General features: G+C 49.5%; 1 protein-coding gene and 1 pseudogene across 3 annotated transcripts; one reads left to right on the top strand and one right to left on the bottom strand.

Moving 5' to 3' along the window:
• Nucleotides 1-1666: 1666 nt before the first annotated feature.
• On the bottom strand, nt 1667-3493 carry LOC149337643 (uncharacterized; annotated as a pseudogene).
• Nucleotides 3494-12754: 9261 nt separating this feature from the next.
• Nucleotides 12755-55419, top strand: LOC149337644 (uncharacterized). 3 transcript variants are annotated; one of them, XR_016284412.1, is made up of 3 exons: nt 23106-23451; nt 36525-36592; nt 50996-55419. XR_016284412.1 is itself a non-coding variant. In XM_089553473.1 (2 exons), the coding sequence occupies exons 1-2, from the start codon at nt 12937-12939 to the stop codon at nt 51278-51280; spliced, it is 1548 nt and encodes a 515-aa protein (XP_089409599.1). In that variant the 5' UTR covers nt 12755-12936; the 3' UTR covers nt 51281-55419. The 3 variants fall into 3 exon arrangements, 1 of the variants encoding a protein (XP_089409599.1); XR_016284413.1 differs by lacking the exon at nt 50996-55419 and adding an exon at nt 41354-41471; XM_089553473.1 differs by lacking the exons at nt 23106-23451; nt 36525-36592 and adding an exon at nt 12755-14199.
• The last annotated feature ends 16670 nt before the right edge of the window (nt 55420-72089 follow it).

A 72089-nucleotide genomic window follows, 5' to 3' on the forward strand; every position in this document is an offset into this window, starting at 1 on the left:
AAATGAGGGTGCTTTAGTTTTGGTTAAACCGAGTGAGAAGCGGTAGCTTCACGATGGTGTTTGAAGCCACCGCGGTGGCTCACTGGTTACGGCACTCGGCTGCTGACCAGAATGAGGCGGGTTCGCTCCCGGCCGCGGTGGTCGAATTTCGATGCAGGCGAAGTTCTAGAGGCCCATGTACTGTGCGATGTCAGCGCACGTTAAAGATCCCCAGGTGGTCGAAATTTCTGGAGCTCTTCACTGCGGCCTCCCTCATAGCCTGATTCGATTTGGGACGTTACACTCGTATAAACTAAAAATTAAACCTTCAGATGGTTTAGCTTGGAAAACACAAAAAAAATGTTCAACCAACAGTATAACAAGATTTTGCTGTCCTAAACCATCGTGAAGCTATCGCTTCTCAGTCGGTTTAACCAAATCTAAAGCACCATCAATTTTTTCCTATGCGCGTCGGCGCTCCTTCCGTCATGTACTAGGTTAAAGGAGTGACGTCACGCCCTATTACGTTTAGGTTGTTTGGCAAGCCCAAAATCATTCACCTGACCAAATTTCGGTTGACCTTGACGTGACATTTACGTCCCCGTCATGACCTTGACTTGGCTGCAACATGTTAACTAGCGGGATTAAAACATCGTACAGAGAAGCAGATGGGACTGTGTCCGAGCACCAACTAGCCCAGCTTTCTTCTTTAATTGCTGACCTTGACTTGACTTGACCTTCAAATGCCATTGATCTTGGCCCTTGGCCACTACGGGGATCTCGTCGGTGGTGTGAAGTGTTTGCCGGTGTTGTTTCTGTAGGTTGTTGACCTGTGTAGCGCACTCCGCATAGCCGTCGGAGAATAGTACAGGAGGGATGTCCTGAGTTCGAAATTGCTGCCAATTGGTTATTTTGGCCTGTCCTCATTTTTTACGGGCTGCCTTCGCCAAAACAGTGATGCGGAGAAGGCAGTGGTCGCTGCCCAGGGTATCCCTCAGGTTCTCCCAGGTGACGCTTCTAGTGTTCCTAACCAGAGATAAATCAGGACACGTGTCACGGGTAACCGAGTTGCCCACACGTGTTGGGCAGGTCGGATCCGTGAGCAACGTAAGACAAAGGGTGGAGATGAGGTCCGCCAGCTTGCGTCCCCTGGCTTTCTCGCAGTGATAGCCCCAGTGAAGGCTGGGGGCGTTGAAATCCCCAACAATCACTAGGGGTTCCTTGTCAGCCAATTTGAGTGCACGATAGAAAATTTCGATGAAAGTAACGGGCGGCTTATTCGGGGGGCAGTATACGTTTAGTACATGTATTGACGGGTCGCGGCGCTTGAGAGGCAGAACCTTGACCATTGTGTATTCCTGCTCGATCTCCAGGTCAAGATCGACCTGAATCGCGGTGTATGCTTTATGCACCAGGATGCACGTCGCGAGCCCCCCCCCCCTCCCCCCCCCCCCTGAAACGAGCTATACCCAGAGAATTTCGTATCATTACCGGGCTCTTGCAGAGCAAGAAGCGCCGGCGTGTCACCGAGGCTCTGCAGGTAGAGCAGGAGGTGAGATCGTTTTTTCCAGGCTCTGAAGCCCCTGACGTTCCATTGAATTATTTCGAATTGTTTTAATTTGGTAGCTTTCTGAGAAGGTTTGGCAGCCGTGTTGATGTTTTTATTATTACGTGGCTGGGTAGCCACTCAGTCCGGGTACCTGCGCAGCCCAGCGGGAGGCTGCATCAACACCGCAGCCATCGGGCGTGAACCGCTTTCTTCGACAGACTGCCGGGGAGGTGTTTTACGTTTTAGCTGCGGGGGGTCGCAGGAGACAGTATTTTTGATTTGGGAGCTGATCCAGGGTTGCACCGCCTTAAGGACACAGTCAGTCACCTGGGCCGCAATGTCGGGAAGCATTTCAGCTAATGCGGGCCTGAACATCTCCTGAAAGGACTCGCGGACCGCAATCATGATTTGGTTCGGGAGGGCTGCCAACCGCTCCTCCAACTGCTCGGCTCTACGCTCCAAGGTCTCGAAACGGCCAGCGTCAACGGGAGACGAATCAACCACCGTGTCCGCGGTCCACCGCGAGACGCAAGTGAGGCAAGATGATACTGAGGATCCGTCATCGCTATCCTCTGGCTCAGTGTTCAGCATGGGCTCAGACGGCCCGGCCTGCTTAGCTTCTAGTTCTTGAATTTTATGGGCGAGAATTTGGTTTTGACGCCTGAGCTCCTCTACCTGCCGCTGTAGGGTGGATTCGGTGGGGGAGGGAGGGGGGTGGACCCAGAGAATAACCCACTCCAACTGCTCACCTGAGTTTTACGCTGTTCCAGGGGCGGAAAATCTCTGGCTATGAAGACCGGCGGCCTAGTCGGGTTCCCGGACTTTTCAGATTTGGAAGGCGCGGACTGGGCCTTGTTGGGTTCGGGTTTGGGTGCCGGAGCCGGCTTGGATCCGGCCTTGGGCGTCGAGGCTTTTTTGGGTCCCGGCGTCTGCTTCTGCTTTCGGGTGGGCGGAGGTCCCGGCTTGATCACCTTGCGGTACTTGCCCGCGCAGTCAGGCGCATCGGTGGGATGGCTGCCTCCGCAGATGAGGCAGCACGGGGAGCACTGATAATCTGCTGGGCCGCCGTCAGGAGCAGCAGGAACCTGAGCCCCCCAGCGTTCACAGCGCCCAGGCTGCGGCCGCGGGCAGGCGTCGGCCCGATGCCCCACCGTGCCACAGCGTGGGCAGGCAGGGATCGTTTTCTTATAGAAGCGGACGGGGAGACGCTCGCAACTATAGAGCACAGTCCGCGGCACCCTTGTCCCAATAAAGGTGATCACAGCAGTCTGTGTTTTACCCAGTTTCCGCACAGATATCACATTGGGGTCCTCACTCAGTTTTTTACCTCACTGTTTCGGACGTCTCGTCCGGGGAGACTGTAACGACGCCCTTGCAGAAGTCTCCGGAAAGCTTGGGGTGGCCCCGGAACAGTATCTTGCGGCCTCCTACTGGCAGGATGATGTCCCGGAGCAGCTTCTCCGCAGCTTCGACAGATTGCAGAGTGCACACGAGAAGGTTCTGGTCCCACACGGGCCACACAGCAAGTCCCACACTTGCCGCGTCCCCGAGGATGCTGGGAACGGCAGCGCCGGCTTCGCCAGGACCTAAGGTAGCCTTTAGGTCGATGGTGTCGCGTGGCTTGAGCACCACAATAATTTCTTCTTTGCTGATGCGGGGCGTGTACTGTGGCCTCCATCCAGGCTGTTTGGCTTGTTGCGCATCAGCGCGCGACGCGTTCTCACCCTGCATATGAACAGAGCACCCCGCCACCCTTCGCTGGCCGGCGTTTGCGTTGGCGTTCCTGGGGGTCTTCGTCTTCTTTCGTCCGCGCCATACGCGAACCATATCTTGAAGATATTCCTCTTCGCTGGGAAGAGGCTCCTCAAGTTGCACGGTTTCCATATTGACGATCCTTAGGGAGGTTGGATCGTAGCCGGTGACTTGGCCTGGGACCGCCATAGCCGGGGAATCCCCGAACGCGGCCGGTGCAGGCCTTGCCACTTAGCGCTTAGCGCTGCAGAGGCGTGGCGGTCTTCAAGGCTCTGAAAATTCAACAAAATTGAGCGCACCTTGGCAAATGTGGTATCCAATGATGCCGCCTAGCTTGCCGGAAACGATGATTTCAAGCTTGCTTGTGAAAAAAAGTTGAGGATGGCAAATAGCAGCGATCATTGGCAGAGCCGACGTGGCGTGCGACCGCTCCCGCTGCCGGCCACCGCGTTCCCCCAAGCCGCCGCGGTGGCTCAGTGGTTATGGTGCTCGGCTGCTGACCCAAAAGACGCGGGTTCAATGCCGGCCGCGGCGGCGGAATTTCTTTGGAGGAGAAATTCTAGTGGCTTATGTACTGTGCGATGTCAGTGCACGTTAAAGAACCCCAGGTGGTCAAAATTTTCGGAGCCCTCCACTACGGCGTATCTCATAGCCTTAGTCGCTTTGGGACGTTAAACCCTTAAACCAAACCAACCTTTTCTTTCATCTGATATTCTTGTGCAGTTTCTCCAGAATTAAAACTTCCCATCGGCTGTGGCTGCTCTCAACAACAAACAAGTTACGCGAAGGCGTCAGAAGCAGTTGAATCTTGTCGGTGACCGAAGGACAAAAGCAGACACCACGAAACAAAAACTGTTCCGGGTGCGAACCCGACCGCGGCGGCCGCGTTTCTATGGAGGCGAAACGCAAGGTGTCCATGTACTGTGCGATGTCAGTGCACGTTAAAGAATCCCAGGTGGTCGAAATTATTCTGGAGACTCCACTGCGACACCCCCTTTTTAAGGCGGAACCCTTTAATGCCTCACCGTTGTAAGCAGGAGTTGACAGAAATGTCACGCTTTTTAATTGATCGAAATGGTCATGACGTCACAGTGTGCGAATTTCAGACGTGGCCAATTGTACTTTGGCTAGTAACCATGCAACCAATTAAAGGGATGATATGGTGATGCTCCAAGCAAGTGGGACTGAGTTTATTTATTTGATTAATTAGCCAATTAGCATATTTAACCTTTCTAGTCAGACCAGATAAATAAATAAAACCGAGGAGGAAATTGATCGAGTTGGGGAATCGAACCAGGGTCTCCGCAGTGCGACATCAGCACGCTAACCACTTCGCCGTACCAGCTCAATGGTTTCGAGTGAACGAAGGCGCGTCTAGTGAATACGGTGTCTTAATTCACTCCAATCTTCTTCCCTTCCCGTTACGGCGAATGAATGAATGAATGAATGAAAAACTTTATTGTACTGCAAGGGTTCTTTCTCGCAGCATAGGTGGAGCGAGGTTCAGGTGTCCACCGAGATATGTGAGACAGATACATTTCCTTGACCGTGGGGCTGGGCGAGCTGAGAAGCGACGTCTTCCCCACGCCGTGCAAAGTCACACCGCAAGGATCCGTCATATCGCCCGTCCTCTTGAACGTGGCAATGATTGGACTCGCAAGACGGCTCAAGGAGATCCAGGGCATCCAACACGCGATGTACGCCGACGAAATCACGATATGGGTCACCCAAGGATCACTCTGGGAGAAGCAAGGAAAACTACAGGAAGCGGCAACTTGCGTAGAACTTATACCAGAGAGAGGGGCCTAAGATGCTCGACGGAGAAGTCGGAACTCCTCAGGGTCGGCAAGCATCCCAGCCAAGCGACACTGGAAGTCGTTCTCGAGGGACAGAACATCCCGGAAAAGAACATGATAAGGATCGTGGGCATGTGGTTGCATAGAAGCCGGAAATGCAGCCACACCATCAGCCTGCTGAGTAAGGCGGCAGAGCAGGTGGGCCGTATGATCAACAGAGTCTCCCAAAAGAGATATGGAATGAAAGAAGACACTCTCAAGCTAGTTAATAGCCTAATTGTCAGCCGAGTCACGTACTCCCTGCCGTACCACGCGACGACCAAGGCGGAAAGAGAGCAAGCCGACATCATTCTAAGGAAGGCGTACAGGACTGCTCTGCACCTACCCAAGCACACGTCAAACGAAAAGTTGCTCCAGCTAGGCATCAGCAACACCTTCAGCGAGCTCGCCGAAGCTCTGCTGAGAACGCAAACCATGAGACTCAGAGGCACCCCCACGGGACGAGCGCTCCTAAGAAGGTTGGGTCGGGACACGAGCGGACAGGTAGACTGATACGCGGACGTACCGGACTACCTTAGGAAAACCATTAACGTATGACCATCGCCGAAAAACATGGACCCCAATCTTCACGAAAACAGACGAAAAGCGAGGGCCGAGTACGTGGAGAGAACGCTAGCCCCGTTAGACAACACCGTATACACAGACGCTGCCGTATATCCGCGCGAGAGAGAACGCGTAGCCGCGACGGTAGTGGTAAACAAGGAAGGAAACATGATCACGTGTGCCACGGCAATGGTCGCCGGCACAGCGGAGGCCGAAGAGATTGCTGTTGCGCTGGCGGCAGCAGAAGGCTACAGAACGGGCCGATCTCTCAACATACTGACGGACTCGAAGGAGACGTGCAGGAACTACACGAGGGGCAGGATGAGCAGAACAGCCGTTAAAATACTCAGCGGGGTAACCTCCGCAGAGGAGAAACCCAGGCATAACCTAATCTAGGTCCCGGGCCACGCGGGCATAGTGGGGAACGAAAGGGCAGACAGCCTAGCTCGAGGTAACGCATTCCGAGCAGGTGGTGGTGGTGGTGGTGAAAACATTTATTACGAATGAACAGGAGGTATGTTTGGATCAGCCCGTAAGGGACTGATCCTTACAAACACTAGGTGGAGGTCCCTAGTACGGGACCCCAGTGGCGGTTGCCGCCGCCCGGGCGCGCCCGACTAAGGCTTGTTGGGCCTGTAAGTCGTGGCAGCCGAGCAGGGTCGCCTCCCAGTCCTCCCGGGTTGGGTTGGGGATGGGGGGAATAGCGGGGTTGTAAGGGCAGGCCCACACCATGTGATAGGTGTCAGAAGACACCGCACTACAGTGTGGGCAGCTGCCGCTAAAGGAGGGGTCAAAATGTGTTAGCGCTGCCGGGCACAGCAATGTATTGGTGAGAAGGCGGAGAAGGAGCCGCTCATCAGCCTTCTTCAGGCCTTTACATGGGCTAGGGTAAAGGCGATGACAATTTTGATAATATGTTGTAATATCTTTGAATGTATAGATCGGATTAAAATCGGGTTCCTGATCGGATGGGGAGGAAAAACAGCCCGGTGAGAGAGCGCGCGGGCGGCTCCGTCTGTTGCCTCGTTTCCTGCCAACCCCTGATGAGCAGGGGCCCATATGATGTAACGGTGTGCGGGGTCCGTATCCCGTATGCAATTTTGGTACATTCGATGGGCTAGGAAGCGAGTGCAGCCTTGTTCGACGTTCCGACAGGCCCCTCGCGAGTCGGTGATTATGTATTTTGAATTGGAATGTGAGGCCGCGAGAGCAATCGCGACCTCTTCTGCTTGTGTTGCACTGCGGGCTCTGAAAGTTAGGCCGTTAACTGTGTTGCTGTTCTGAACTACCGCGGCCGTGTACCTTCCCCCGTGGTGAGGGCCGGAGGCGTCCACGTAGTATACACCTGTTTTGTTGCCATAATATCGGGCTAGCGCTTCCGCTCGTGCCAGGCGCCGACCATTATGGTCTTCATGTGACATGTTTGCTGGAAGAGGCCGCACGTGGAGGGCACGTCTCCACAGTTCCGGGATGCGAAACCTGTCTTCCATTGGAGGGGTGTGTTGGATATGGAGTCGAGCAAGAAGGCGGCGACCCGACTCCGTTAGCGACAAGCGCGTGTACTGGTTTGTAAGGTGCGCCTCCCGGAGCTCCCAGAAAGTATTCACCACCCCAAGAGCCATAAGCCGGCTGTTTGAAGTAGTGATGGGGAGGTCAACGGCACGTTTAACAATTTTGCGAAGGATGACCTCAAGGGCGTCCTCCTCTTGTTTCCGTAGGTGGAGATAAGGAGTCGAATAGAGAATTCGACTAGTTACGAAGGCGTTTGCCAGCCGCAAGGCATCCTTACTTCGTAACCCTCCGCGTTTGTTGGAAACCCGGCGGACCATGCGGCCCACCTGGTCCCCCACCTTACGGAGTTTGGCCAATGTAGTGTCTGGCCGCCTGTGTTTGTGGATGTAGAGTCCTAGTACCCGTATCTCATCACTTTCGCGTATGGGACCACTCTCAAGAGAGAGAGATATTTTAGTTGTGCACTTCTGGGAGGGGCGGAGGTGCACAAATTCGGAATTTGGAGGGGAACATTGAAGACCGCAGCGGCGGCCGTGGCGGTCTACTATCGTCGCCGCTGTTTGCAGGCTGGTTTCAATGTCTCCTGTGCTGCCCTGCGTGGCCCACAGAGTGATGTCATCGGCGTACAGGGCGTGCTGCACGCAGGCGACACCACCCAGCTGGGCCGGTAGGTGCATCATGGCCAGATTGAAGAGCAGCGGGGAAAGTACCGCGCCTTGAGGGGTTCCCCGCGTGCCGAGTAGGTAAGGACCATGGTCTCTATCTTGAATTCGAATGTAGGATTGACGATCCATTAAAAATTGGCTTATGTATTGGAATGTGTTGAGGCCACAGTCGGTGTGACTTAGGTTAGTGAGTATGATCTCATGTGTTACATTGTCAAATGCCCCTTTAAGATCCAAGGCGAGTACTACCCGGTCATTATGGAGGCATTCGAGGGGGTCAAGGACTTCCCGATTGAGTTGCAGGAGGACATCCTGTGCGGATCTGTGTGGGGGGAATCCGAACATGGTGTTCGCAAAGACCTGTTTGTGTTCAAGATATGTAGATAACCGATCCCGCACCATCGTCTCCATTAGTTTGCGCACACATGAGGTGAGAAAGATGGGGCGGAGGTTATCTGTGTCAATTGGTTTGCCAGCTTTAGGAATAAAAGTGACCAAAGCCGTTTTCCATTCGATTGGCAGGGGGGTGTCCCCGCGCCAAATCGCATTGACGTATTCCAGTAGGGACTGGTATGCCAAGTCGGGCAGGTTCGTCAAAAGCTTGACGGTGACCTTATCCCGTCCTGGCGCAGTGCCCCGTTTCATTTTGGCGAGAGCCGCCCGCAGATCATGGAGCTGGAAAGGTTGATCCAGCTCCGTGTTCTCTCTGCCTGCATAAGAGTACGCAGATCCACGGGGGTCTTGGGCTGTACACAGATACTGGTCCCGAAGTTTCTGTGCCAGTTGAGTCGTGTTGCCAGGAAAAGCGTGCATGGCTCGCTGCAAATGTTTTTGTGTTTCGGTTCGTGTTTGGGTTGGGTCGATTAGGGCTCGAAAGAGACGCCACGTGTTTCAGCTGGACATTTATCGCGCGGCCGTGTTGCATCTATCTACCCAGTTGGAGTCGGCGAGTTGGGCCGCGTACTCTGCCGCTTTCTGGGTTAGCTCGGCAATTCGAGTTTTAAGCTTTCTATTGTGTTTCTGGCGTCGCCAACGGCGGACGAGGCTGCGACGGGCTTCCCAGAGGTGTAGAAGGTGGTTATCCACGTCCGTGACCGCCTCTGAGAGCTGGATGTGTTTTTCATGCGAGGAAAGGTGTGCCAGCACCTGTTGGGACCATGCTGGTAGCCTTGTGCGGAAATGGGTGTATTATCAAGTGAGTCAAAATTTTGCCTGAATTTCGTCCAATCTGGGATATGGGCTTGTGTTCTGGAACGCTTGAGGGGGCGTGTGCGTAGTGTTGTGTTAATGATGAAGTGGTCGCTACCGAGGGTCTCCTCGGTGTTGAGCCAGTCTGCGTGTCGTATGTTGCGAGTGAAGGTTAAGTCCGGACACGTATCCCGTGTCACGGAATTTCCTAGCCGGGTTGGGTGGACAGGGTCCGTGTGGAGGGTGAGGCCCAACGTGGACGCAAGCTCCGCCAGCTTACGCCCGCGCGACTCCTCGTTGCGATACTCCCACTGCTGACTCGGAGCGTTAAAGTCGCCCACAATCAGCAGGGGATCGCGGCCCGCTACTCTTAGCGCGCGGCTAAAGAGGTCCGCAGGGCAGTCAAATACTCCGGAGCTCCGCCTACAGGCTTGGGAGGGGGGATACGCAGAGACCTTGCACTTGCATAGAGGAGCTAGAATTAGATATCCACCACCACACAAAGCCCTAACAAAGGAGGAAGTGACCGGCTGGCGCAGATTACAGACCAACTCCTTTCCTAACCTACACATACTTAATAAGATGTTCCCGACACAATACAGAGCCGCCTGCCCTTGGTGCGATGCCACACCTACACTTTATCATATCACGTGGGAATGCTAACGCAACAAAGCATTCCAGCAGCACGAACACCCGAGTGCGGAGCCTTAGTGCAGCACGCGACTGATGCAGCACGACTCAGTGGAGCCTTGGAATAGGGGTCCACCCTTGCTGACAAGAAGCCTCAAGTCGCCAGCGCCAGAGAAGAAGACGGAGACTTCACAACCACGAAACCCTTGAAAAATCCAATAAAGTTTTCACTCACTCACTCCTCAAAAATCTCTGCCTCTCCCGTACCTACAGTAGAGTAAGCGTGAAATGTTTACGGGCATAATATAAAGCGTACGCGGACAACACGAGTTGTTGTTGTTGTTGTGACTGGGAGAAGGATGAAAAGGAAATTGCACGGGCCTGCCTACTGGCTCGAGCCGAGCCACCTCCGCTGCCGCGTCCTGATAGAGGAGAATTGAAAGATAAGAGGAAAGAAAAAAAGAAAAGAAAATACACGCGTCGCAGCAAAAACCGCGTCCGCCGAAGAGGACGCTGCTGATAAAATGGCCTGGCTTAGCTTACGGTTAAGCCTAGGATGCGAAGCATAGTAGCCTAAAAATTAAACATTACCTGGCTGTACCTGGTTAGCCATTCATAGACAAGACATTACCTGGCTATACCTTGTTAGCCATTTCATAGACAAGAACAACTCATGTGTTACTCTGCTTCTTCCTTTAATTTCTCAAACCAATAAATACAGTATGATGATCAGTAAAGTAATTCGTTTCTCACGTTGCTTTTTCCGGTAAGCACGCTCCTTTACAAGGCGCTGTTCCCGCGGTTCAGGAGTTTCTTCAGCACGCATTTTCCGTTTGGTAGCATTTCGCCGCTCGAACCGAGTAGAAGTACTCGAAGCTTCATCCTTCACCTCGGCATCGGTTGTCGAACGCTGACGTCTAGGTGCATACTGTGCACGTCGCTTGGCAAGCCGTACTTATCGTTCTTCTCCCGTTGCCGTGGCTCTTTGTCACTTGCGCTTTGCGGTCTGGCGAGCCGCCCTCTGCCTGGCCGACATCTCGCTGCTCAACTGACTCAACGAGTGCATCATCATCATCATCAAAACGTTTATTTCCACCGAAATGAGACTCCTTTTTGGGCCCCCCGGCACGCAGGCCTAAGGGAGCCCTACTTAGGACCCTCGCAAACTAAGGTCTGGTGAAGACACATTGTCTCTTCACGGCCGCAGCCGCCAGGCGGATGGCTTGTTGCTGCTTAGCGGGGTCCTCGCTCCGCAGCAAGGTCTCCCAGGCTTCTCTATTTTCTATATTTTGCTCGGCGCCCGGGCTTCCAGCACATTCCCATATGACATGGTCGAGAGTGCCCCTCTCCCCGCACGTTATACAATATTGGTCTTTCTCCTCTTTGGAGATTGTTATGTATACCCAGAAGGGGCTTATATGATTCCCCCCTTGCAATCTTCTCCACGCAATTGCCTCCTCTTTTGCGAGGGAACGGTCGGGCGGCGGATAGACCCTCCTGCTCAGCTTACAATGTTCCATGATCTCGTGGTATGAAATTAGGCTATCTTTCATGTCTATGCGGGAGGGCTGCTCTGCGGCCGCCCGGTGATAGAGAGCTCGGGCAAGCTCGTGTGCAGCCTCATTTCCTGCAATAGACTCATGCGCTGGGATCCATATTATCTCTATGTTACGTTCTATCGGCCTCGCCTCGAGGACGTGTTTGGCCTCTTCCGAGATTCTTCCTTTCGCGAAGTTTCTTACTGCAGTTTTGCTGTCACTTAAAATCATCGTGGCCTTGGTACCGACGCAAGCGAGCTCTATCGCCAACTCTTCCGCCGCATTGGCATCTCTCGTGCAGCTCGAAGCCGCTACCGTTGGTACTCCTGCCCCGTCGACCACAGCGGATACAGCCGCACCGTGCTGTCCGCACGCCGCGTCTACGTACGCCACCTGGTCTGCCGGTCGCTCCTTCATCTTCCTCTCGTAGGCCTTAGCCCTGTGTTCTCGCCTTTCCTTGTTATGCACGGGGTGCATGTTCCGCGGCATAGGTGGGACGCATATCTTGGCCCTGATTCCTGCCGGGATGTTTACCATCTTGTGCGTGCTACTTTCTGGTCGGATTCCTACCCATTGGAGTATTGTCCTGCCCGTTTCAGACTGGCCGAGCCGTTCTAATTGGGATATTCTCACCCCCTCTGCCAGCTCAACCCATCTGTTGTGTAGCCCCATTTTTTCAAGCCGCTCCGTCGACGTAGATATCGGAAGTCCCAGAGCGCGCTTGGCGCATTTCCTCAATATTCTGTCTACCTTCTCTATTTCTGCCTTGTTCATGTTTAGGTACGGCGTCGCGTAGCAGATCCGATTTATTACGTACGCCTGCGACATTCTCAGGAGATTCCTTTCTTTTAGTCCTCGGCAACGAGTGCGTCGCCTTTTGCGTGACGTCAGTATCCCCTAGCGGTAGGACCGGGAGTTAGGCTGCCGGCGGAGGCTGCGCGTCCGCAAGCGAGCGCACGAGGCCCCAGCTTTCACAGCTCTTGTGACGTCATATCACGTGGTGCTCCGATGAAGGTCAAGTGGTAGCGGTAGCTACGCGGCCGTGCGCGGCGCAGCAAGGAAGAGCTCGGTTGTGCGAGTAATATGCTTCGCATAAAAACAGATAAGCGGTCGAAGCCGCAACCTTTCCACCACCTCCTCTCCGACACGACGAGGCGCTGGCCTGACTAGAATGTATATATGCAGCGCGTTCGAAACTGTCTATATTATAAAGTGTGTAAAGGGTAAAGCGTTTTCCGCACCACTTTCACTATTTGACACTGGTGACGTCACCACTGGGTTACGTCACACATAAGTGGTGACGAAGTAATGACAAATTACTAATTAGTAACTAATTACTGATTAATGACTGAATGCTATTTAACTGCTAATTATCACACTTAAGCTTCGCCTTTAGGAGTGGAACGCGACAGCGTGTTGTAGCGTTGCCAGGCAGTCCACGGAACGACACCACGCGTTCGGGAGGTCAGCGGCGCTGCGCGTCTCGGGCGGACGCGCTTCATTTCGGCTCCGACAATTTTCGTCCGGATTATCGAAAAATTCCCTACGACCGCGAAAATTTTGCTTGCACTCGACGGTTAACATCACCCGGCACCCGAAGTCATCGCTCTCGACCGGGTGGGCCAATTTTTGGGCCTTTTAGGCCCATTTATGTCTTTATCCCGTGGGAGCCCCAGCCAGGCCTAAAGCCAAGCAGCCAGTCTCCAGCGTTCTCCGCGGACGCCATGGCGGCCTCCGCTCGCCGCGGGTACGATCCCGAGACGATGGCATGGACAGAAGTTGTCGCAGAAGCCACGTCTTCTCCTGAAACCTCCACTCCGACGCAGGAGATCGTGGATGAAGGCCTCTTTTCGTTGGTGGCACTTCGCAAACGCCAGCAGCGCCTGAACACCTCGGCAGTGAACGGACCCTCCGTGAGTGCCCCTGCTTCTGTGCATCCAAATACTTCAAGTTCCAGCCATCAGCTGTCGCCAATAGCAGGATCGACGAAATGGCGGCCTGCCGCTATGCCTCGACTCCGCAAAGAAGACTTCACGATCGTCATCAAGCCCAGAATGACGGTCTCCCTGAAGACGGTTTTGCAGAACGGTGAGCTTGGTGCTTTGCTCTCCGCCTATGTTAATGCCTCCTCGGTGGACACTCTTAGTATCTGGCCCATCTGGGACCAGAATATCGTTTTCGCCACCACTCAAGACGTGAACGCGGCGAACGCGCTCGCTCGTGAATTTACTCTGAAAGCTTCCAAAGGCTCCATCCCGATGGTCGGTCACGCCAAAGTCAACGGTGAAGACTGCACGGGGATCATTACCGTCCATGAGCAGGAAACTTCTACCACCCTGAAATCGAAAGTCCAGTGGCGCGGAGGAGAGATAGCCTTCATCCGCAAGCTGGGGAAGTCGACGATTGCCCTGCTCACCTTCGTGGGGCATAAAGTGCCACGTTACGTGCACTATAACAGTGTGATGACCTTGGTACGCGAATACAAGCGGACTATTCCCGCGTGTTTCCGATGCGGCACCATTGGCCACCGTGTGGACTTATGCCCGGATCCTCAACGCAATCGCTGCGGACACTGCGGCCAAACGGTCGCAGTCCTCGAAGACGGCAACTTGGAGACCCACGAGTGCACCCCTTCCTGCATCGTCTGCGGTGGCGGCCACCTTACGGGCTCGCAAGACTGCAAGGCAAAATTCCGGCGGCTGCAACGACCGGGAAACCCAACCGGTCAACGAAAGCAACGTCAGTGTGCAGTGCCCCCGGGAGCTGACAACACTCCAAAAGTTCCCCCGCCTGGCAGCAAGCTGGTGCAAGGCACATCCGGACCAGCGCCACCGGCGGGCGCGTTGCCCGGGCGTGTTTCCAAGTCCCCTCCATCAACAGGCCAAAAGTCGTCACGTGATCCAGGTGCACCCGTTTTCCAGAACGGGGATTTTCCGCCTCTCGAGGGCCGTCCGCTTGGCACACCAAAGAAGACATCACAGCCAAAGGTAGGCAGCCGAGACGGGTATCCTCCGTCCCCCCGCATACCCCTACCTTCTTCCCCACCAACCCTTCCTCCTCCTCCCCCCCTTAACTCTGAGGTTGCGGACCTCCGCCGTGAGCTCGAGACTCTCCGGGCTCAAAATGCTCAACTCCTGGCCAAAATTTATGCGCTAGAAACGGTTCGGTCCTCCCCGCCTATTGCCCAGGTAGCTCCGGAACCGATGCAACAAGTGCCGGTGGACCCGACACCATCTAGCTCTGACACGCGTTTCACCGCCCTCGAAAACGCCCTTGCCGCATTAGCGACTCAGATGTCCAATTTCGGCCAAATTCAAGAAACCCTGTTCAAGTCAATCACGGCCACGGTTACGGCCACCGTGACGGCCAATATTAAGACGTGGCTGGAGTCAAACCCCAGGCTTCTACGCCGAATGGGGCCCCTCAAAGGCGCAAACCGCCCATCAATATTCAACCGCCCCATCGATCTAAACGAACTCAAGGAAGAGCCGGAACAGATCCAGCCGCAGGTGACGGAACCTGTGCCGGCTCTCCAAGGCAGTCTCCCTTCAAATCAACATGGCTGCGTCCCCTCCCAACCAACACCCTAAAGGGCGCCGCCCCCCGCAAAGACAGCAAGTTTTTTCCCTTGTGCAATGGAATTGTCGGGGTTTCAAAAACAGGACCAAACGCGCCCACTTAAGGGCTTACATTGACAACCTCGAACACCCCGCCGCAGTCCTGGCGTTGCAAGAAACCGGAGATGCGGTTAAGCTCACGGGCTATAACACTTTTCAACGAGACCCGTTCACCTGTATCCTAGTCCATAAGGGTTACACAGCGCAGGAGGTTGATCTCGACCTAAATCTGGAATATTCGTACGTGATGGTCTCTGTCCTCCCCTTGCGGCGAACAGATAGCCCCGCACACATACTTAATATCTACTGCCCCCCGAAACTCAAAAACATCACTTTTTCTAACATCTTTAGCGCAGCACTAAGGATCGCGGGTCGCGACCCCCTCATGATAGTGGGCGATTTTAACGCGCCCTGTCTCATGTGGGGTTATTACAAGGAAGAGACGCGTGGTCGTAAGTTGGCGGAACTTATATCTACGCTGGGCATCACTCTTCTAACCGACCCGGTCCACCCAACACGTGTAGGGAACTCCGTCACTCGGGACACCTGCCCCGACCTTACCCTCGTGAAACACATCCAACACGCAGAGTGGATCAACACCGAGGATACCCTCGGTAGCGACCACTGCATATTGAACACTGTCATTTACACTCGGCCCTTACGTCGCCCCCTTGCGCAAGCCAAACTTCCCGACTGGAACGCTTTCCGCCAGGCCCTCCCAGTAACTTCTCTCATGGAACAGGACTACTCCACTTGGGCACACGGACTCATGCAAACACTCCGTTCACAATAAAAGCATATCCAGCTTACGGAGCGTGCACCTGACGTGGATAACCACCTAAGGCACCTCTGGGAAGCTCGCCGCAGCCTCACTAAGCGATGGCGGCGGCAGAAACACAACCGTAAACTCCGCGCTCGCATCTCTGACCTCACCCAGCAAGCTGCCGAGTATGCTGCCCAGCTCGCAGACACTAACTGGGTAGATCGATGCAACAGCGCAGCAAGGCAGATGTCCAGCCGCAAAACTTGGCGGCTCTTCAGGAGTCTCATAGACCCCACACAAACACGCTCGGAGACCCAGAAACACATCAATCGCGCGATACACAACTTTCAAGGAAACACGAAGCAGCTAGCGAACACCTTGCGCTCACAATACCTCAATCAGGATCAAGACCCGCGCGGGCAGGATTATTCGTATGCAGGCTGCGATAATCCGGAACTGGATCAACTTTTCCAGCTGCACGACCTTCGTGCGGCTCTTGCCAAAATGCGCAGGGGGACGGCGCCCGGGAGGGATAAGGTCACAGTCAAGTTATTGGCGAACCTTCCTGATCGGGCATACGAAACCCTACTCGAATATATTAACGCCATTTGGACCGGGGAAACTTCGTTGCCACCGGATTGGAAGACATCATTGGTAACCTTTATCCCAAAGGCGGGGAAACCTGTAAACGCAGACAACCTCCGGCCCATCTCCCTCACTTCATGCGTAGGAAAACTGATGGAAACGATGGTTCGTGCCGACACCATGTTCGGTTTCCGACCCAGTAAGTCCGCACAAGACATCCTCTTACAGCTTCATCATGAGGTTCTCGAACCCATAAAACACCCACACAACGACAAAATAGTCCTAGCACTCGATCTCAAGGGTGCGTTTGACAATGTAAAACACGGCGTCATACTAAAGCACCTTAGCGAGACCAACTGTGGTCCTCGTACATTCAATTACATCAAAGATTTCTTAACAGACCGCTTGGCCTATATACGTATACAAGAGACCGAGCACGACCCGTTTGAGATGGGAACGCGGGGCACACCACAAGGCGCTGTGTTGTCCCCGCTTCTCTTTAACATTGCTGTGATGTACCTCCCGGCACAGCTGGCGGCTGTCGGCGGTGTTCAGCACGCGCTGTACGCCGATGACATCACCATCTGGGCCACTACGGGAAATATAGGAGAGATGGAGGAATGCCTGCAAGCAGCGGCGAGCATAGTTGACCACTATGCCACGTACTGCGGCCTCCAGTGCTCCCCGTCCAAGTCTGAATTTGTGCATATTCGATCTTCTCCGAAATGCAAAATCTCCGTTCAGCTTTCTCTCGCAAGCGGCCCCATCCGTGAAGCGAAGGAGCTACGAATACTCGGTCTCTTCATTAATCAACATCGTAAGGCAGACACAACTCTTGCCAAACTCCGCAAAGTCGGCGACCAGGTGGGCCGAATGGTTCGCCGCGTTTCCAACAAGCGAGGAGGGTTGCGAAGTAAGGATGCGATACGGCTCGCACATGCCTTCGTAACTAGTCGAGTATTGTACTCGACTCCTTACCTCCGCTTACGGAAACATGACGAAGATCACTTGGAGATTGTACTCCGCAAAATTTTCAAGAGAGCCCTCGACCTCCCGATATCCACTTCCAATGCGCGACTCCTCGCGTTGGGGGTGGTGAACACCTATCGAGAACTCCGCGAGGCGCATCTCGTTAACCAATACACGCGTCTCGCCCAGACCGCGTCCGGTCGCCGCCTCTTGGACCGGTTACATATCAGACATGATCACCATACCATGGAACGGGTTCGAGTGCCAGAACTGTGGAGAAGCGCCCTCTACGTTCGACCCCTTCCGACTAAGATGAACAAGGAGGACCATAATGGCCGGCGCAAGGCGCGGGCGAATGCCCTGCACCGCCACTATGGCTCAAAAAAAACACGTCTTTTACGTCGACATTACAGGACCCTACCGCTCCAGGGGGGAATGGTACACGGCTGCAGTCATACACGAGGGAAAACAGGTGGACGGCCTCTCGTTCAGAGCACCCAACTCAACGCATGCGGAGGAGGTGCGATCGCCCTCGCAGCCTCCCATCCCGACTCTAAATTCATCCTCACAGACTCTCGCGGAGCCTGTCGTAACTTTGAGTTCGGTTGGATCACTCCACTCGCTCAACAAATTTTACACCGCAGTACTCGCGACGGCGATCCAACTCATCGCTCAATCATATGGGTCCCCGGCCACCAAGGCATGCCAGGTAACGAAGCCGCCCATGAGGCAGCCCGCGCACTCACTCACCGGGCACCAGGCGTCCCTTGGGAGGAGCTTAACCCAGATCACAGCCCTCTCCTTTCTTTTAAAGAAAATACTGAGCACTATCGTGCTGAACACCGGCGATACCCAGTTCCTATGAATGGACTTCGTAAAGCTGGCGAACGAATTCTCCTCAGGCTCTTTACAAACACCCTGCTGTGCCCGGCGGTTCTCAAGCACTTTAATCCTTCTTTTGACGGCCGCTGCTCATTCTGTGGGGAGGTGGCCGACACCTTCCACATGGTTTGGGCATGCAGAAAAAATCCTTCTCTCCCCCAATCACCCCTTCCCCTACCCGAGAGGACTGGGAGGCGGCCCTGCTCAGCTGCCAGGAACTATCGGCCCAACAGGCCCTGGTTCGGCGGACTTGTGTAGCGGTCTCGACCAACGGGATCCCGGAATGAGGGACTCCGCCTAGTATTTTTTTTTTCAATTCAATTCAATTCTTTTTATTATCATTTCTTCAGCACAGTACATAACATCACTGTCTGGATCCTTAGCCAAAGGCTAGTTATGGATCCATGCAATAAAAGCAAACATATTAGTGAGGACAAATGCTTTCTATATGCATGCCAAAATAATACACATAAGAATGGTGGAAAAATGCAAAGCGTACAAGCAAGAGGGTTCAAATTACAGAAATACAAGAGAGCTCACTACAAAAAAATAGAAGAGTGTGCAAAAAAACACGAAGGCAGGAACAGCATTCTTTATACAAAATAAACGCAGTTGCCTTAGAAGTGATTATTCAATGACATATAAATGGCAAACCCAACATAGACACTACAGAGAATAATAAGAAACAATCACAAAGCGATTTGCATTGTAAATCAGGTAATTATTTGTGACAGAAAAAAGGTCTTCAGTGAAGTATAAGGATTAGACGTTGCAAACACTGCACAGGGGATTTTATTCCAAGTTTTTACCCCTTGATACTCGAAGCGGCACTGGCCATAGTCATTGCGAGATGTAGGAACCAGAAATCTTCCCTGTGCTGCTGAACGGCTGTTAGTTGGGGCTCTATGGAATGTGTTCAAAGGAAAGGGGGAGGTGCCGGAGAGGACTCTTAGTACAAGTAGTGCAACGCGAAAATCTCGAAGCTGCAATGCCGGCATTATTTGGAGTCTAAAAAACAAAGGGCGAGAAGGCGTATACGGTGTTTTGCAAGTCATTATTCTCAGTGCCCGATTCTGCAGGCGTAAAACAGGTTCAATGTAAGTGATGTAAGTGAACCCCCATGATTCTATACAGTAAGTTAATTGGGACTGCAAAAAGCTAAAGTATATTGTTTTTAGTGTGTGTATTTCGAAATGTCGCCGAGCTTTGGCCAGAACGAAACATGCATAAGATAGTTTGCTGCGCAATTTTTCGATATGCGGTTTCCAGTTTAATGCAGCGTCTAAGGTTACACCCAAGTACTGAATAGTTTTAACTTCTTCAATTTCTTTATCTCCTATCGATATTGCGGAGCAGGTATTCTGGTATTTTTTATAAGGGGATGCAAATATAACATATTTAGTCTTGCCTATGTTCAAAGTGAGTCTATTTGTTAAAAACCATTTATTGACTCTCTGAAGTTCTGAGTTTAAAATATGCTTGGCTGTTTCAACGGAGTTAGCGGTCACCAACAATGAGGTATCGTCGGCGTACATAATGGCATGGGTATTTATTAGGCAATCGGGTAAGTTGTTTATGTAGAGTGTAAAAAGTATAGGCCCCAGTACTGAGCCCTGCGGAACACCTACGGAAATAGAACGCGAACTTGACGCGTGTTCGTCAATAATAACACACTGCCGTCGCCCAGTTGAATAGCTTCTAAAGAAATCGAGTGATACACCTCTGAACCCATATCGTTCTAGTTTCTTGCATAAAATATGGAGATCCACAGTGCCGAATGCCTCCTTAATATCCAGTAAGGGGGAGACCCATGAGGGGCCTCTCCCCGAGCACCTCTCTGTAAATTACTAAATAAATGCTCTTCACCACCACCACCACGCGTTCGGCGCGATGCCTTGCCCTTTGAACGCGACGCTTTTTGAGGAAAGGAAATTACGCAGTAATTCTCTGTCATCTCGGTGGACACCTTAACCGCACCGTACAGGAAGGGAGGAACGCCACATCCCGTTCGGCGCGATGCCTTGCTACTATTCCAGCCACTGTAGCCTTGCCCTTTGAACGCAAGGCTTTTTGAGGAAAGGAAATGGAGCAGTAATTCTCTGTCATTTCGGTGGACACCCGAACCGCACCGTACACGAAGGGAGGAACGCCACCAACCGTTCGGCGCGATGCCTTGCCCTTTGAACGCGACACGTTTTAGGAAAGGAAATTACGCAGTAATTCTCTGTTATCTCGGTGGACACCCGAACCGCACCATACAGGAAGGGAGGAACGCCACATCCCGTTCGGCGCGATGTCTTGCTACTATTCCAGCCACTGTAGCCTTGCCCTTTGAACGCAAGGCTTTTTGAGGAAAGGAAATGGAGCAGTAATTCTCTGTCATCTCGGTGGACACCTTAACCGCACCGTACAGGAAGGGAGGAACGCCACATCCCGTTCGGCGCGATGCCTTGCTACTATTCCAGCCACTGCAGCCTTGCCCTTTGAGCGCAAGGCTTTTTGAGGAAAGGAAATGGAGCAGTAATTCTCTGTCATTTCGGTGGACACCCGAACCGCACCGTACACGAAGGGAGGAACGCCACCAACCGTTCGGCGCGAAGCTACCGGCGCTTGTATGCCGGTTCTGTAGGAGGGCTTAGAGAGTCTCGTGAAATCTCGTTAAATCTCGTACGGTGCACGGATGTTCTCGTTTCATCGCCCGGATGAGTGGAATTCAGTTCCCAGATGTTGGCTTTCGGTCTCGGCGTGACGTCACCACACTGCCGACAACGGGAGCTAAAAGCATTTCATGCTTAAAGCACTAGAAACGAGAAACTGCCCTACATGAACTTCGCGATGCCCACTTACAAGCACACTATATTGACTAGCCACTACAGCCACCCGACGGCTCATAGTCAGCTGGGCATCTCTATCCCTCCCAGCATTTCATAACTAAGAACACTTCCCACCCACATTCACACTTATATATTGCCTAACGATTACCTCGGAACATGCACCACATCCGTGACCAAGGTCGGTGCACAAATGGTACGGAGATGAGCCCGATGCTGTCTGGGTGAATGCAGCCTGTGATGAGCACAGGGCCACTGCGGTTGTCGACAACCCACAGATAACAGCCCGAACTTTCGAGCTTCCTTCAGGCACCACCTCTGAGGAAGCCGAGAAGTCCGCCATAGCCTTTGCTCTGGCATACACAGACGCCTGTTACATTGTTAGTGACAGAAAACCGCCCTTATATATTTTACCAGGGGCAGGGTTCATACCCCTGCACATTGCTGCTGCACATGCCCACCTCGCACCTCCCCTGACGCGCTGAGCACATCTGAGTGCCTGCGCACTCGGGAAATCCCGGCAACAAGGTCGCCGACTCCTTAGCCCAACGGTGTAGAAACCGGCCACCGGCGGTCCTCGTGGGGGATTTCTCGAAGGAGCGTATGCACTCGTTCGCTGAACTCACTGCAAAATCCCGCGCTTAGGGCCTAATCTACCCACCACCTCACCCATCCCTCACTATCAAGAACATAATCTGGCGTCGCCTGCAGACGCGAATGCTGCCTACACCAAATAAAATTTCTAAATTAATGCCGGTACCCCCCATATGCACTTTGGGCTACCACCCCAAGTCAACCCTTACCCGGATACCCCTATCATGCCCTTCGTCTCCTCCGCCCGCCGGGCCGGTGCCTCTACGAACCTGGGAGGATTGGGAGACTTCACTATGGTCAGCGGACATGGCCAGGCAGAAGACCACTGTCAGCCGGGCCGCATACGTCATGGACCAGCACCACATGAACGTTTAGACCGTGAGTGGGGTGGTGAGGAGACCCAGGAGGCCTGCGGGCCTCGAATTCTCTCGCTAAACAAAGTTTTTCCGTCCATCCATCCCGATACTTAGAGAGTGAGCCGGAAAATACCAGGCAGGAAAGGTGTTGCCCGCCCTGAACCGAATGTCTGAGCCTCACTACCGCTCGTGATAGGGTTTGAGGCGGACCTCGTGAATCATCTCTGGTTTTGCGGTTCGTTGCGGCTTCTCAAAACCATCCGGAGTGACCTCGTAATTGAGGCCGCTCAATGGCCTGATCACTCGGTAGGGCCCGAAGTAGCGGTGGAGTAGATTTTCGCTCAGGCCTTATCACCTAATGGGGAACCAGTTCCACGGACGGTCTCCAGGTGCATAATGGGCGTCTCGATGGTGGCGTCTGTAGCGTTCGGAATCCCGGAGTTGGTCTTCAATTCGCACCTTGGCTAGTTGACGAGCCACTTCGGTGGTGGTGGTGTAAACATTTATATATACCATTTAGAAGAGAGCTATTGCTTGGACCGGGCCCTTCACAATCACTAGGAGGGATGCCTAGTCCGGGACCCATGTGGCCTCCGCGGCGACCCGTGCTCTTGTCACCAGGGCTCGTTGGTCCTAGACAGTTGAGCAGCCGGACAGGGCAGCCTCCCAGTTCTCTCGGGTGGGGTGGGGATGGGGCGGGAAAGCAGGATTAGCAGGGCATGCCCACACCGTGTGATACATGTCCGCTATCACTACCCCACAGTGGGGACACTCGCCGAAAAGGCCGAATTGAAATGTTTAAGAACTGACGGGCACAGTACCATGTTAGTGTAGAGGCGAAGAAGCCACGCTCCTCCGCCTTCTTGAGGCCTTTACAGGGAGGTGGGTATCGACTATTAGTTTTCGGGAGATCTCTCCTCTTTCAAGCTACTTCAGCGTGTTCGAAAGAGGTGTGGGTGTCAGTGAGTAGGCTGGAGTCGAGTAGATACGGTAGCATGGCGTCGGGCATCATCGTTACTTCTCGGCCGTTAACGAGGCGGAACGGGACAAGCGTGTCACTTCATCCTACGTTTTGTGTTCATAATCGACGTATAGTGAAAACATCTCAGCCAGCGTCCCGTTTAGTCGTCGTGTCAATCCATTAGTTGGAGTGTGGCATGACGTACCGTGCTGTGCGGCACTGAGGGCCACCGTGCGGACACATGCTCCTGCCCGGACGAAAAGTGCGGCCTCTGTGGCCAAATGGTAAAAACCGTCGACGGGGTCAAGACATCTCATTAATGCAGTCCATCCTGTGCAGTCTGTGGGCAAGCCCACGCTACCAACTCCCGAGACTGCACGGGAAAATTCCGGCAGCCCAAGGTGCCCGGCCCCAAGGCTAAACGCACAGAGCTCCGAGGAAACCAGCGATCTGGCAAGCCGCCAAGTCACCCAAATTGAGGTGCCAGTGCCGGAACGCCGCGTGGTGCTCTCGGCACCGACCACAAAGTGTCGTCGGCTTTGCAATCGTCGGTTAAGTCAGCGCCCGGCAAGAAGACGCCGCCTCCACCGCCCAGCGGCAGGGACACTGGCCACTTCCCGGCCCTCAAGACAAGGCACTACCGGCGCCCGGGCGTCAGCGCCTCAACACGGCAAACAACAGGTGAGCAGCTGGGCTGAGATCGCCTCCTCCTCCTCCCATCCCCCCTCCCCCCCAGTTACCGCCTCCGCACTAGATGCGGAATACAAAAAACAGATAGACGTGCTCCGGGCACAGAATGAGCTTTTGCTCACCAAAATTCAAAATTTAGAATCAAAATTGGCGTGCGCCCTTCCGAGCCCGCCGAACTCGGACGCAATGGAGAGCGACGCGGAGATCTCGCCTGTCTTCGTGACAGCCATCTGCGCGATGGAGGAACGCTTAACCTCTAAATTACGCTCTATGATCGAGACCGCCATGGACCAGATCTTGACCAAGGTCAAATCTGCCATCCTCGCAGTGGTCTCAAAACACATCTTGGACAACCACCGCCTCCTCCGTCGGACGGGGCCCATTAGGGACCTATCCCGTCCTTCAAAATTCAACCGTCTCATTATTGATTCGGACAATGAGGACAGTTGCCCCGCTCCTTCCGTCATCCCCTCCTTGATGGCACAAGTAGCTGGCTATGGGGCAGCCAATACCTCCTCCTCCCCCCTCAAAATTATAAATCATGGCGAGACACCAAATCAAAGGAGTTCCGCCATCTCCAATTCGGCCGTGTCCACTTCAATAACACAATTGAACTGTAGAGGCTTTAAAGACCGCACTAAGCGGGCCCATTTCCGCCTCCACCTTGAAACCTTCGAGTCCCTACCAGCCGTGGTTGCCCTCCAGGAGCCAGGTCTGGGCGCCAAACTTTCAAATTGCATGACGTTCCAACAGGATCGCGCGTCTTGTCTTCTCGTTCACAAAGCCTACACAGCCAACTTAGTAGATATCGATCTCCAGCTCGAGTATTCTTATGTAATGGTGACTATCCTACCACTCCGCCGCAAGGACCCGCCGTTGCATATACTCAACGTGTACTGCTTTCCCAAGCTCAAGCGAGTGACTTTTTCGGACCTCTTTAGCCGCGTAATAAGAGTTGCGGGTCGCGATCCCCTGCTGATGGTGGGCGACTTTAACGCTCCCAGTCAGCTGTGGGGGTATCGCAAGGAGGAGTCGCGCGGACGTAAGCTGGCGGAACTTGCGTCCACGTTGGGCCTCACCCTCCACACGGACCCCGTCCACCCAACATGGCTAGGGAATTCTGTGACATGGGATACGTGTCCGGACTTAACCTTCACTTGCAACATACGACACGCAGACTGGCTCATCATCGAAGAGACCCTCGGTACCGACCACTGCATCCTTAACACTACACTACGCACACGACCCCTCAAGCGTCCCAGAACACAAGCCCGTGTCCCAGATTGGACGATATTCAGGCACAAGTTTCACTTACTTGATAATACACCCATTTCGGAGCAAGGATACCCGGCATGGTGCCAACAGCTGCTGACACACCTTTGCTCGCATGAAACTCAGATCCAGCTCTCAGAGGCGGTCACGGACGTCGATAACCACCTTCTACACCTCTGGGAAGCCCGTCACAGCCTCGTCCGCCGTTGGCGACGCCAGAAACATGAAAGAAAGCTTAAAGCTCGAATTGCCGAGCTTACCCAGAAAGCGGCAGAGTACACGGCCCAGCTCGCCGACTCCAACTGGGTGGATAGATGTAACACGGCAGCGCGACAAATGTCCAGCCGCAACACGTGGCGTCTCTTTCAGAGCCCTAATCGACCCAACCCAAACACGAACAGAAACACAAAAACGTTTGCACCGAGCCATGCATGCTTTCCCTGTCAACACAACTCAACTGGCAAAGAAACTTCGGGACCAGTATCTGTGTACAGCACAAGACCCCCGTGGATCTGCGTACTCTTAAGCAGGCAAGGAGAACACGGAGCTGGATCAAACTTTCCAGCTCCATGATCTGCGGGGGGCCCTTGCCAAAATGAAACGGGGCACTGCGTCAGGAAGGGATAAGCTCACCGTCAAGGTTTTGACGAACCTGCCAGACTTGGCATACCAGTCCCTCCTCGCCTACATCAATGCAATTTGGCGAGGGGACACCCCCCTGCCAATTGACTGGAAAACGGCTGTGGTCACTTTTATCCCTAAACCTGGCAAACCATTTAAAACAGATAACCTCCGCCCCATCTCTCTCACCTCTTGTGTGGGAAAACTAACGGATACGATGGTACGGGATCGGTTATCTGCATATCTTGATCACAAACATTTCTTTGCGAGCACTATGTTCGGATTCCGCCCACACAGATCCGCACAGGATGTCCTCCTGCAACTTAATCGGGAAATCCTTGAGCCCTCGAATGCCCCCATAATGACCGGGTAGTACTCGCCTTGGATCTCAAAGGGGCATTTGACAATGTAACACACGAGATCATACTCACTAACCTAAGTCAGACCGACTGTGGCCTCAACACATTCAGAGACATATGCCAATTTTTAATGGATCGTCAATACTACATCCGCATCCAAGATAGAGAGCATGGTCCTTACCTACTCGGCACACGGGGAACCCCCCAAGGGGCGGTACTTTCCCCGCTGCTCTTCAATCTGGCTATGATGCACCTGCCGGCCCAGCTGAGTGGTGTCGCCGGCGTGCAGCACGCCCTGTACGCCGATGACATAACCATAAGGGCCACGCAGGGCAGCACAGGAGACATTGAAACCAGCCTGCAAACAGCGGCGACGATAGTAGACCGCTACGCCCGCCGCTGCGGTCTTCAATGTTCCCCTCCAAAATAGGAATTTGTGCACCTCCGCCCCTCACAGAAGTGCGAAACTAAAATCTCTCTTTCTCTTGAGAGTGGTCCCATACGCGAAAGTGACGACTAGGACTCTACATCCACAAACACAGACGGCCAGACACTACATTGGCCAAATTCCGAAAGGTGGGGGACCAGGTGGGCCGCATGGTCCGCCGGGTTTCCAACAAACGCGGGGGGTGACGAAGTAAGGATGCCTTGCGGCTGGCAAACGCCTTTGTAACAAGTCGAATTCTCTATTCGACTCCTTATCTGCACCTACGGAAACTAGAGGAGGATGCGCTTGAGGTCATGCTTCGCAAAATTATTAAGCGTGCCCTTGACCTCCCGTCACTATTTCAAACAGCCGGCTTATGGCTCTTGGGGTTGTGAATACTTTCCGGGAGCTCCGGGAGTCGCATAATTACAAAGCAGTACACGCGCTTGTCGCTAACGGAGTCGGGTCGTCTCCTTCTTGCTCGACTCCATATCCAACACAACCCTCCAATGGAAGACAGGTTTCGCATCCCAGAACTGTGGAGACGTGCCCTCCACGTGCGGCCTCTTCCAGGAACCATGTCACACGAAGACCATAGTGGTCGGCACCTGGCGCGAGCGGAAGCGCTAGCCCGGCATTATGGCAACAAAACAGGCGTATACTACGTGGACGCCTCCGGTCCTCACCACGGGGGATAGTACACGGTCGCGGTAGTTCACAACAGCAACACAGTTAACGGCCTTACCTTCAGAGCCAGAAGTGCAACACAACCAAATGAGGTCGCGATTGCTCTCGCGGCCTCACATTCCGATACAAAATACATAATCACCGACTCGCGAGGGGCATGTCGGAACGTCGAACAAGGCTGTACTCCCTTCCTAGCCTATCGAATATACCAAAATTGCATGCGGGCTACGGACTCCGCACACCGTTACCTTATATGGGCCCTTGCTCATCAGGGGTTGGCAGGAAACGTGGCAGCAGACGCAGCCACCCATGCGCTCTCTCACCGGGGTGTTCTCTCCTCCCCACCCGATCAGGAACCCGATTTTAATCCGGCGTATACATTCAAAGAAATTACAGCCTATTATCAAAACAGTCATCGCCTTTACCCAAGTCCAAGTAAAGGCCTCAGGAAGGCGGATGAGCGGCTCCTTCTCCGCCTTCTCACCAATACATTACGGTGCCCGGCAGCACTAAAAAAATTTCACTCCTCCTTTAACGGCAGCTGCCCGCACTGTAGTGCGGTGCCTTCTGACACCTATCACATGGTGTGGGCCTTCCCCCAACCCGGCTATTGCCCCCATCCCCAACCCAACCCGGGAGGACTGGGAGGCGACGCTGCTCGGCTGCCACGACTTACAGGCCCAACAAGCCTTAGTCGGGCGCGGCCGGGCGGCGGCCACCGCCACTGGGGTCCCATACTGGGGACCTCCACCTAGTGTTTGTGAGAATTGGTCCCTTACAGGCTGATCCAAGCATACCTTCTGTCCTTTCTTAATAAATGTTTTCACCACCATGACGTTGTTCGGCAGTGGGCTGTACGGTTGTGAAGCAGGTTCTGCTTCAGCAGCTCAGCCATGAATACAGTGTCCCGGTCGGTGATTACGATCTCAGGTGCGCCATGACGGAGCACGATGTCATGCACGAAGAACTTGGCCGCTTGGATGGCTGTATCTATAGGCAGACCTGATGTTCCCGCATAGCGTGTCAGGTAGTCCGTGGAGACAATTATTCATTTATTTCCCGAGTCCGAACGAGAGAATGGACCCAGCATGTCCATTCCAATTTGTTGAAAGGACAGCGATGGTGGTTCGATGGGCGCGGCCTAGAATTCGTAAAGCCCTTCCGGACTAATAAAATCCGTTTTTTCGCGATCCCTCGCATCGGCCTCGACCGGCCAATATCCCGACTTCAAATCCATTGAGGAAATTTATTTCGCGTAGCAGAGTCGGCCTAAGGCGCCGTCAATGCGTGGAAAGGGATAAACGTCCTCTTTGATAAATTTGTTCAGGCGTTGGTAATATACACAAAACTTCAATGTGCCGTCTTCTTTCTCGAGGAGGAGGACAGGTGCCACCCAGGGACTGCGGGAAGGACGAATGAGGTCGTCGCGAAGCATTTCCTTGGTTTGACGGCATATATAACGTCGCGTTCAGCCGCAGACACTCGGTAAGGGGACTGCCGAAGCGGATGCAAGTTCTTATCGGTAATAATCCTGTGCTTGGTAAAGTGAGTTCAGCCATCCTGTGAAGAAACCGAGAAGGTATCTCCGTAGCGCTGGAGGAGTTCTCTCACTTGTGCGTGCTGCTTGTCAGATAGTGCTCGATTTATGTGGACAGTAAAGTCGCCGGAAACTGGCCTCTCCCGTTCCGACAACGTGGCTATGGAGAGGGTGCACACGATTCTGATATCGCCGATGACAGCAATGTGGGCCACAACTGTTCCCGTGTTGAGATGTTGGTGCGCACCGCCAGAATCCGTGATCAGCAGCGCTGCTTCACCCTTAACGAGGCGAACAACTCTTCTAGCGACAGCGAGTCTTATGTGAAAAAATTGGCAGAGACTTAGCTTGGTTAAGCCCGGTAGGCTGGTCGTGTAGCTCAATGTTCTTCAAGTTCTTCATCCGTTTCTCGGGCACGTCGCTGTTTCCTAGCTTCAGCAAATCGTGTCAGCTTCTCCTTATACTTGTCGGTCGGCATGGCTTCTAACGAGGCCCTTGTCGAAACACCTTATATATACACATCCACACGTAATCTTCTCTCAGAAAGAGGAAGGGAAAAAGAAAGAGAGAGCAGCAGCGACGTGGTAACCCTGGGACTGCGGCGACGAGCCGAGCTGGTGTCCAGTTTTCTCTCCGCTTGGTATGACGTCACCACAGCGAGCGCCTCCTCGCGGCTGCGGCGCTCAGCACAGGTGCGCGGCGCGCCGTGGTTATTCTGGGACCGCGCTGACGAGCCGAGCTGGTCTCCAGTTTTTCCTCCGCTCGCTGTGACGTCACTATGGGGGCCGTCTAAAGGTCAAACGTGGTTACCGCCGGGACCACGCTGACGGCTCAAAACCTAGCGTAGTTTTGCTTTCGCACTAAAAGCAAGACGTGGTTGCCTTGCACGACGCCTTCAAAATTCTGCAGCGTCTTGGTGCCAACAAGTACCGTGACGCTCGAACCAGACGGAATGGTGACTTCATCATTCAGAAAGCAAAAGGCTGTCGGTTGGCCTGAAGCTTGGTGCATTGCATTCTACGGGGAGAATTATACGGACTTCGATAGAAGGTCAGTTACCGCGCTGTCCTCGGTAAAAAATATTGGCGGGGGATTAGCATTCGTTAAGCCTGGTAGGTTGCGAAAGCAAACGCGCAGCGCCTCCAACGGAACGAACGCAGTGCGCCGCCTGTACAGGTCACGCGTGGCTACCGGCCGCCGCTGCGCGACGACTGAAAGCGTTTTGGAACGCAGTGCGCCTTGAGCTGCAACTCGTGACGTGCATGTCCAACCCGGCTCGAACCCGACCGCGGCGGCCGCCACGTTTCGATGGAGGCGAAACGCAAGAGGCGCCCGTCTGCTGTGCGATGTCAGTGCACGTTAAAGGTCCCCAGGTGGTCGTAATTATTCCGGATACCTCCACTACAGCACCTCTTTCTCTCTTTCTTCTTTCACTCCCACCTTCCTCTCTTCCCTTACTGCGCGGTTCAGATGTCCGCCGAGATATGTGAGACAGATACTGCGCCATTTCCTTTCCTCAAAAACCAATTTACCAATTTACGCAGTGCGCCGCGTCTGCAGGTCACGCGTGGCTAGCGGCCGTCGCGGCGCGACGGCTCAAAGCGTCTTGGGTAATTTTTTATATTTTGTTTTTGATGTTGTTGCGACTGAGAGAACGAAAACATAACCTACAGCTGGTATGACGTCACAGCGCCAGTAGCGCCACAGGTGCGCGGCGCCGCGTAACTGAAGCCGGGCTATCTGAAGGAGAGAGTTGGTCGCCCATATTCACTCCGATAAAGGTCAAATTTAACTGCGGCCGGGTCACACGAAGGCTTGAAAGTGCGAGAAGTATTGCTTTCGCAATAAAATCCATAGCGAGAATGACATCGCGTGAACACTGGTCGAGGATAACAAATGTTTCCAGGTAGTTGCGCCTTGAGCTGCAACTCGTGACGTGCATGTCCAACCGGCGTAATCAGGCGACATCCTCCCATACGAATCTCCGGTCCTGTCCATGGCGTGGTGACCTTTTTCAGAATAGGGACAAACTGCCCACTGAAAATGGAGCACTCGGCGCCGGTGTCCACGAGCGCGGTCATGTCGGTTCCATCGATGGAAATACTGAGGTCTCCTTTTCTAGAGGTCGGGTGAGACGAACGGCGGGGTGTCCGGTCACGGCTGCGGTGCTATACGGATTGACTTCGGTTCGTCGGATGGCAGTTGCGGGGAGTCGGAGGGTCTTTTGGGAATGGCGGTGGGCTACGGCATTAAGTGTCCTCCTTGCTGCGGCGTAGGAGGGTCGTTCATGGCGTCGACGCGTAACCTGCCCCTGAAAGTTTTCTGCTGCTAGTTTTTCAGTCGTGGGCTTGGCGACCGTCCTTGCGGAGTGTCACCGTAAAAGCGTCGAGGACAAGGGAAATGACGTGGGCATGGCGACCGAGAAATCCTCGGCAGCCCTGCAGATTCTGCCAGGCAATCGTCAATTTTGCTGTGGTGCTGCACAGGCAGCGGGCGTGGTGCATCGGGACGGACACCGTGCAGGCCCATCCGTCGACACAAACAGTTGGGGTGCACGTGTCCTGCCTCACCGCAATGATAACCCATTGGGCGAGAGTCGGAAGGGCGCCAGATGGCACTTTTATGTGGGCGCTCTGGAGGCGGTCGAGGAGCTGTTGGCGGCCACAGATAGGCGGGAGCTACCTAATCGCAAATTACGCGACCGCATAGCCAAACTCACAGAGCAGACTGCAGCGTATGCTGCCGAACTCTCAGATTCAAATTGGATAGCACACTGCAACGCCGCAGCTCATCAGATGAGCTCGAAGGGGACATGGCGTCTCTTTCGCAGTTTAATCGACCCCTCCCAAACGAGAGGGGAGGCGCAAAAGCAGCTCCGACGGGCTGTGCAAGGGTTTCAAGGAACGACGGCGCAACTTGCGGACACTCTGTGCGACAGATATCTCTGTCGTATTGCCACGTATCATTGTAGCGTCCGTTCGTTCGTGCAAGGCCGCAGAAAAGGGGTGTTATCATTTTTGTTCGAGACGCGAGAAGCGACAGGTCTAATCACGATTGTTCACAGCCATGAACAGCTGCATCTACGTGTTTCCAGATTACTCTAGATGATGTCGACCTGTTATCTCGAAGTTTCCTTGGCGGCTTTAAATTGAACGATGCCGCGAGCAGCGGGAATTCGTAGTTCTATGACCGACGAGCACGTTTGTTGCTTACGCCGCCGCCGAGTGATTCAGTTATTTTGCGGGCGCAAGTCAGCCCAAATAAAGAGCTTCGTTTCCAAGACTGGCTGGTGTCTTCCTGACCATTGGACTGCCGTCACTACAACGTGACAGTATGGAGGACCCGCCTGGGCCACAGTACATGTACTCTGGCGGCCTAATGAAACTCTCGATGCCCCTTTTGAGTTGCACGACCTTAAGGCGGCCTTAGCAAAAATGCGCCAGGGTACGGCTCCGGGACGGGACCACATAACAGTTTACCTGTTGGCGAACCTACCGGACTCAGCCTACCTTCATTTATTAGAATACATCAACCAGATCTGGGACGGGCGTCAACTCCCTCCCGAGTGGAAAACGTCACTTGTGACGTTTATCCCTAAAACAGGTAAGGCCGTGAATACGGACAACCTGAGGCCCCTATCACTGACCTCAAGTGCGGGCAAGCTTAAGGAGACGATGGTACGGGATCGCCTCTCTCCATACCTGGAGAGTAAGGGCTTCTTTGCAGTCACCATGTTCGGGTTTCGCCCTCACATGTCTGCACAGGATGTCCTTCTCCAGCTGCACAGGGATGTAATACGACCCACAAATATGCAACACAATGACAAAGCCATCCTCGCCCTTGATCTGAAAGGGGCTTTCGACAAGGTGAAACACGGAAGCATCCTGGCCAACTTGAGTTCTACCGATTGTGGGGCTAGGACCTACGCGTATGTAAGAGATTTCTTGACTAATCGCCAGGCTTTTCTTCGAATTGAGGGCGAGGAATACGGCCCTTACATGATGGGAACGCGGGGTACCCCTCAGGGAGCAGTGTTATCACCGCTCCTGTTCAACATTGCTATGATGCGCCCCCCAAGCCAATTGGCCCGGGTGGAAGGCATTCAACACGCGTTATATGCAGATGATATTACAATTTGGACCACTCAGGGGAGCCTTGGGGACATGGAGGACCGCCTTCAGCAGGCTGCTTCCATAGTCGACGCGTATGTTAATGACTGTGGGCTCCAATGTGCTCCAGCGAAATCAGAGCTTCTGCATGTCAGAGCGACCCCAAAGGATAGGACAGCAATACACATATCTCTGTCAGGAGGTCCTATTAGAGAGGTGGAGGAGCTCCGTATTCTGGGTCTTTTCATTCACCAGAGACTCAGACCGGACTCCACTATTGCGAAACTCAAGAGAGTAGGCGAACAGGTAGGGCGCATGATCCGCCACGTTTCCAACAAGCGGGGTGGTCTGCGGGGCAGGGACGCGCTTCAGCTCGTCTATGCATTCGTGACTATCCGGAGCCTCTACGCCGTGACATATATCCGCACTACTAAGCAAGACGAGGCGCGAATAGACGCCATCATCCGAAAGGCAACTAAGCGAGCCCTGGATCTCCCGGTGGCTACCTCTAATGCCAAACTCAAGGCATTGTGGGTGCTAAATTCCTACCAGGAGCTGCGGGAGGCCCACCTCGTGAACCAATACACGCGGCTCATGCAGACGGCTCCTAGGCGCCGCCTGCTAAACCGCTTACACATCCAACACGACTGCACTCCAGAGGAGGCGGAGCGATCCCAGTACTATGGCGCCATATGCTCTGGTTCTCCCCGCTCCCCCGTAACATGGACACCGACATGCATGAAAACAGACGACAAGCGCGGGCTCGGGCTCTTGAGAGACAACACGGCTCCCGAACCGGTGTATATTCTGTAGACGTAGCAGGGCCATCGCCCACGGGATTTTACTCGGCCGCTCTCGTTCACCAGGAAATGCATGTTGATGGAGTCTCCTTTCGAGCCCCGAATTCAATGCGGGCCGAGGAAGTAGCGATAGCGCTTGCTGCCGCCCACGCCAATTCGAGAATAATCATCACGGACTCCCGAAAAGCATGTGAACATTACTTGGCAGGGGAAATCTCCCCCTTAGCTGCTTGTATTCTACGACGGACTGCCACTGATCTAACACCCAAACGAATCATGTGGGCTCCTGGCCACCAGGGCTTACGAGGTAATGAGACCGCTGACGCGGCTGCCCGAGCGCTTACTCACCGGGCTCCTCATCCCAGCTCTTCTGGCTCGGAGACTAACCAGCCGCTGCTGCGATTCAGGGAAATATTAACACATTATAGCGACAACCACCGCCGTTTCCCGCCCCCTGCAAAAGGGCTGAGTAAGACGGAGGAGCGAACTTTAAGGCGCCTGCAGACAGGTACTCTACTCTGTCCTGCAATCATACAACATTACGATCCTAACACGGGTGGGCGATGCCCACACTGTGGGGAGACCTGTGATATCTTCCACATGGTGTGGGCATGTACTCAAAATCCCCACCTCCCCCCTTCCCCTACCCCTTCCAGAGAGGCATGGGAGACTGCCCTCCTCAACTGCTCCTCGCTTGAGTCCCAAAGGGCTCTGGTGAAACGGGCGAGAGGCGGGGCCTCGTCATGCGGTGTCCCGGACTAGGGACGCCGACCATGTAGGGGGGCCACTCTGTGGCTCCCAAACTCTTTTTCACAAAATAAGTTTTTACCACCACCACCTGGTGGCGTCTCCGAGGCGGTCCTGTGCGACGATCCGCGGCGGCGTATGTCATGGCCGCCGGTGCTGCTGGCGGTGGGAAAGAAACTGGGGTCGCAAACGCATGCTGGACTTCTTACCGAATGACTTGATCGATAGAGAGCAGAACCTGCGGGCACAGGCGAAGCCGGAAACAGCTTCGGCAGTTCCTCAGGAAGCACGACTCGTATGGTTTCGCGAAGAAAGTCAGGTGTACTGGTGTCGATATTTGTTGCAGCCATAACCAGAGTTGGACGATCGTGCTGCCGGGATCGCACGTCGAGCGCCTTTCTTTTGATGATAGCCTCCGACACGAAATCAGAGACCGTATTCGGTAGTCTCCGTACCAGGCCAGCAAAGATAAGTTCCCTGATTCCTCTCATAAGGTATCATAGTTTCTTCTGTTGGGATATGCCCGGACTATCCCGTCGGAACAACTTCGTCATATCTTCGACATAGACAAGCACGCTTTCGTTGGGCAGTTGGACACGAGACTGAAGGAGGAGCTCAGCCTGTTCCTTGCGAAGCACGGTAGTAAAAGTTTTCAAAAACTGAGCCTTGAATTAATTCCACGATTTTATAGAGGGCTCCCGGCTTTCGAACCTCGTACAAGCAGCGCCCTTCAGCGAAAAAAATACTTGCGGAAGCTTAGAGGCATCCGCTCAACTGTTATAAATGGCCATGCGTTCAATTTTTTTAATCGAGTCCTTCGGATCTTCACATAGGAATGCTTGTAACGTCGGTTGCTCCTGCGGCTCCTGAAGCACGACGGAAGGAGCGTTCATGATAGGCACCACGTCTAATTGTGGCTTACTGGTCGATGGAGATGAGGCAGGACAACATGCGTGAGGCCTCACGCTTGGATTAAGCTCCAGAGGCCCGAACATTGCGAGGCGACCGAGGAGGCGGCGGCTGCTGTTATGGATAGGCTCTACCTCGATGGCCGACGACTCACGCGGGCTTGAGCCCATTTTTGCTGGAGGGGTCCGGAGCATGTGGTGTGATATCGAGAATCTCCACCATATGTCAATAGTGGTTCGCAACGACAGGCATGGTTTAGACGTCTCGGGCAGGGCAACGGCAGGACGTTGACAGCGGACGCCGGGTGGTCCGTCAGTCCGTCGGTCAGCCGAAAAACGCGAGCGCATTCACGCCATCGTCACTTCAGCTTCTTCGCTTCACGAATCCCACGCGCTGGTCCAACGGAAAGAAGATGAAGCTTGTCAATACGTACAGGTCAATTTTAATGCAAAAGTAGAATTGGAGCTTATATGAAGCACAACAGAACACGACAGACTCGGCACAAACATGACATAAACATTACGAATGCCATAGAGCAGAACCGATGCAATCAAGCTGTCGTTTTATTCCAAGAAATATAGCCGACTGGAATAAGTTATCTCGCGACGTGGCCGGCTAATCATCAACCGAGGCATTTTTATCTGCCCTCAGATCAAGCCAGTCAGTTTTGTGCACTTGGCTTGATTCTTGGGATCTATGTTTTTGATGTGTTAGACGCTTTTTTTTGTTTACTTTATGAGCCCCTTTTTTGCGCAGAGGCTTGGTAGTATGCTCATCTGCTCTCTTTTTGTTGTTTTTGTCTGTGGTGGACCAAGCATTTTTACACATAGCGTATCGACTCCTGCCTTGGCCACCAAAAGGCAACCGAGAGTATTAAATAAAGAAAAAGAAGAATAAAAAAACACAACACGCTGCCGTGTTTCTAGTGAGTGTCACGTGGCGTCGCCACATGAAAGTATGCGCGACCGTGGGCGTGATGTTCAGACAAGAAGGACGGGGCGTAACACAGAACCAGCGAACTTTTTAACACTTGTAACGGTGTCCAGCTGCTACACTGGCTGCTTAGTGACGCAGTTTTAGTCCGCTGTGTAGTGTCCATAATCAACTGAATGTGCCAGCACTACTAGAGCGGCGATGGCCCAACTCTAGGGAGAGCCTGTGTGAGTAAAACTGTTATTTTGCGCATTGACGTCGCCCCCTTTTTTTTTTTTTGTGAGGACGAGTCGCGTCACTGGTATTTTTCCAGCGCCACTATGTATTTCAGCTTACATGAAATGAATGGTTTGGTCGAACTTTGTGCGGCTTCTGTCTATTCCTTCGTATGCTGGCCGCTTTTCGCTCTCTTTTGTGAAGGAATACGAGCTTTCCTGCCCAATTTACATCTGCAAAACAAGGTGTGGATTAAACCACCTCCCGAAGTGTTGTTTCTTATTGCTCGGCTTTGGTTTGGCGCCGAAAAAAATAATCAGAAGAGTGTGAGCATGCTTAAAGACAGCTTACGGGGTGCAGCAGTCAAATAGTGAACGTTTTCCCCTTAACAACTTGAGTAGACACTTCACGGGCTGGCAACTCAAGCTGTTCTGCATCGCTGTACAGAGCCCACTTTACCTTGAACGACCAAGCAGGAGTGGGACGCTGACGACGCAGCTCTAAGGAGAGACTACGTGAGTACATCTGTTCTCTTGCACATCGCTCGGTTGGTGTTTTTTTTTTGTGCGGATGTCGCGGAAAGCTGCACGCCTTCCTACCTGTTCTATACTAGCAGCCCATGTTCTGTCTGCATCCAGTCAGCCTCCATCAAATATAACATTTTCTGCACAAAACATTCTCGAGAAGTCCGGTGCGGGAATTGAAGTGGAAGGTTCATGAAAATGCTTTTTCAATAAACAACTGGTGCATCAGCTGTCGCTCAGTGAAGTCGGTGAAATGTTTTAGCAGCGGCCCTTCGAATTCAGAGCGCGAAGTTAACAGAACAAGCTGCGTTATTATTAGTGCAGCGAAAAAATTGCCGTCATGTTTTGTAATGTTTATTGGTTCATAACCTTCGTACGGGTCTTCATAACTTTGTGACGCGAAGAGCGACCACATTTATCGCGAATTATTGCATTTACGCGCGGCTTGTTCTACATCGTGCAATATTTTTGCCATTGCATTTTGCACGTTACCTAGAAAGTTCTCTCAGGTTTAACCTTAGCACGGCTGAGAGCAGCGGTCATTGTGTTCTTCGACGACAACAAAACGTGCTTGTTGCTATCACCGCCGCCAAGCTGTTAAGTACAGTCGCGATCACATAACTGCGGTGCACCGGAAGGTGTGGCAGAACTACGTTCTGCGCCACCTGACAGCGCAAGCGCGCACTTTCACCCCAGCGGGCATATCTGTACCGTCACTCCTACATTTTGCTCGCCATATACGTAGCGACTGAGAACACTTTATACCCTTAGATATATAGTGGAGAACGCCTATAACTACCGCAGTTATAACGAACGCGCGCTTAATACGAACGAGGGTGGTGCTACCGTCAAAATATGCATTAGGGCAACATGTACGGCCTTTCAGATACGAACAACCGGGACAGCGTAACTAGGTAAGAATAGAAAGGCGCAGCAAATTAAGCTGCAAAGACTAAAAACTCGCTTATCTGGTAAACGCGGAATTTGAGGAGTGTCTCCGGCCAATAATCACACCCCCTGTGAAAGAATGCGGGATCCGAATAATTCAGTAGGAAAGGCGACACATTTACGACGAAGTGATAGTTTTACAGAATCGTGACGTCAAAAACAAACACCGTGAAAGGCCGCAGCAGCGCTGGTAGAAGGCACCGCAACCGTACGCTTAAACGAGGAAGAACATCTGCGACAGGCGGTTTCCCATTCTCATTGAAGCCTAATCGACTGATACTTTGTGCAGTGCGCCTTCGTACGCTACAGGCCGCTTTGGATGTCCTGCAGAATGCTTTACTTTTTGTTCTAATACCGTGGAGTTTGCAACCAAGCACGAGTTTCATAAAGGCGATGCACGATTATCTCGTCGAGTGGCTTGTGAATTCATCAATGACATGGCAAAAAATATAGGAGCTTCTGCTCGTTCTCGACAAATTTGCGACGCACCAGGCGTTGTCTGAGTATGATGACAATAGCTCTTCTCGCAACCGAATGAAAAGTGCGAGATTCAGCCACCGGAAATGGGCGTCATTCACACCCTTAAGATGCCCCATAAGCGGCGCTATATAGTGGGCATGCTATGCCAAAATGACGCTGAAGGCGGCGACGTTCACTTCGCATATCTTTGTTCGCCGCTGTGGAACTGAATAAGGCCGTGTGTATGCGGCTTACGATGGAGTGCAGAGGAAATTGCTTTCCTGAACAAAAGTTTATGGGCCAAGAAACGACAGAAGACGCTGTTGAACTTTCGCGTCGTTTGACACATGTGGTGTGGAAGTAACCCGTCGTTGATGGACAGATGCCGGACAAGGCTTCGCCTGCGTTTACTTCGAGAGGTGCGGATCATGACAGCGACGTTGCAAAGCGATACTCTGACGAAGACATTGTGCGCGAATTGCGAGCACTCCCCTAGTGCCAACAATCTTCTGACGAGGATGCCGAGCTGCCACCCGTTGCCATGAACGCTTTCCCCTAGATTAGTTAAATCGTGTTCTTAAATCTGCTTATTGCTTGGCCTTGCACGGAAACATAGGTATTCCCGCTATGCTGACCTTGGAAAGCGCCGAGATAGGCTCTGCTTCGAGGAAGCCGACACGCATAATGTGCGTTTCTGAAAAAGAAAAGTTTTTTTCGTCGTACTTCGCATTTCGGGCTGAAAATGAAAGTTTCGTTCACTACGAATCTCGGATACAAAGAAGCGCAACCATGCTACCTTCAGGTTGTTATAAGTGGGCTGGACTGTATTGTTCTTTACGAGATGCTGTGCATAGAAGGCACACGGCATGGAATGACCTGTCGGAAGAGAAAGCTCCGTCGCCCCAGTGAAATTTTGCCGTGGAGTGAAGCCAACCCCAGGATGGTCCAGAAACGTAGTCCACTGGAGCGTGCCGACATCATTCAATCAACCTGTGGCGACTGCACGTTTTTAGAACGGCCGGAATTTACACCTTAGCGTCAAAAACATTGGGCGCTGTAATGTTTAAGCGGGTTAAAAGCAAATTTGAGCATATTCATAACCCCGGCTTTCTTAAAGGGGCTGCGGAACAATGCTTGACTCAAAAATAATTACAGGAATCAATTCATAGGAACGGGAGTTATTCAATGACGACATTTCAAAATCCAAATAAAGAGAATGCTGCCTTCAACTCGATTTTGGCGGGGTTTCAAGTTCTCACTTCGCTCTCTCGATGACGACATTTGGAGGAGACCAATCAAAACAGCCGACCTGAGCCGGTCGTGGAAGTTCGCACATCATGGTTGCTAGTTAGCGGTAACTCATTCTTGCCAAGGCTGGGAGCGTCGTTACAACAACCATGTGTAGTTCCAGATGGCCCAGCGATGCTTCATAGTCACATCGATAGCGCCGAAGGGAACATTGATCAATGGCTTTCCTTGAGTTATCCAAACTCAATCCCGGGCGCGGCGATTGAATTTCGATGGAGGCAAATTTCTAGAGGCCCGTGTGCTGTGCGATATCAGTGCACGTTAAAGAACCCCAGGTAGTCAAAATTTCCGGAGCCCTTCACTACGGCATCCCTGATAGCGTGAGCCGCTTTGGGCCGTCAAACCCCGATAAACAAAACCAAACCAAACTCGAGCGCGAGGTACTTTTTATCATAGCACGTGCCGCTACCTCCCACGTGCACCATACCCTGCCCCTACGCTCTGAAGAAGGGAATGTTGCTCCATCTGGCGGCCGCGCCTAATGATTGTCCTCAAGCTGCCGATGTGCACTGGTAAATGTGAAACGAATGTCTTTTTTTCGTTGTATCCATTCTTTTGACGGAAACGCTTGTGCAATGCAATGGCTCGATCAGATCGATTCCGCCATGCCGTTCTCAGATACGCAGACAGTAGCCTTAAGTCCTGTTTCCTATTTCATAGATGTGTACAGAGAGGTGTAAAGTACTCTGATGCAGAACAATAGCCGGAGCTTCTGGTGGTTTTGAAACTTCTGCGCCAGCCAGCTGTTCCCAAACAACCACCGCCTTTTGCCCCACCACAAAAATAAAAGCGCGCGAATTAAAGCCCCACGCTAGAGACTTTATAGCCGGAACCTAGCTTGTAACGGCGAGGATGCCTAAATATGGAGTCACCATATCAGAAGTTCCGACATGTTAGTACAGCTGAGCGGAACCCACCACCACTTTTGTACAGGCGTCGTGGTTTTGTATATTATTCAGACAAGGAATGCCCTCCTTGCTCACTAAACATGAGGGCGTGTTACCGGTTTTTAATCAGTTATGCTTGGGTTCTTACTTTCGCAAGCAACTCAACGACATTTACCGAGAGCAAAGTTTTAATTTTGGAGCTTTTTGACAGCCCCCACGGTACCCTGATAGCGCATATGCATGCGAAAATGCTAGGTGAATCATATGTGTTTTCTATGTTCTGTCCTTTCTTTCTAAATCTTTCGATTCTTCCTCATAATTTATAGCCACTTTTACACCTCATCATTACTCAGATGTGCACAGAATTTCCCTGTCTGCTACTAATGCTCACTAGTTATAATTAGTTTCACTTTTTGATTACGACTGCCAATATTTTTTTGGAGAGCTCGTGTTTAACTTTCGCAGTATATATGCCTTGCAGGCAAGATCTGTTTGTGACGAACTGATTGATAGGCATCGCTAAGTACTTATTGTAATCGTGAATTCTCTCCGGAAAAGAAGACTTTTCATCCTAAATGCGAAGTATCTTTTTTACGTTAGAGTTGCAGTGCAAGAAGAAAAAACATTCAAGTTCATCGTATCAGTGCTCCATAGAATCGGCATCACACACAACGTCCTGCTCAACACATGGACATGGGATCAACAACACATGGAATCAGTTCGACCTTTAAGTGCTAGAAGCATTACAAAAGACGTCAACGTAAAACTCCACCACATACTGCGGTTCATTCGAGCAGAATATCATGGATAACGTTGCCTATATTGGGGATGATGCCAGAGCTGTCTTTACACGTTGAAAGAAACCCCGTACATCAGCATACAATGGTAAATACACTACATGTAATATTTTGAAAGCTCGCATGAATCCAGTGCTTAATGCTCTACATGTTGTTGACGTAGTGCGTTCCCTAAATATTTCTGCGTCCTGTATGTTATCTTAGCATGAATCTTAGCGAGAATTATTGTTCGATGCAACTAACAATCTGGCATGCTTGAACTATCGCAAAAAAAATTGCGGATGGAGTAAGCGAGGCAAAAACTAAAAACTGATTTTCCCTAAAGCCACACATTCTATTAACATTTTTCGCAGAAGCGGTGTGCTTTCCTGACTACCATGACGCAAGTTTTCTTCTGGGCTATTTCGAAGACAACCACCAGCATGGAAGCGCGGTGAACACTACCAGCAAAGGACCCTAGGACCTGTATTCAATGATGGAATAGAATTCAGTTCAGCGGGAGCCACGTACATTGAAAGGAGATGTGTTCAGCTGCCCCTCTTGCCCTTTCGTTTCAGCGAACTTTGCCAATGTTACGAAACACATGCACCTTGAGACCGGAGTAAAGCCATTTGAATGCTGCTGCAAGGACGCAGCGTTGTTTGCGAGGTGTGTCTGTAAGGGTGATATGCGGCCCCAGTCAGGAGGACGACAGCGTGTGTGTCTTATGTGCCCTTTTGTAACTCAAGACTCTGCAACGCTAACTCGGCATGACAATGCGCACATTTGCGAAACCTCATTAAATTGCGACAAGTGTCCCTCTACACCTCCAGACTCCAGAAATGTCACCCCACAGGATAGTACGCACACTGGCCAAAGCCCCATAAATTGGGACACGTGTCCTTCTACAGCTGCAGACTCCGGAAATGTCACTGCACATGACGGTAAGAGTACTGGCGAAAGCCCCTTCAATCGCGACACGTGTCCTTCTACACCTGCAGAGTCTACAAATGTCACTCAACGCGATTGAACGCACGCCGACGAGAAACCCTCAGAGTGCGTTATGGAAACTCTTACAACTGCAGACTCTTCGACCTTACATCGGCACAAGCATTCGCACTCAGAGGAAAGACCATTAAAGTTCGATATGTGCGCTTTTACTAGTGCAGAGTCTTCAAACGCATTTCATCACAAGCGTATTCAAACTGGGGAAAGAACCTTTAAGTGCAATGTGTGCACTTTTATAGCTGTATGCTCAAGCAAACTTGCTCAACACAAACGTAAGAGCACTGGCGAAAACCGCTGAAGTGCAAAATGTGCCCTTATACAAGTGCAGACTCTTCTACCTTAACTCGGCACAAGCGTACGCACACTGGGGAAAGACCCTTCAAGTGCGACCTGTGCGCTTTTACAGCTGCCCGCTCTTTCACTCTAGCTATACACAAGCGAAAGCACACTGGCGAGAAACCGTTCATTTGCGACAAGTGCCCTTTTGCATCTTCAACCTCTAGCAGCCTCACTCGACATAAGCGTACGCATACTGGCGAAAAACCGTTCGATTGCGTAATGTGTCAATTTTCATCTGTGGGCTCTTCAACATTAATTCGGCACAAGCGACTTCACACTGGGGAAAGGCCCTTCATTTGTGACAAGTGCCCTTTTAAGGCTGCAAGCTCTGGCAATCTCGTTGTGCACAAACGAACCCACTCCAGGGAAAGACCCTTGAAATGTGACAGCGTCTCGGAAAGGGAGTTTAAACCGCCATATGGTGGCGCACGCTAGAGCAGAAAGCTATCACTGTACTTTGTGCTCATTCACATGTTCAGATAAGGATAGCCTGAGACGGCATCTGTCCGAACACGGGCAGTGAAATCTTCAGGCAGACGTGCCGATGTTAGGGAATATGGTCCTGCCACTGGCGTACAATCCCGTGCGCCTTCCAACATAAATAAGCGTCCACGATTAGCCGTCACGGGAAACGTATTCTTGTAATTTACATCCAGTAATAACCTCTTGATTCTTAGTGCAGGGATATAAATGCGAATTTTCGTATGTTTTATTCTTTATTCAGCGTTGCGCACTGCTGCGTTGTCTTGCTAATATTGAAATTTTAGATTTGGACTCAGCATCACTGCTTCGATATTTGCCTGCAAATAAAGGTTTGTATACTGAAGGAGGTATGTCTCAAAAATTGCGGATGGCACTGAAGTCTACTTCTGTGCTATGGATGTAAAAACATCGTTTTTTATTTTATTTCTTTTTATTTATTTACCATTTTATTATGCTATCTTCCTTTGTAATGACACACCTACTCTTTTGCATACAGTCCTAAGGCAACTGATAGACTACGTTCAACTTTGTTCGCCAAGAAGCAACATGGTTTTATGGCCTGGGTTGTATGCTCGTCATATTGAAGAAAACAGCTGACATCGCAATCTGAAAGACCTGGGTTCAGTTCCCAGCACCTGGGATAGAAATTTTGCTTGTCTTTGATATTACGGTGACATCGTGGGTGATTTTTTGGTAGCACTGCTGCTTGTCAGCGCCGACGGCAGATTTGGTTCCCAATGAGCCACATAATGCTTTCGCACTGATAAACTGCAGGCTAAAGCTGGCTTGGGCGCGCAGTGTACGCATCTTTTCTAATAAAGCGACACTTGGTGTAAAACACGCCATGTCTTAAACACGCCATTTTCCCTCCATGTCTCAAGAATGTATTGCAAGAAAATCGTCCGACCACTCAACACTGGTTGGATATGGAGCACAGTTCTCAAACTTGCGTCAGTACAATATCTATAACCAGCCCACCTATCTGCTAGCTGATGCGGGGAGCCAGTTGAAAGCGCAACAGTGATTCCTCATTAAACCTAAATGATTAAAACCACAAAAATTGACGGGCGACTACGGTTGTCGGTAATGCGAAGTTTCAGCGCAGCCATTCGCACGCCATCTGCCACAGCTGGAAGGTGGTGCGCTACGCTGCTAGCCACCATCCGGGATCTTCCCGTGGCAGCCACCTTTGTGTTATCCGTTCCTCCGATCTCGCCGTGGCAGGTGGCGTTTCGCTCTTCTACCATCTGCCATGGTTGTCAGTTGACGTGTTAAGCCAACGCTGACTAAGACGACTTTGTTTGAGGAATCTTGAAGCAGTGGCTAATTGGTTGCTTTTTGGGAAAGGAAATGACGCAGTCACTGTCTCGCATATCTCGGTGGAGACCCGAGCCATGCGGTAAGGGAAGCGATACAGGAGGGAGTGAAAGAAAGAAGTGGTGTAGTAGAGGTCTCTGGTATAACTTTCACCACCTGGGGATCTTTAACGTGCACGACACCACCCTGCACACGGGCGTCGCCTCCATCGAAACGCGGCCGCCGCAGTCTGGTTCAAACCCGGGTACTCCGATTCAGTCGACGAGCGCCTGTTGGGGGCGGGGAGGAGATCTGCACATTAAAAACCAAGTTGAGCTTTATTCGTTATGCGAGACTGACATCGCTTTCGATAAAAACGGTTGATACAGCGCTATGAAGCAGACGTGCATCATTCAGCCAGCACCAAGATGGGCCCAATTTGCGCGGCCTTTTGGTGGAAAATTATTTGGGACAGCCGCTTGTCATTGCGCTCCATGTTTCCCATGGCGTCAAAATACCTTCTTATCGCACCGTCAGTGGTACTGGAATCCGTTCCGCCCTCCCAAATGGCTCAGTGAATTTTGCGCTCCGCTGGTGAGCCCGAGGATACAGGTTTAATCCCGGCCTTGCAGACAGTGTTTACTTCGAGTAGGAACTCAAAAGAATCCGTGCGCTGCGCGATGTCAGTGTACGTTAAAAACATCCCCGTGAAGCAAAATATTCTGAAGCCCTGCACTACGGCACCTGTTTATTTCTTTAGTTTTTCCACCCACTGCATTGTCTCTGCAAGTCAAATAGAGAAATGTTGTTTATACTTCATTTTTATTACGAACTTTACGGTGCTTTATGAGCACGTGGGCGAAAAAATTTCGGGAGACATCTACCTGGTCGAGACCTGAATTGTAATGAAAATACTAACAGTCTGAACAAATTGTCATGAGAGGATTGTTGTCCGGTGCAGACGCGACATCTTCCTTAAGGTTGATTGGGGGGTAAGAGGGGAAGACTCACTTTTATTGCGAAAGCATTAATAGTACCATTAGAAGAAAACCTGACAGTGTGTGCGTGTTGTGGTGGCGAAGTGGTCATGGTGCTCTACAGCTTGCCCGAAAGACGCGGGCTCGATCCAAGCCGCTGCGGTCGCATGTCGATGGAGGCGAAATGGCAGAGGACCGTGCATTGTGCGATGTTAGTGCGCCTTGAAGAAACACAGGTGGTCTAATTTATCCAGAGCCCTTCACAACGGCGTCCCTCACAGCTTAAGTTTAAGTTATTCCCTCATGAACCAAACCAAATCTTAAGCCAGACCATAAACCATCCCGCATAATCCTTACATATGCAATCTCCCCGTTTACCTCTCCTATTCCCACCCCCGCTCCCAATCTTCGTATCCTTCCCCTCCCGACCAACATGTCCCCCGTCCTGCACGCCGGACGTCGTCATGCGGCCGCACAGCACCATTCCCCTCTCTTTGATACCCAGGGTGTAGCTTACACGGATGCCTCTTTCGTGGCTCCTCGAGGTTCCTGCGGCTACTCCCTGTACCATCCACACCTCCCTGCTCCTGAAACCCACACCAGCGGGCCGTATCTACACCCTCCAGACGCATTGTCCCTCGAGGTTCTCGCCATTGCGCATGCCCTCCAGCCATTTGCCCTCCTTCCCTCTCTCCAAGAGTACACAGTCTATTCAGACTCACAAGCCGCTATACACCACATACAGAAACGCACCCTGACCCCTTCTCTCCAACAGGAGGTCGAATGAGCGGTCTCCGCACTGCAGCCTTCCATCATTTTCCTCCGCTGTGTCCGTGGGCATTCAGGGATTGACGGCAATGAGCTGGCCCATCAGCTCGCCCGCGACACACTTTTCCGGGCACCCTTGATCCCCTGGCCCAAGCCCTCGGAGGACGGTGGGAGACTCACTCTTCGCCGCACCATAAAAGAGGTCTACCTTGAGCTCCGCCTCGACAAACGCCTTTACCCTCCCCCTCATCCATCACTCACGGTGCCGGAGTCTCGCCTTCTTCGGCACATTCAGATGAATGCAGTTATCACCCCGTCCCGCCTCTTCCTCTATCGCTATCGATCGGACCCTTCCTGTCCCAACTGCCCCTGTATCTATGCGGACCTGGCCCATTGCCTCTTCTATTGCCCGGCTGCTCAGCAGTCGGGCTCCTTCCCCCCACCCTCTCTATCCATCACCACCTGGCTCGACTGGCTTGGCGCTGAAGGGGAAGAAGAACAGCGGCTTCTGGTCGCCCAGGCGGTCGAAATGCTCGGCCTATAAATTTTGGTCGAATAAAAGTCTTTTACTACTACTACTACTACTACTACTGTGCAACAGTTGGATACAAGTGAAGAAAAAAAGAGCAACTTTTCTCCATCAAAGGACGCCCTTACTGCTAATGGCATCGGCCCGTTCTCATGAACCCGTGCGTGATAATGCCGGAAATGGCATGGCAAAGCAGGGAGGGAAGTATCCCGGACAATTCAGGGATTGGACTAACCCCTTTCATGTGCGACTCCCTGCATTGTGACACTAGCAGGTTCATGACAATCCGCCTACGCAATCGGCTGGGAGGGGTTCCTTTGACGGTGAAAAGGAGCTTTTTTCTTGACGCATACCCGACTATAGCTATGTTGGAGGCTAATTTGAGTATGCCTTCCCTGACTCTCTACCTCTTTCCTTAAGGAGCGGTGCGGTTGAGAAGTGCACCGAGATTGAACAGTGCCTGCGCCATTTCTATTTCTTAAAAAAAAGAAAAATTCTTATCCAAACTGTGATGCAATAGATCATCGCACAGCGTTCCGCGTGGTGTCATGTGCGCACGTGTGTGTGTGCGTGTGTGTCTGCTTGTTACAATGCACCCAAGCACAGTTTTGCTTTCGCATTCCGACACGTACACCTCTTTAAGCTTCTGTGCCAATTTTTATTTCATCTTCCTTTTAGCCCACTGCCACTATCTAGGAAAAGGGTTAGCCTCGCGTGATCAAAATCGGTCAAAATGAGTCGCAGTGGGCGAACAATGAGTCATTGCATGGCCGCGCCGTGGGTCACATGATGAAGGTGCTGAAAATAAGTTATCGCGGGTTGGCGGGTGCAGGTTGTGCTGCAAAGCTTAGGGCATGAGGGAAGGCCACTGACGGAAAAGGGCCTTTGGGTCGATTTTTGGGCTTGCAGGGATTATATTGCTGGGATTAGATTTGGCTCGGCGTAAACAACTCTGGTGAGCTCAGACGATGCAATGGTCCTGCACATTGCACAATTACGATCATGGTTCATGGTTTAGCGATGTATTCATAAAGGCCCATCCTTACTACGGATGAAATCGTTTCCTTTCGGATGCCTATACAGCACCACGTAACCAGACGGCAGTGGCGCCGGCTCGTTCGCGGACGCCGCAGTGATCGCATGCCAAAACCAAACGCGCGGGTTGCACGTTACCGCCTTAAAGGCTGAATGCTGCGGTTTCAGAGGTATACAACTCTTTAGCGTGCTCCCTCATTCCCGAGCGAGCTGCCTGAATGACCTCAGCTGTTAACGTTATCGCCTATTTTCTGTCTTACAAGGACGGCGACGCTCTTGTGCGACTAAGAAAATAAATGAGAATGGACTTGCAGAAATTTCATTCGATTGTTTCAGCTAGAGCTTGCTAAGATCGGAATCAGGCCAAAGATGAAAACAACTGGTACATTGACGATGACAGTAAAACCATAAACAAACTTCAGAAAGCCTTCAGGGAACACAGATATAAAAAAAATTGGGAACCAGAACCGGAAGATGGAATAGGCAGAAAATGGGAACTTCAAATGCACGATGAAAGCATCCTATCTGATTAATGAGAAATTTAAAAGATGGCCCTCAATCTTTCTCAAACGAAAACAAAAAGGATAGAAAAGCAGCTAAAAAAATTTGGAATGATTTGAACTCCATGAGTAGCAAGACTAGGCTAACGCAGAGGTTAATAGTTGCAGACCGAGGTAGTCGGCTAGAAGGGGTGAGGGAAAGAAACGTGTAGACCAATCATAATAATTTTATAACGAAAGAAATGTGCGTAATCTATCGAAGGAGGATAGACCGGCCACTGCAATGGTTTTGATTGGACAAAGAGAGTGTAAAAGTGCAGAGAAGAAAGTTTGCTAGTAGCACGTCGACAGAACTGGATGCTATTGCAGCTAGGGTAATAAAGACATTGGGGCAAAAATCTACGCAAGCATCTAAAGAGGTAATCAGGATAATGATAATGGATGTGAAAGCCTCTCATGGATGGAAACTGAACATGAAGATTATAATATAAGATAAACGAAGACAAAACTCAAATAGACTACCATCCTTTAACAGTGACAGCAGTGGTTTACCGGGTGGTGACGCAGATTTTAAAGGACAGACTGCAGGCATGGGTGTAGAACGAGGGGCTGCTAGTGTGGCTACAGAATGGGTTCCGGAAACAAAGGTGTTAGAGGACAATCTGCTCCCAGCAGTAAAGAAGGGCAAAGTAAAAAAAAGCCTTGGGAGCAATGCAGAGGGGGAAAGAAGCTGGTGAGGATCAAGTAACAGCACATTTGTTGAAGGACGGAGGAGAGATTGTGCGAGAAAAGCTAGCCACCCTCTATACGCAATGCCTTGTGACCTCGAGCGTACCTAGAGCTTCGAAGAACGCTAACATTATCTTAATTCATGAGAAAGGAGACGCCCGTACTAACTATGGCCGCCAAATGCTGATGTACACACTACCACATGCTCTTAACTCTTCTGATAACAGCTCCAAGTCACCTCCAAGACATTAACACTTACAATTATGAACCCGGAATGTTAGCCCTATCATTTAACATGTTTTTATGATTATGTAAAGCCGTCGCCATATATATATTGCTTTTCCTTATATCGCTATCACTTTTTGTCCACTGCTGTATTGCTTTGTGAACGGGGTGCTAGCCTTTGTCAAGCCGTTACAGGCTTTTTGCTAGCACCACGTTGCATCACGAGTTCTGTAACATCATTGTTGATGCTAAATAAATTTGAATTTGAATTTGAAGGACTTGGAGAATTACAGACCAATCAGCTTACTGTCTGTTGCCTACAAGGTATTTACTAAGGTAATCGCTAATAGGGTCAGGACAACCTTAGACTTCAGTCAACCAAAGGACCAGACAGGCTTTCGTAAAGGATACTCGACAATGGACCATATTCACGCAATCAATCAGGTGATAGAGAAATGCGCAGAATATAACCAGCTTCTATATGTAGCGTTCATTGATTACGAGAAAGCACTCGGCTCAGTAGAAACCTCAGCAGTCATGCAGGCATTGCGGAATCAGGGTGTGAAATAGTGCTATGTGAAATTATTGGAAGATATGTATAACGATTGCACAGCTACCATCGTTCTCTATAAAGTCAGTAATAAAATTCCAATAAGGAAAGGTGTTAGGCAGGGAGACACGATCTCGCCTGTGCTATTCACTGCCTGTTTACACGAGGTATTCCGAGGCCTGAAAAGGGAACAGTTGGGGATAAGAGTTAATGGAGAATACCTAAGTAATTTGCGATTCGCTGATGACATTGCCTCGCTAAGTCACTCAGTACATGAACTGCAAAGCATGATCAATGAATTAGACAGGTACAGCAGAACGGTGGGGCTAAAAATTAACATGCAGAAAACCAAAGTAATTTTCAACAGCCTAGCAAGGGAACTGCAGTTCGCAATAGGGTAGCCAAGTGCTTGAAGTAGTAAGAGAATATGCCTATTTAGGGCAGGTAGTGACAGCTGATCCAGATCATGAGAGGGAAATAACTAGAAGAATAAGAATGGGGTGGCGCGGATATGGCAGATTATCTCAGATCATGAATGGCAGATTACCAATATCCCTCAAGAGAAATGTATACAACGGGAGTATCTTACCGGTACTCACCTATCGGGTAGAAACGTGGAGGCTAACAAAGAGGGTTCAGCTTAAGTTGAGGGCAACGCAGCGAGCTATGGAAAAGAAAATGATAGTTGTAACGTTAAGAGATTGGAAGCGGGCGGAGTGGGTGAGAGAACAACGCGCGTTAATGATATCCTAGTTGAAATCAAGAGGAAGAAGTGGGCTTGGGCAGGGCATATAATGCGAAGGCAAGATAACCGCTGGTGCTTAAGGGTAACGGAGTGGAATCCAAGAGAAGGCAAGCGTAGCAGGGGGCGGCAGAAAATTAGGTGGACGGATGAGATTAAGAAATTTGCGGGAATATGGTGGCCGCGTCTGGCGAAGGATAGCCTTAATTGGAGTGACATGGGAGAGGCCTTTGCCCTGCAGTGATGATGATGATAAAAGTGACAAAAAGCATATAAAATGGATAAAAATGTCCCAGAGCCTGTAGAGATGCAGCGGAAGCTTAATTAAGGTTGTCCTCTGTCACCTTCATTGCTCGTGCTGTATCTACAAGGATCAGACACAAAACTAGAGAAGAGTGGACATGGCTTAAACCTTTCTTTTTTTTTTAACAAGGAGACTAGATTGAACACCCATCGCCAGGACTGATGTACGTGGATGATAGTGTTCATAGCTTACAACAAGGAAGATTTGAAGATGTTAGCGATCTGCAGAATGGAGGGACCTAGAATGTGGCAGGGAATGTGACCTAGGTTTGGCAGGGAAGAATCGACAGTCATGACGCAATGATGAGGGCGGGGACAATAGGATATACGAGGTCACGCTAGAGGTCGTCTTAAAGCGTGGATGAATAATGGTGCTTAATATCTTATTGAGCATGAAGGTCATGTAGTGAATATAGGTAGCAGAAATGCTGCTGTCATGACAAATAGGGAACTTTGCAACTTGGCAGGGAACTTGGCAGCGGCGACAATATCTTGAAACAACGACTGAGCGCCGTTCTACTCTCTGTCGCAGATCACCGCCGGTACAGTTGAACGGAACCACAGACCAACAGCACATCGCACGTGCCTGCCATCGCACGTACCTGTGACTCGTTATCGTACGGAGCCGCACACACGGCGTAACCCGACTATCAGCTGGCGGCATTGCCATCAACCCCTACAAGCCTCACAGTTGGCGCTCCAGTCGACCACATCGACTACATATAAGGGACCACCATCAACACGCCGAACACTTGGCAGCGGCGACAATATCTTGAAACAACGACTGAGCGCCGTTCTACTCTATGTCGCAGGTTAGTGTCCTGTGTGCCTTCTTCTTTATGCCGTAGTCTTGTCGCTGCTGCCATGTTCGGGATTTGTTCTGAAATCTTTTTGTGTGTGCTTTTTATTGCTTTATTTTTCAAAATGGATAAGAGCCTTGCTAAACTTAAGGAAGACATTAGAGCGGATTTCCAGAAGCTAAAAGATGAACTGAGAATATCCCGTGAGGGATCCGAACGAGACCTTCGCACCGAACTTCGTGAAATACGAGCTGAGCAAAGAACCGCACCCCAAAGTATGGAATTTATGGATTCCACAATTGAAGAACTGAAGAAAAAGTTAGATGCTGAAATCGCAAGAAACATGGCACTAGAAACTGAAAACAAGACAGTTCGGGCTAAATGTAAGGAACACGAGAAAAGAATTGTAAGTCTGGAGCAGTACTCGAGAAACCCCAAAATCGAGATCAAAGGCATCGAAAGGCTAGAAAACGAGAACGTTCTTGACATAGTCGCTAAAATAGGAGATGCCATCGAAGTCCCGATTACTCCTGATGATCTTGAAGCTTGCCACCGTGTGCCAACTCGCAATGAAAATGAATCCAACATAGTAGTACAGTCTCAGTGTCGTGCAAAGCGCGACGCGGCACTCAGGAAGGCAAAGAAAGCCAGACTAACTAACGAAGACATAGGCTTCAGCGGCTCGGAACCGGTGTATGTAAACGAGCATCTCTGTCCTGCACTTAAAAAACTACTCGGTGCGGCAAGCAAAAGGAAAACGGAGCACAAATGGAAATCTGTGTGGTCGTTTAACGGTAAAATCTTTGCAAAGAGAACAGAAAAGTCGAAGATTATACACATATCAGGAGAGCGTGACCTCTCAAAGATAACAAGCTCAGAAGCAGCTAGCTCGGAAGTACCCGCTTAGGCACACAGTATGGATTATGTAACTTTCACTTTACCGGAATTCATTAGACCTGTTTCCTTAGCAAGCGCTTCACTTCTACATTTGAACACCCGTTCAGCAGCTAATAAACACGATGCCATTAACAATCTTTTAAGTCAATTTTCCTTTCCAATAGACACCATAATGTTCACTGAAACCTGCTACTATGAAGGCTGTAACCCTCTTACGCTTGATGGTTACAAAGGTTTTTTCCTTAACCGCCCAGGCCGAAAAGGTGGCGGCACTGCTATATATACAGAAGCTTCTAAAAAATACGACCTTGTGCCAGAATATAGCAAGGTTACTGCGGATTATGAAATGCTGGCGCTGCGATCCAACAATGAAATTGCGTCGGTTGTATACCGTCCACCCGGCGGTAATATGCTATGCATCTTCAATTTCTTTGAACAGTTTTTGGAATACGTCTCTGAAAATAGATTCCGACTCATTTGTTCTGGAGATTTCAACATAGATGATTTAGAGCAGAGTAATACAACTATTGACTTTACATATATATTGTCCTCAACTGGTTTCAGAAACATAGTTTCTACACCCACTCGTGTCACTTTATCGAGTTCATCAGCATTGGATCTAATTATTACAAACATTGAAACGACTGTTCACCGTGCTGGTACAATCACGTCCGATGTCAGTGACCATTGTCCTGTATTCATGTTTTATTCAAGAGACCCAGACAAGACAAAGAGCATATCCCGCGATCCATTTTCTTTTCAGTGCGTAACAACAGATGCCTTAGAATCATTCAGAAATGAACTAAGTGCAGTAAACTGGTCTTCTGTATTTGAAAAGACAAGTGCGGATGAAGCGTATAGCGTGTTTATCAAAACTTTTACATGTGTGTACACAAAGCACTTTCCGTTCAAAACAGCTAAGCCATCGAAGAAAATCAGAAAGCCGTGGATAACGCAGTGGCATGCTAAAATGATAAGGCATAAAAACCATCTATACCATTCATTTCTGCGTACGCGTACACCAGCGTCACTCGAAGAATTTAAAAAGACACGGAATAAACTTAATGCCGAACTAAAACGAGCTAAGCTTGCATATTATCACCAGTTATTTGCGACGCCGCCGCGGTGGCTCAGCGGTTATGGTGCTCGGCTGCTGACCCAAAAGACGCGGGTTCGATCCCGGCCGCGGCGGCTAGAATTTCTTTGGAGGAGAAATTCTAGAGGCCCGTGTACTGTGCGATGTCAGTGCACGTTAAAGAACCCCAGGGGGTCGAAATTTCCGGAGCCCTCCACTACGGCGTCTCTCATAGCCTTAGTCGCTTTGGGACGTTAAACCCCATAAACCAACCAACCAACCAGTTATTTGCTAATGCTTCAGGCAAACAGCCAGACGTAGCCTGGAAAATATTAAACGAAGTCTTGGGCCGCAACCGCTCAGACTTTCACCCTGATAAGATCACTGTGGACGGCCACGAATTCACCGGCAAGTCCCTTGCTGAATATTTCAACAGGCATTTCGTCAACATTGCTGCAACGATACAGACGGTGCCGCCAGACCAAGGACCAGGACAAGATGTAGAGTTTAGCCCCACACATAGTTTTTTTATGGAACCAACAGACGAAACAGAAGTGCACAGAACTTTCAATAACCTAAAGAATAGTGCTGCATTGGACTGCGATAACTTACAGATTAAGCCGATAAAACATGCGTTAGATTTTCTTCTTCCCGTGTTGGTGCACATATACAACCTAATATTTGAAACTGGTCTATTTCCAAGTGAAATGAAACGTTCCAGAGTTTCCGTCATCTACAAAGGTGGCGATAAAAACACTGTAGCAAATTATAGACCAATAAGCATTATTCCAATCTTTTCCAAAGGACTGGAAAAATCATGTTTTCTCGTCTAATGAAATTTTTGTCGTTAAAAAATGTCTTCAGTGAAGACTTGCATGGCTTCAGAGCCGGGAGATCAACTGAAACTGCTCTCGTAACACTGAAAGAGTATGTGCTACATAACATCGATCAGAACTACTTTACTTTAGGTCTTTTTGTAGATTTCACGAAGGCTTTCGATTGTTTAAGTCATAAAATCCTCATAGATAAACTATCCCGGTATGGAGTTCGTGGTATTCCTCTAGAATTGATTAAATCGTACTTAAGCAGCAGAACACAGATGGTATGCCTGGGAAATCACCGATCCAGTTTTCTACCCATTAATAAAGGCGTCCCACAAGGAAGCATCTTAGGGCCTCTCCTGTTTAATGTTTTTATTAACGACATTGTCCTCATTGACAGATCAGTGAAGTTCATCATATATGCCGATGACTGTTCAATGCTTATGCCGGGGCCAGATGTAGGTATGTTGGTAAAGCAATGCGAAGACTTTCTTTTAAAATTATCCTTATGGACACAATCCAATGGACTAAAGCTGAATCCATCCAAAACCAAAATTATTGTTTTCAGAGCGAAAAATAAAGGTTCCAGGTTAATCACCCAATAAATTATGAAGCCGATAATATTGAAATTGTAGAATCCCACAAAATACATGGAGTCACGTTTAGTAGTAACTTGAACTGGGACTTGCATGTTGAGAACATATGCAAGAAAGTATCCGCAGCAGCCGGGGCGATCTCACGCTGTCGAACATTCCTGCCTACGCAGATAAAGATCCAGCTCTATCACGCATTATTTGCATCCCACATCCACTATTGCAATTTTGCCTGGGGCACCACTACAGGTACCAATAAGCATAAAATTCTTACACTACAAAAAAGGATCATGCGATACATCGGAAATCACCCATACCTCTCGCACACTGGTCACTTGTTCGCAACCTATAAAATAATCCCCGTGACTTCTTTGTACGACTTCCGAATTTTGCGCACGTTTTATTCTTCAAACGGCCCATTTCGTGACTTTGTAATTGCAACCGCATCACTACAGCGCCACGAACATATTCTCTCTACCAGAAGCATTGATAACTGGTACATTCCGCGCTTTCGAACTAATTATAAACATCAGTCACTTAAACATAATCTCCCTTCGGTTCTAAACACATACATATTTCCTAAGCCTACAATAAACCAGTTGAGGCAGCAATTTCTTAACACATTATGACAAAGTTTTAAACATTACCTTGAATGTTTCTCACTTCAAAAATGCTGGTTTTGTTATGTCTAATGTAGTTGTTGCTTTTGAAATTAAAGATGTGCAAGCTGGTTTTTCTTTTTTATTATTTCCACTTATACCTGCAGTATGTTTTTCTTTATGTGCCACATTATAAAATGTCTGACTTCGTATTAAAATTAGTATAATAATCAACTTTGAAAATGTTGTCTCTCCTGCATCCAGAATGTAGACTAAACATCTAATGTAATACGCTCATTGATGACTGACTGCACTATTGCAATACTAACTGCTTGTCTACCTACTTGATTTGTATTGCGTGTCCTCATGTATGAACATGTCAGCTTCGATTTTATATTTGTTTTTCTCCCTTGGTGTTTGTATTGCCACGCTGGCCTGCCTTGTTGTGGTCTCTTGGGCCCTGTCAAGCTGCCTCGAGCAGCTTTTTGCCCAATAGTTCCTACCATGCATATGGTGAAATAAACGAATTGAATTGAATAGGTACGAAGTGGTAAGAGGGATCTTGAAAGGGGCGATGGTTCCTAGTGTGACTTTCGGCTATGCGGTCCTATGTATGAGATTAGAGGTTCAAGCGAGGTTAGAAATCAATCAGCACGGGGTAGGTAGGGTTGCTTTGGGAGCACGTGACAACACAGCAATTTAGGCGGTCAGAGGTGACAGAGACGGGCATGTTCGACTGCAGAGAAACTGCCAGTAAGGTGAAATTTGAGGAGAGATTGCCAGCAATGGCGGAAAAGCCCTGGGCTAAGAGAGTTATCAGTTACTTGTGCACGAGGAATGATAACACAAATGGAGAAAGTGCGCTAGATATCTGGCGAGCAAATATGTGGATAGCAGATAGCGGAGGGGGGGGGGGGGGGTAATTCAAGAAATGTCAGTTAAGAAAGAGGTTAAGGAAACAAAGAGGCGTCTGTGGAAACTAATGCAGATGAAATCGGCACTAGGAGCATAGAGAACGATAAAGTAGAAAATTGCGAAAGAAAATATCTACGATAATTCCGGGGAAACTCTTTACTGTTCGAGGCCAGGACGGGAGTATTTGCGGACCAAAACATATCCAGTGAAGTACCACGACAGCGACACGTTATAAGGTGTGTCTGAAGAGGATGAGGAAGGTACGGCTGAATACTTGATCATTTACGTAGAGATCGTCACCCTTCGGTTGAAAGCAACCGGGATGACTTGTTTAAAGCATTGGGGTATAAAGACCGTGGAGAAAAAATAATTTTAAATGGGTGGAAACAACCAAGCGATGGTTATAGGATTGGTGGCTAAAATCCACAAGAGTGACATTTTACGAGTAACCGTTAGGGGGCGTGAGCCGCCGCCTGATTTAAAGGATCCATCCATCCATCTGTCCATCGGTCCGTCCGTCCGTCGGCAGGTCTATTCGCCCGCAGTTCAAATCAAACGAGACGAAAAGAAAAATAACCATTACGCAATCATTAGCTTGTCTCTTACATCTGCACTCTGACCGGATTTGTGTGACACCGCCTATCGCTAGTAGTATTCAGATTTCTTTTCACGCAGTGTCGATGGGGTCGAAGCTTGAGAGTTGCTGGAAGCTTGATTAGTGCCACGCCGCATATAATCGCAACTAAGTTCTCGTTTACAAAACAAAAATGGCGGAGGCTTAGCTTTGGTTAAGCCTGGTAGGCTGCGAAAGCGCGAGCGCCTCCAACTGAAGGAACGCAGTGCGCCGCGTCTACAGGTCACGCGTGGCTACCGGCCGGCACTGCGCGACGACTGAAAGCGTCTTGGAACGCAGTGCGCCGCGTCTACGGGTCACGCGTGGCTCTCCTATAATCGTGACGTCACGCTGTCACGTGGTCGTGCCACGTGAGAGCGAAGGAACGACCTCCACCGACGGCAGAAAAGGGCTAGCAATATTGCTTTCGCAATGAAAATTTGCGAAGGCACTTCGGAAATGCTAATGTTTGTTTGGCGAAAGCCTCGTGGTCAACCCACTGCCGCTTCTCCGAACCGCTTGGCGCGTGCCGGGATTGCAGCATGTGCGGTTTTTATTTTCTTTGGCGACAGCGGTCGCTTTTGTTATTGTAGTCTGTGAGAGCGTAGCTCTTTTGGTACCGTTTCGCCTCGCCGCCGTCGCCGCTGCCCATTCGGCGTTCATTGTGTTCATTGGCGTTGGCATTGACGTTTTACAGTCCGACCATTTTAAGGAAAAGAAGTGCGCAAACTAGCTCCCTGGGCAAGTGGACGCCTGAATCGCGCTGTTGTGTTGTTGATGCGGCCGCATGAGCTGTTGCCTAGAAACCACCCCGGTGGACACCCGAACCGCACCGTACAGGAAGGAAGGAAGTGGGAGGGAAAGAAGAAAGGCAAAGAGGGGCTATAGTGAAGAAAATGAAAATTGTATTTGAGGAAAGAAAATTAGGCAGTAACTGTCTCGCATATCTCGGTGGACACCCGTAATCCGTTTGCAGAGGAAGGGAGAAAGTGGGAGTGAAAGAAGAAACAGAAATAGGGTCCTTAATGAAGAAAATGAATTTGAGCAAAGGAAATTGCGCAGGAGGTTGCACCGCTAAGCTGAGGAGAGGCCACAGTTAGCACGACTCCAGCGCACGGATGGACGCAGTGAGCATGGACGGACACGGCAAGCATGTACGGACACAGCGAGCAAGGACGGACACCGCGAGCATGAGCCATCAAAGGGTTTCGCCTTAATACATCAAGCATGTCCTACCAAACTGAACGGAAGGCAGAGATAGTACTAGCCTTGTGAGCAACAGGGATGGGACGGGAGGAAGGCTGCCAAGGCATACCAAATGGGACATTGCGGATTAAAATGTACTGGAAGCAATATAACGAGGAATAACTTGACGCCGACAGAGACTGGCAGCTTTAGGAAGACGCCGTACCGAAAGGTCACCATCATTGGTGAGGCCCAAACATATACTTGACTTTCGTCTCGGCAAACCCTCATGCCGGCGTAGTGGGTGTGATTACAAAGGTGGGCAGTTTTAAATCTTAAGCGTCGCGAATTATTTGAAAGAGTGAAATGCTCCCGTATCATCTCCATCTGTGTTCCAAAAGTTAGATAGCAGAGACCTACCATGTCGGCTTGCCTTCGCGAACGGGTTCTGGGTGAAGACTAACGAAATACTAGAGTTTATTGACAAGGTGCTTTGGACTGATGAAGCTAGCTTCCTGAGAAGTGCCCGCCAACTCTTCTGTCGCTACTTTCATAACAGGTCCGATATGAATCCATACTGTTTGTTTCCAGTGGTCATTCAGTGTTTGTTGCGGGATCTGTGACCGAAGAATTGGACCGGCATTTCTTTACCTCATGCTCATTGCGCAGCGCAGCGCGAGGCTCAGCCGAAGATTTTCGCTGGAACCTCCGTCTTGCAGTTCTAGTCACCGCTTAGTTTAAGTACGGTGGGCCTGCCTAGCTCAAAGCACCAGCCTTGCATTGACTTGGTTTGACGGAGCTTTCAAAAACCCGTCGGTCGGGCAGAATTAAAGAACGACCTGGCCAGCCACGTTACCTCACGTGAATTTTTCGACTTCTGTATAGTTATGTGAAGGACCATGTCTACTGCATTCTGAGGACTACGTCACAAGCACTGAAGGCTAAAATTGAGGAAGACTGCGGCGAGATACACGGCAGTCGCATCAGCAATGCTATAGCGAACGCGCTCTAAAGGTGCCTGTGTTTACTACAAAATGCGGATGATTCATGCATACTCTTTATGCGAACATCGCTGCTTAGGGCTCTTTGGAACCCGTCGGTTCGAGATGTTTGTGAAAAGCCACGTACGATAAAGTAAAGGTTTCCTACTCACGAGAAACTACAGCAAACGCCAAGTCATCTGTATGCCTCCTTTTATTGCGAAAGCAATACTACGCCAGCTCTAACCGCTCGTAGCGCGGTCCGTGGACCCCCCTGCTCTTCAAGGAGCCGCCGCCGCGCCTAACAGATGCTGTATTTTCAATTGGTCGAAATGTTCGTGACGTCACAGTGCGCGAATTTCAAACGAGACCTGCTGTATTTTCAATTGGTCGAAATGTTCGTGACGTCACAGTGCGCGAATTTCAAACGAGACCAATTGTACCTTGGCTTTGCTCTGGCAGTTTTCGATCATCGAGGTTCTCTCCTTGCATCGGCGACAATAGACAAAACAAAATTTCCGGAGGAGGCCGAAGAAGCTGCCATAGCTTTAGCCATTACCTCCACCACTGCCAAATACGTCATAAGTGACTCCAAAACAGCAATTCGAAATTTTTCAAAAGGAAGGGCCCACTCAGCAGACATCAAAAGATTACAAAAAATTTCCAATACCCGCCAGATAACATTGATCTGGGTCCCCGCCCATTCGGATCATCCTGGAAACGAGGCGGCGCACCAATCTGCCCGAGGATTCGTGGTTAACCGGGAGGTGCGCTACCCCGAGCTCAGGTCGGCCAAGGAGCGAATGACAACCTACAAAGAAATTACTACCCACTTCAAGAAAGAAAGACAGATCTTCCCAGAACCACATAAATCCCTGAGTAAAACACAAGTCAGTTGACGGCAGCTCCAAACAGACACTTTCTTTAATCCGTACATGTACTCCATATGGTTCCGGGAGCAGTACAGCCCCGCCTGTTTTCTCTGTGGGCACCAAAAGGCAGACACACCGCACATCCTATACTCATGTACTCAAGACAAGCCATCACACAGTCTGCAGCTCTCTACCCAATCTCAGTGGGAGGCCGCGCTGCTCAGCTCGGACCTGGAGGTTCAACTTCGAGTCACAGAGCGAGCCGAAGAGATCGCCGAACGACATCGTTGGTCGGCCACCTGGCGTCAGGCCTAGAAGAGGAGCCCACCGCGGGGAGGGGAACATCACCCCAATCCGTGCCTAAGACCTCTTCTTTAATAAGGTTTACCTCCTCCTCCTAGTAACCGCGCAACCAATTAAAGCGATCGTACAGTGATGCTCCAAGTAAATGTGTGTGAGCATCGTTAATAGCTTAATTAATCAATTAGCCTAATTAAAGTTTCTAGTCGCCGCCGCGGTGGCTCAGTGGCTATGGTGCTCGGATGCTGACCCGAAAGACGCGGGTTCAATCCCGGCTGCGGCGGTCGAATTTCGATGGAGGCGAAATTCTAGAGGCCCTTGTACTGTGGGATGTCAGTGCACGTTAAAGAACCCCAGGTGGTCGAAATTTCCGGAGCCCTTCACTACGGCGTCTCTCACAGCCTGAGTCGCTTTGGGACGTTACACCCCATAAACCAAACCAACCAAACCAAAGTTTGTAGTAAGACCAAATAAGTAAATAAAACCCAGTAGGACAAGGGTCTCCGGAGTGCGAGACGAGCACGCTAACCACTCCGCTATGCGAGCTCGATGGCTTGGAATGAACAAAGGAGCTTCTGTGACTACGGTGTCTTCGTTCACTCGCGTTTTCCTCCCTTCCAGTTACGGTGAGGTTCAGGTGTCCACCGAGATATGCGAGGCAGATACATTTGCTTTCCTCAAAAACCAGTTTACCGACGAGCAAGGCGTAGAGCCGAACGGGCGATGGCGTTCTGTGGACTACCTGGCAGCGTTACAAGACGCGGTCGCGTTCCACACTCGGAGGCGAAGCTTAACATCTTCCAGAACACCGGCACGCGTCAGTCAGCTTGCTCTCTCCACCGCATCCAGGAGGAGACTCCTCGAGGAGTCTCGCCATGGAAGTCACCGACGAACGGTCTATATCTCAATCTAGTTGTTCTACTAGTTCTGAACAGTTTAACTCTAAGGCGACAGCCAAGCAAGCTAGGAAGAATGCAAGAAAGAGAAAGCAACGGAAGACACAACGAAAACAAAGATTGCGGAAACGACGAGAAGCCGAAGCAGCTAAACGAGCTTTATCGAGTTCAGAATGTGGGTCCAGCCATTGTATACGGAATAAAGCTAGGAGACGAAGACGTACCGAGGAAACAGAAGAACAACGGGCCGAATCTCTTCAAAAGCGGAGGAGGAGAGGTGTCGAAGAACCTGCGCAAATGAGTGACTACTCCGAAAGAGTAGCACAGTTTGCATCGGCTACACGCGAATTCTATCGCTGCTTCACCGAGAACCCCTGTTTGGAAGCGTGTGTTTTGTGTGTGAAAGACTGTGGCATAAGCGGGATTTGCAAACGGTGACTGAGAACAATTATGAGATACTACGCGAAGTGTTCCCGGATTGGGCTGATGTAGCTATAGAAAGTGCCAAGGTGTGTAACACATGTTACTCTAGTCTGAGAAAACAAAACATTCCACTGTACAGTGTGTCTTAATGGAAACAAAGGCACACTTCTTCACGGATCATAAAAGGGTCTTCAGTGGAGTAAATAAAAGCTGTTCCACGTGTTCAAGCATGTCTTGGTCTTTAATGACAAACAAAGCAAAACCAGAAATGTCCAGGCTAAGCATAGTAAAACCAAAGATGCCCACCCTACACAAGCAAACAATCAGCACGACTCTGTGTGACCAAGTATAACATTGCATTGTTTTCGTAACAAACCAAGATTAACCAGAGCTAAACCACACCAATTTTTTACTTTTTTTTCCTTCGTGAGAGGCACCGGATTTGGCGGTTATTTTCGTCCACGTTAATATGCATCGCTGCTGGTTACTGTCATACTGTTCTATTGCAAATACATGATACTTTTCGCGCAGTCCTTCCTGTACTGTGTCCATCGGCTGGCGCTTATCTCGGAACAAGATGCAATGCGAAGCTGCTTCGTAGGCAGCTCAGATAGCTCAAACAAGGGACCCTTCATCAAGTCGCGCACGAGAGCGCTGTAATGGCGGTGCGCTGAGTGCGCAGGGTGGTTGCTGTTACATGGTATTTATTAAATTTGGTGGGCTGTGTTTCTTGCCGAGTAAAAAAGGCTACGCTAAGGACACTTAGTCGCAAGAACCTGGCTAGGTCATTCTGATGGGTCTGGGGAAATTTTCGAGCAGCGCCAGGTTGTTTAGAGTGATGTTTAGTAAGTTTAATAATTATTGTCAACTAATTATTAAAATAGGCTAAACAAAAAAAATACTAGCAGGTATTTGACATAACTCCTCTAAAGGTTCCCTAGAGTTCAGTCTGGAAAGTTTGTTGGTTTTCTTTTTCAAAATCTTGGTCCATCTTAAGCCAGATACTCTGGATATAGTTGTGCCTTTTTATCGTATGGTACGTAGGGCTTCGAGTTCATATATGGTTGACAGGGAGGGCGTAGTGTAGACTTCAGAATGACTTGGTTTGTATACGAATGTTTACCATGCGGTAACACCATACAGTAAATAGGCGTCGTTTCACTTTCGCTATAACTAAATGCAGGCGGTGCTGCCGCATTTTTAACCCTAACCCATGGGATCAACAGCCGAACACCAAAGCCACGGATTCAGGCGGGCTTTGTTATAAACGTTCCTTGCACTAAATGCTTTGGTTGAACTTTGTATTGCGCTCTGTCAATTATGCGGTACTAATTAAGCTATCATGGATGTGAAACCCTGGCGTTCTATGCCACGAAATTCAGTGATTGGTTGGGAGAGGTGTGTCATCATCAAGGTCACGTAACGTCAAAGAACCAATCACAGGATAGAGCCAAATGGACAGGACGGAGCTGTGACGCTGCGGCAGTATCGAGAACACTATCAAGGAGGGCAAGCTTTGCGGAGGCATCAGCGTGTCAGGGGGGGGGGGGGGGGGGACGTGATAAATGGATAAATAAAACAGCATGACTGGGAATTGGTTTCGAACTGGCGGTGGTACTTACAGAACAGCTTCAGTGGCCCCTGCATTAGACTACGACGCCATCGCCGCAGCTGCACATCCCGCTTGATTAACTGTCAATCTCACGTGCCAGTCTGCACTGCTCTTGCCTCTGTGCTTTGAATGACACCGTCTTCATAAACTTTTCCACAACGCCGTGTAGATTCGGTATGGGTTCCACATACGAAAATAGACATTAGAAGTCTAGCAGGGCGGCGGAGTTAAAAAAAAGCACTCCGATTTATATGTCATGCCTACTGAAGACAGGTATCGGTATATAACCTTCTCAGCCGTTCCGGTTTTCCCACCTTTGAATCTCGTCTAGAAATGCAGAAGAGCAGAGGGCTATTGCTGTACCCTGTGCTCATTCACAAGTTCAAATAGAGAAGACCTCAAAAACACGCGTTCGGCCGCGGGCAGTGATAGCTTCAGATGGGTGCGCTAATGTCAGGAATATACTTGCCGCAAGAGTATACTCCTATTTCGGCAGCAGTGCACCTCGAGAACGCAACTAAACGAATCTGCTTTTGCAGCCATCTCTGGAATCCTGGGCCAGGCCACGGCGACGAAATAAACCAGCTGAAGAAAAGGAGCGAGGCAGCGGCCGCAAGACGAAGTCGTCATTTCGGTTTCTGCAATTCGTTGACCTGCTGATACAGCTGATACCAACGCGACCACGTGGGGGGCGTTTCCAGAGATTCTGTGGGCTACATAAACGGCTGGACGGCGAGCGCCACCCGCATTTCGGCAGCAGTGCACCTCGAGAACGCAACTAAACGAATCTGCTTTTGCAGGTAAGGGAAATCAATATCGTATTTCTGTTTATCTCTTTGTGCACTGCTGCCGAAAGAAAGTGAAATTTCATGCTTGTAAACGCTGTGCATGTCGCGTGAAGTGTATTAGTCATGGCTAAAAAGGCTGTTGAAGATATTCGCACTGAGCTGTTTGAGGAACTTGAAGAGATAAAAGAAGCATTGGATGAAATCAAGACATTGAAACAACACATTGCAGAGATTAAGAACCTAAGACAAGAAATCCAGCAAGTCTTAAAAGAAAGCAGGGCTCTTAAAGCTGAAAATGCTCAACTGACAGAAAAAATTGAGGAACTTGAGCGCTATCAGCGGTCAAATAATTTAGAAATCAAAGGTATTCGTTTTGATGCGGAACCAGTGAAAACAGTAAAGAAAATTGGTGAACTTCTGAAAGAAGAAATCGATGAAAAGGATATTGATGTCTGCCACAAAGTCCCTACTTCTAGACATAACGAGACAAACCTCGTTGTCCGCTTTGTGCAACGCACCAAGAGGAATGCCTTTCTCGCCAAAGCACGGAAAACAAAAATTGACGCAAAAACACTTGGGTTTGATGAAACAGGAGATATCTATGTAAACGAACATCTGACAAGGAAGGCAAAACAACTGTTAGGGGCTGCTAAGAAAAAGAAGATGGACATAGGATGGAAGTATGTGTGGACAGCCGGAGGAAAAGTGCTAGCTCGACAAGATGACACGTCTGCTATTGTCCACATTGCCTGTACTGCAGACCTAGATCAAATGACAGGTTAGGTGACTTGAACACGAGCGGCATGGATGACTAAGAAAAATGGACTCTGTAAACAACTTTCAGTGTTGCTATTAAGATTACAGAACATTTAATCAGACTTACTCAGACTTTAATAGGTCTCTTTCTATGATACACATAAACGCTCGTAGTATGAGAAACAAACAAGACTGCATACATGATTTAATTGTACACACTAGATCTCGCTTTGACATATTGTTCTTCTCGGAGACATGGCTAACCGAACGCGATAGTCCCATGCAGGTTAAAGACTATGTATGCCACGTAAGAAACAGAGGCATCAACCGTGGTGGTGGCGTGGCAGCATATGTAAGAAAGACTATAAAACACGAAGTCATCCCTGAATTTTCCCTGATAAATCAGAATGTAGAATGCCTCCTACTTCGCTTAAACCGTACCTTAGCCGCAGTGTTGTACAGACCGCCATGCGGGAGAAAAATCCAGTTCTTTTCTTGAGGACCTGTTGACGTATCTGAATAACTCCGGCAAAGCGTTTGCAATTCTAGGTGACATGAATATAGATATGTTGATCGACGACACGTGTTCAAGGCAGCTTAACCTCTTAATGAAGTCTTACGCATGTTCAAACGCTATCACTATACGCCCACGTAACACCCAGCATAGTTCCACTCTGATAGACTTGTGTATCACAAATGTACATCCCCGAAACTCGTCAGCCGGCGTTATGTCTGTAGACATTAGTGACCATTTACCAATTTTTTTCTTCATACCGCACCATAATAGCATAAGTAGAAGGGGTGTTTATTATTACCGCCGCATAAATTCAAGTTCACTGGAACATTTTCGCATACTTATTGAAAATGTCAATTGGGTATCGGTAATAAATGAGACAAACCCAAATGATGCTTACAATAAATTTTTTCGTTATTTTATTACGTGCTACGAAAGAGCTTTCCCTGTGCAAACAACGGCTAGCCAGCATAAAAGAGTAAGGAAACCATGGATAAATGTCACACTGTACAAGAAAATACAAGAGAGGAATAAAATGTTTCATTCATTTATAAAGAGTCGCGATGCGAGTGAACTTGTTCGGTACAGGAAATTTCGCAATAGGGTTAATATGGAAATAAAAACGGCCAAACTTAAATACTATGAGGAACTATTTACGCGTATTTTTAATGATCCCAGGAAAATTTGGCATGAAGTGAGAAACTTAACTGGTAAAAATGGGCAGGAACACACATTGAGTGTTACTCAAAATGACCATAGTCTGAATATTAAAGATTCATTGGTAGCGCTGAATGAACATTTTATCAGTTGTGGAAATTATGTTTGCATCCTCCATCAGCATACCCTTTCTACTCTCCCGCCAGGTGAAAGCGTGGTAAACTCGCTTATATTGTCCCCTACCTCTCCTCATGAAGTCAGCAAAATTATTGATAAACTAAAGAATGATTCTGCCTCTGGTTTTGATGATATAAAAGCTGTTCCCATCAAACATGTATCCGACATTATTTCACCAGTTTTAACTCACATTATCAATTGTATGCTTGAGACGGGAATATTTCCCGAAAACCTTAAGATAGCTAGAGTATGTCCTATTCATAAAGGTGGGAATGATAGCTCAGTAAATAACTTCAGGCCCATATCTGTCCTCCCATTTTTTTCAAAAGTGTTCGAAACTATCATAAATTTAAGATTAATAAGCTTCATAGATAAATACAGTATAATGAGCGATGCTCAGTACGGTTTCCAGAAGAACAAATCATGTGAACTCGCACTACTCAACGTCAAGCAAGAAATAATAAAGAACATCGAAAATCGTTTATACACAATAGGCTTATTTCTAGATCTTCGTAAAGCATTCGACTCCATTAATCATGACATTATTTTATGTAAACTGCAGAGGTATGGAATACGGGGGAATACGCACAAACTCTTAGAGAGCTACTTGACCAAACGGTATCAATATGTGTCTTTCAACAAACTGTCCTCGCCACGATGAGTAACTTTAAATGGTATTCCTCAAGGATCGATACTAGGGCCTTTGTTATTTAATATGTACATAAATGATCTTCCATTAATACCTTCTTCACCTCGAATAGTCATGTATGCAGATGACACAAACCTATTCTTTTCAGATGCGTCACTGCCTCACTTAGAAAAAACAGTAAATGATTACTTAGAAAACCTCTCTTACTGGTTGGACACAAATAAGTTACAGTTAAATGTAAGTAAAACCAAATATGTGATATTTAAACCTATAAATAAACAGTCTTTTGAAAATATTGTAATATTTCGTAACACGCGACTGCATGAGGTGACAGTTCAAAAGTTCTTAGGCGTATGGTTTCAAAACGATATGTCCTGGAACACGCATGTGAATAAATTAGCTGCAGAGTTAGGAAAAACCGTGGGCTGTATGTATAAAATTGGTAAGCTCATTCCTTCGTGGTTGAAGAAAACATTGTATTCCTCTCTTTTCCTCTCCAAGTTGTCATATTGTAGTCTAGTGGGGGGTACTACTACAGCTCATAACTATAACAAACTAACGATCCTCCAAAAAAAGGTGCTGCGAATATTTGAAAATTATCAAGGAAAACCATCTGATCTTCCAACAGACAAGCTATTTATTAAACATGAAATGCTTCCAGCTGCGCAAATATATTATTTCAAGTTGTTACAATACATAAAAAACAATAAATTGTACCTCTCTGAAGCAAACCTCCAAGAACCAAAATACACCTTACGTAAACACACAAGAAGCTCACTAGGACCAATTATGGCAGACAGATCTTACGTTTCCAAGTTCCATATTTGCAGAATTACATAGGAGAAGAAATTAAATTAAAAAAACCGGAGTTTAAGAAATATGTCAAATCGTATTTGTTAAAGAAACCCATTTCTTTTCTTCAATAAGACATTGTTGCATTCATTAATTTTCGGTGTAATCAAGGTGTATATATATTATCAGAGTACGGTGTGCTATGTGTCTGTAATCTGTGTGTGTGTGTGTTTGCAATTACATGAGTTTTGCAGTGTGCCGAGATGTGCATTTAGTGTTTCTTTTTTCCCTTAAATTCTACTAAGTGTTGTCTAATCCCGTATATATATGTTCATTTTTATGTGTTGAAATATTTATATGTTCAAATGTGTTTGTTTTTGTAATTGAAAGCTGTTTCCCTGTCTATCTTTTCTTTTTATTAAGTGTGCACTGAAATGCCGATTTGTGCTACTTGGGGCAGGAGCCTCTGTCAGGCTATGCGCCTTTAGCTCCTGCTCCTTTTTTCTCTGTTGTGAGAAAATAAAATGAAATAAAGAAAGAAAGCACGTTACTAGATAAATAAGCGTCCTTGATGAGCCGTCACGTGAGACGTATTGCTCTTGAATTCTGACGGGCATCCGTACTCTACGACTTGATTCCTAATGTAGGGAGATAAATTCAAGATTTCACACATTTTATTTTTTGTTCTTTGCTGCGTATTATTGCATTGTCTTGCTGATAAGTGATACTTTAGAACTGGACACAGCATCAATGCTTTGATTTTTATCTGAAGTGTAGAAGTTTTTATTGCAGTAGTTATGAAGCAAAAATTACGGAGGGCACTTTAGACTACCCACGTGCTTAGAATTTGAAAGCATCGTCTTTTTTGTATTGTTATTATTCATTTTTTGGACAATTTTATTGCTTTCGCTTCCGTTTTCATTAGACACCTATTCATTAGCATACAGTCGTCAGGCAACTCATATTCTACGTGGGCCTTTGTTCGCCAAGAAACAGTGTGGTTTTCTGGCCTGCGGTTATGTGCTCTCCTCCGAAATCTGAAAGAGCGGAGTGCAATTCTCTGCACCTTCGGAAGAAATGTTATTTTTCTACGTGTACCACGGTGACGTCATCTTGTAGTTTTGTGACCACTCGTGCTGGTCAACGGGGAGGAAGCCTTTTGTTCCCGATGAGCCTCATAATGTTTTCGCATTGATTAACTCCCACTAAAGCTGGCTTGGCCGCTGAACGTACGACCTGTTTCTACCCAGCCAACCACAAACCTCCCAGAGATGTCCAGATTAAGTCTAAGCGTCTATGTACCTAGGGATATTCTCTGAGACGTCTTATTTACCATTTTTTTTCGTGGTAAAGCTGCATACGCACCCACGACATTATATCTGCGTTAACCTAGACTCCTCGTAAATATTACTTGTCGCGTAGTTCGAATGTAAGTGAGATATAATTGAAGATTTCCACATATTTTAATGATTCGATATTTAATGTTGCCTTACTATATTTAAAGTTGGAAATTGGAGGCATGACCAGCGCTGCCTTTGTTCTTGTGTGTGTTTTCGGCCTTGCTCCACGGTGAAATTATCCTACCTAAAAAGAAGAAAAATACAGGAAGTAGTAAAGACAAATCACAATGCACACCCATCACATTTCTGAGCCAGCTGTACGCAGTTGGTTTAAAATGCCAGTCACTTTGGTCATGATTCGCACTGTTATTTCATTACTATTCTTACATTCAATTTATACCTTGTGCTACAGCCAATGCAAGCTATCTCAACCGCACTGAAATATGAGGACACACTTGAAAATGTTTTTTGTTATTCAGCAGCTAGGGCTATAATAACCATTTTTTCTGTTTAAGCATGTTTTATTCAACTTATCCAACTATTTAAAGTACAAAAAGTGGTTCAGTTCAATTTCTGGAAGTTAGTTTTTCACAAAAATGCGTTAAATCTGCTAATCGCGCTAGCAATAACTAACTATTGGAATGTTGAACTGAGGAAAGCTTTGTTTGGCGTTTGTGTAGCTGAATTTGTGACCTCATATTTTTTGGGAATAAACTTAATGAGTCCGACTTTATATCATCACCAGCCTATGTCCACTGCTGGCCTAAAATTTCTCCAGTTAGCCCTGTCCTGTGCCAGCGGCGGCCACCTTATCCCAGCAAACTTCCGAACCTCATCTGCCCACAGGACCTGATCCGCTCAGCTGTGCTTGCACTCTCTCGGAATCCAGCCCGTTACCCTAATGATAATTAGTTGTCTTGCCTTCATGTTACATGCGCTGCCCATATTTCGACTATGATGTTTTTAACTTAGGATAATACCATCGTCGTTGAAATAACAAAGCCGGCATGGGTCAAGGAAAAAAACGCAATTGGAAGCCAACATGGTACACCTTTGAAACTCAGTTGGAATTCAACTGGTCCCAGTTGGGGCCAAAGGGGAGGCAAATTTTTGCAGTTTTCCAGCAACTGAGAAACATTGTTTTCCACTTGCTGAAAACTGGAAAACATCGGAACACTGGGTTGGGAAACATCGTTCCCCAGTCGAGGGCCAAATGAGAGGTACTGGGGGCCAACTGGGAAGTAAGTGGTTCCATTTGTGGGTCAAGTGGGAAGCAAAAATTCCCAATTGAGGGCCAACTGGGCAGAACTAGTCGTCGATAACAACCAAATTGGAAGTTTTTTTACGGCTTGGAGGGACGATGAGTAGGAACTAAATGCCGCTGTGGCTCAGGAGTCATTAGGCGCAGAATTTAACGTACAGTGAAATTAGATTGAAGCTGGCTTATCGGCGAATATCAATCCGATAGCACTGTGTGCACTGCATGCGAAAATGCCGGTAGGCGCTCTCCTGGCGAATAACGCCACTTCCCTCAAAACTCTGCATTGCGAGTTTAGCATGGGTCGCACTGCAGCGAACATATCATGTGCCCGCGTTAACAGAAATGCTATTTTTTTCTTCTTTTTATTAAGCCCGCTTTCTTTCTATCTCCAGCCCGTTGTGCCGCCGCGGTGGCTCAGTGGCTATGTTGCTCGGCTGCTGACCCAAAAGACGCGGGTTCGATCCCGGCCGCGGCGGCTGGAATTTCTTTGGAGGAGAAATTCTAGAGGCCCGTGTATTGTGCGATGTCAGTACATGTTAAAGAACCCCAGGTGGTCGAAATTTCCGGAACCCTCCACTACGGCGTCTCTCATAGCCTTAGTCGCTTTGGGACGTTAAACCCCATAAACCAACCAATCCAGCCCGTTGTGACATAGGCGTTTCGGGCAGGGTAACATTATGATTATTTGTAACTGCCCGACCACCGAAACGAACTTCTAATGCTAAGACCGTGATTACCGTGACACGCCGTGACTGCTGCGGATCGGCGGCGGTTCGGAAACCGCGGTGAAATTGTCAACGCCGCCATCGCGTTGACCTTCGTATCGTATTTTATCAATAATAGCGCGAACTGCGCATAGCGATTACAGCTGTTAAAAAAGTAACATGCTGCAATTTAAAAATTATTAACTTACTTTTTGTGCCATAGCAAGCAGACTACTAAGTATAAAAAAGAGACGATACAAAGCATGCGTCAGTTTCGCACACTCCGCATGAAGGTGAGCCATGGCGGCAGTGGTTGAGCCTTGGAGGAAGGAAAATTGTTTGAGCGCACGGCATGAGCGATTTCTCATCGTGTTCCGTGGGAACGTTGTGTTTCAAAAACCTCGACATAGAATTAATTATTCGCTTATTATTGCTGGCGAGATTGTTCAACAGTTATTTCCTTGATGGAGCTGAAGGAAGACAGTTTGCTTGCTTTTACTTCTCGGCGAAGTGGACCCGTCAGTACAAGTCGTTTTCATCGGCTGGAATCGTGACCTTTCCTGGTGCGTACTCAGTCTCAGATTACTCATTGAAGTGTATTTTATGCTATTTTTGCTTTCGTAATGAAAAAATTCTAACGCATTTATCGGCACGTTATATTTTTACGCTCACTCGTTTGGCTGTTTTGCTGAACTCGCTGTGTATTGAAACAAAGGCTGTTGATGTATGCAACTGGCCTCTACTACCGAAATGTGGGCATGTGTTCGGATGGTGTGCCGAAGTGCGTGTGCAAGCACACTCCGCTCAGCACGGCTGCCTTTTAGTGCCGCAGGGGCAACCTTTGACGCTTCATAGACTTGCGTCGGTAAAAATGACGTAAATTACTGGGCTTGTTTGTTGTGGTTTCTGTGCTATTCTTTTGTCACCTATAAAAGTGAACAATTATGCTTTCTTTTGCAGCAACCCTGAATTATTGGGCTCGGCAGAAGAGCATTGATGCCACCGCAGCTGTAGACCTGACGATTATGCTCAACGAAAAGATTCAAGATTCAGTGAAAGCGCCGAGCGCAATTAAACACTGACGCACTCAAAAGTCATCTGCAGTGTTTTGGGCTCCCGTGATGGCCATGTACTCGTTTACTGAACCGTATTCGAGCTAGCTGGAGTGCTTGGACGTCCCGACGACTGCATAGGGAAGTGTATGGCTGGGATGCAGTAGGTCTCCGTTCCATCTGAAATTGTAACAGGTGTCAGCTACTTCTCGTATTGCAACTGGTTCCAGTCGCAACTGGTTTAAGGAACAAATTTCCAATTGCAACAACTGGAAATATATCCCTTAAAACAGTTGGACCGGAACCAGTTAGAAAAGTTGGCTCTTTCCTCGTTGGCGTTGCATAACCCTCCTCG

Source organism: Amblyomma mixtum, chromosome 7 (genome assembly GCF_055824585.1).
Source record: "Amblyomma mixtum isolate Tamu chromosome 7, ASM5582458v1, whole genome shotgun sequence".
NCBI lineage: Eukaryota > Metazoa > Arthropoda > Arachnida > Ixodida > Ixodidae > Amblyomma > Amblyomma mixtum.

What these genes read in the sequence shown, in the direction of transcription:
- LOC149337644 (XM_089553473.1), top strand. Translation starts at nt 12,937, where the DNA reads ATGGCGGCCTCCGCTCGCCGCGGGTACGATCCCGAGACGATGGCATGG. An exon ending in AGAAGACATCACAGCCAAAG is followed by an intron (nt 14,200 to 50,995) that starts GTAGGCAGCCGA and finishes TCTCTGTCGCAG; the next exon opens with ATCACCGCCGGTACAGTTGA.